At 39.2% G+C, this 72,089-nt stretch overlaps 1 protein-coding gene and 2 pseudogenes across 1 annotated transcript in view; 2 read left to right on the plus strand and 1 right to left on the minus strand.

Moving 5' to 3' along the window:
- Positions 1 to 1,075: 1,075 nt before the first annotated feature.
- On the plus strand, positions 1,076 to 60,183 carry LOC122975236 (annotated as a pseudogene).
- LOC122975630 lies at positions 22,393 to 23,475 on the minus strand (annotated as a pseudogene).
- An 11,790-nt stretch (positions 60,184 to 71,973) lies between the features above and the next one.
- LOC122974708 (NXPE family member 3-like) overlaps positions 71,974 to 72,089 on the plus strand; it is an 8,486-nt gene continuing 8,370 nt past the window's right edge. Inside the window, exon 1 of the mRNA XM_044342595.1 lies at positions 71,974 to 72,089. This exon is cut by the window's right edge and continues 7 nt beyond it. Coding sequence (XP_044198530.1) covers positions 71,974 to 72,089 — 116 coding nt within the window.

The raw sequence follows: 72,089 nt of genomic DNA on the forward strand, positions 1-72,089 counted from the left end.
TAAAATCAAAACTAAAATTTGTAGTTCTGTACTGCAGTTTTTCCTTTATTAGGGCCCGAGCACCTAGCGGTTCGCTCACACTCTCCATTCAAATATATGAGTATTTTTCTGTGTCCAGCTGCAGTTACTTATTGTCTCTTCACATCTGACAGTACACTTGTCAATCAAACTTTGACCAGGTCATGTGGGTAAAAAGTGTTTCCTTTTCTAAAAATAGACTTGATGAAAATAAGGAAATTAATTTGTTGTTTGTTTTACACACAAACTCATCAAGAGTTTTCAATTTACTAATTGAAATTCAAGTGAATGGGCCTAAAAATTCTCATCCTGTCAATCAAACTTTCAAAATAAAAGCACACCACACTTGTAAGAAATATCCCTCATTTTTAGAAAGCAAAATGATCTGATCCCAACGGGCCAGAGTGTGAGGTCCTGACCAACACTGCTTGCAGCTTTAATTTTAGTATTGTTTTGCTATGATTCATAGCAGTTATTCACAGATGTGGTCTGTGTACTAGGGGTCCTGTCACTGTTGATAGTAGTATGGTTTGTTAGCATTGTGTTTTTATTTGAATTATTGGTTTTGGTTTGTTTTTTTGAATCCCTTTTCACACCTGCCTGTCCTCTCCTCCTCCTCCTCCCTTTTTAGAGGTATTAATGCCTGTTTTTAATAAATAGACATATATGGCAACTAACTCACAGAGATGGTACCAGAGTGCAGAAAAGACTGCAGTAGTATTTACTTTATGTTTTTACATTATGTTGCAATGGGTAAATGACTGGGCCACCTGGGGATGAATCCTCATGTTAATCTGCAAGGGGAGTGACGCTGCTGACTTTGGTTATGGCCTTGGTTGATGGTCAATCAATCAGAGGAATGTCCTGGATGACTGGATTAAGTTTAGTATATATAGTATATATGTATAGTTATATGTATAGTTTAGTAAGTTTTGTATAATATATCATATTATTTGCATAGAGATCATTTCACTGTTCAGGTTAAGTTTTTGCAAGTAATCACTAACATAAATACAGCTAAACAAGGTGTCAATTAATACTGTTTGTGTCATTTTATAGCCACAGATGAAGACTGATCATCAATCATGAAGGCCAGAGTTTGTAGAGAAACAGTGGTCAGCTTTTGCTGTCCGAAGTTTGCTGCCATCTTTCTTTTCCTGGCTGTGTTTGTCTTCATCTTTTTTCTTTTTAACATCCTGGAGGTGAGAATTTGGTTTTGAGTGGGACTGCTTGATGGGTGGACCCTGTTTGAAATAGTCAGATTTCAGGATATTGTTTTCATATGTAATGTGGCTTTAGCTGACAGTAATGTTCTTCATCAGTATTTGTAAAGAAATGCAATTTGAGGAAAAGCAATGCCAAACTGCAATTTTTCTTATTGACAATAAATCCCTTCAAAAGACCAAAACCAACAATGTCTTAGTCCATCTCTCAATACATTCCCTACCATGTCTGTGGATCTCAGCCCCAAGCCCATTAGTTCCTACTGAAGATGTACCTGTAAATCTTTAAAAACAGGTCAAAAATATGTACAGCTTTTTTACCTGTTTGGAGGGTGTATGGAGTCGTGTGAGCTAAGGCTAATACTGTCACTCTTAAATGCCCCTCTCTATCGAAGCTTGCATATAACAACATATTCTAATTCAAATATTTACAATTTCATATACAGTACCATGCAAAAGTTTTAGGCACCCTAGATGTTAAGATTCTTATCCATTATGCAATACCATCAAGGAGGTGTCTGATCGGTCCAAAATTTATCCATGACATGATAATGACCCCAAGCATACAGCTAGAGTCATAAAGAACTATTTTCAGCAACAACAAGAAGAATGATGAGTCCTGCAACAGATGGTATGGTATGGCCCTCACAGAGCCCTGATTTCAACATCATGGAGTCAATCTGGGATTACATGAAAAAGCACCTGAGATGGCCTAAATGATAAATCCACAGAAGAACATTCTTTCTCCAGGATGGTTACAACAACCTACCTGCAAGATACCATGAAAAACTGTGTTAAAGTGTACCGAGGGAAACTGCTGCTGTTTTAAAGGCAAAGCTGCTCACAGCGAATATTGATTTCATTTAGGTTTCTGCTGTTTACTCAACTTTGTAAGAAGTTAATTGATAAATTAAAACAATTCATAGCAATATCTTTGTAAGCATTCTCACTTTACTTTTAGTGCCTAAAACTTTTGCACAGTACTGTATATTTCATTTAATTATTTTCATCTATATTTTTCTTAGCGTCAATAAATCCCTTAAAAACACCAAAACCAACAATGTGTTAGTCCATCTCTCAATACATTCCTTACCCTGTCTATGGCTCTCAGTCCGAAGCCCATTAGTTACTACTGAAGACATACTTGTAAATCTTTAAATACAGGTCAAAAATATGTACAGCTTTTTTCCCTTAGGGAAGGTAGTCATGTTGAGCTAAAGGTGATGCTGTGACTTTTAAATGCCAATCTCTCTCATCGCTTGCATATAATGACATATTTTTGAGCCACTCAGGTGCTGATGACATTGGTCTGTTGGCGGATGTAGCTGCCCTGCGCACCCATTTCGGATGTTATCACTCAATTGAATGGGTGTTATCAGTGGCTATCAGCCTCATAAATATGGGTTAGAAGGGGCCTGCTACACCTACTAGAGCTGTTGTCTCTTGCTTGCAACTTGAAGATCGCCTGCTAACCATCTAGCTATCCACCTAACCTGCCTCCTCCGAACAAGGGAAAAGTCATCTTATTGAGTCATCTTATGTTAATGTAATCTGAACTATGTCTCTTCCCCAGGTCATAATTACTACAACCGCTAGATGCCATCTGTAACTCAAAGGTGACCTTCATATTACCAATGGATGATAACACCCTTCTGAACCCACTAGCAGGTGTAGCAGACCCCTAATTGTTTATTATACAGATGATATTGATGATTAAGTCTTTGGCGCTTAGACTTTACAGGGAGATTTGTAATTGAGGGACATCAGTCCTGAGCAACAGCAAGATAAATCCCCCCATGGAGTCCAGACACTGGTAGTGGTGGCTGATGACTGCTGCTGAGACTGATAAGGCTGATGAGGTTGATGAAGTGAAGAACTGATGAATCTGTGAAAACTGGGCAGCAATGGGGCGCATATAGAGCAGCATGAAAGCATTAAAGGCAGAGAGGGAGAAAACATAAAAAGACAGTTGCAAAATGATAGGCTAACAATGAAGGTGTGTCACCATGTTATTGGGTAGATGTGACCAGCTGATGTGAACAGCTGACTTCTCCATTGACAGCCCGGCAATGACAGCCAGGAAATTGAGTGAGCATGTGTGGGGGATGGGAATGAAAGATTGTTTGAGGAATAAAGCTACAGACCTGAAAATGCAAGATAGTCTTCCTGACTGAACTTTCTCTAAAGCTCTATTTTCATCTTTTTTTAAATCCAAGTACTTTCTTGAAACAGTTGGCTACTGTAATTTTTAGCCAACATAAGTCAATCAGTTGAAAATAGTAAATTTGTTGGGGACTATTTTCAACCACAGCTAAATATGCATTTGCTCCATACTGAGTATTTATGGCAGTGGAACAGTGTATGCGGGATTGACTCAAAATGAACTACAATGACCATGTTAATGGTAATAAAAGAACATGTCACCCAGTGCAACAGTGAGGCTCACTGATGTGTTTTTAATCATTTTTGGGCAACAACGGAGCACTATGGCACAGAGGAACAATCCACATATATCAGGCCTTTGCTACACAGACAATACTTGTTAGTAGGATCAATTCATTGTTGGGTTTGGTCTTTTCATGGGTTCAGTGCAGAAATGTTTGTTTTGTTTTGAAACATTCTGGAGTGGAAACAAATAATTCCACAATGAAAACCCAATGCATAGAAAGAGTATTGTACCAGTATTAGACCAATTTAACATTATATTTGTACCTTCACTTTTGAGATTTATATGAAGAGGAAAATCAAAACTACATTAGTTTTCCACCAGAATAACTAGTATGAACACTTAAGTTGTTAAATATTGACATCATAATCGAATTGTAACATTGTCCTCATTTGAAAATTAATTAAGACAGAACATGGTAAAGTGAGAAAAAATGCTCTCTGATAAATAGCGCACCTTAAATTCATCAACCTGTGTAACTGTTGACAGCAATATGAACAGTAACATTTAAATTATTGCTACAGTTGTTACTGAAATAGAATGTAAGGATATTCTGACTGTAGTTTTCCTCCCTTTAGTTTTTTCTTTTTTCAGTCTTTGATCAGCTTCTCTCATCAACCCCTACAAATAGTCATTGATTTTCTGATGTGGGGCAGGAAAAGTCTTCCTTTTGTTTCATTTAGTTCATTTTTCTTACATTATAATTTTTATATATATATATCTTTGTCACATCACTCTCTTGCCCCCCTGCCACTTTCAGCATAAAGCGATCACCACCTTCCCTGCTCCAAGACCTCACCTGCAACACCTCCCCCACAACTTCCAGCCACAGTCCCCTGAAGATGCTCTGGAGGAACGCCTCCTATTAGACTCCATTGCTTGGCCTGAAACTCCATCCTTGCCAGATCCTCTTTCCCTGGAGCAGACCACCGATCCTGCCCACAGCATCTTCACTATTCTCCCAGAGAAGGATGGACGACAGTGGCATGTAGGGGATCAGCTGGAAGTTCTGATCAAAACGTATGACTTCAAGGGCCATCTCAAGAAGTCTGGGGGAGATGTCTTACTCGCCCGTCTGCACAACCGGGCACTTGGTGCAGGTGTGGCTGGACAAGTGCTGGATCATCTCAATGGCTCCTACTCTGCTGTATTTTCTTTACTCTGGGAGGGAAGCGCACAAGTTGAGGTGATGCTCAAAACTATGATGTTAAATTTGATTGTGTTAATCTTCTAACTGACCGTTAGCTAAGCCCCACCCCCCTCAGTTACTGTTGCTAGGCCTGTCAACTTTTTGTTCTCGCAAAGCACATATGCAGATTGCAATAATACTGGGGGCAGATTTACCTCTCAAAATCCTTAGTAATTTTCAAAACAGTGGGTCCTTTATTTCATGCAGTGGTTGGATTACTCTGTATGCTGTCAATCATTCTTAGCATCATTTAATATGTCAGTGGAAATTTTAAACTTAGTATGTCCAAGAGTAATAAATGCCATTGACATATTGAGAAATAGGTTTCTTCCATCGAGTGGCAACTATTGGCAGCATATAAACAGATGGATCTAAACCTTTGTCATTTAGGAAAAGCAGAGCAGGAGAGAAGACATTTTTTTTGACAATACTTGTTTGGGCAGATGCCATTGATTGCCACAAACCATCAACCTCTGTGGACTTCCACATCGTACCTCTGTGCCTGGAGTTCAGGGAAATTTGAGCATTTACAAGAATCATTCAATGAGACCCTGGCAAGCCTTTTTAGGTGCATCCTCATAAAAAATTGTAGTGGATCATTTGATGATTGGGATTTCTATAAGCCAGCTCAATGTTTTGCCATACTCTGGACCAACTGATATTAGATTCAAGTCTTTTTAACAAATATTACACACTACACAGTGAGTAAAATTTGGAAACAAGGTTGTTATTAATTTTAGAGCCCTGGGTGAGTGTTGAAGGAGGATCTTAGTTGAATGCAAAAGAGAAGGAGGAACTCAGCAGACTATAAACATCTTTCATGTCCTAGAATGCTTGGAGCCTGTTGTCATGTATAATGTTGTTGAGAAGATGAATACCTCTCTCTGACCAGTGGGGAAAGGTTAAAGTATTACCACCCCACAGTGATGGCATAACTGTTAAAAAGAGGAATACTTAGGTGACATTTACAAGGATGTTCTGATATTCTGTCAACATCTCAAGGAACAATCAGGATTTCTCAGGATTAAGCCATGAGTTCAAAGTTCCTGTGAACTTTGAACTCATGAACCAGAAATAAAATTTGAGATTAGTTCAGTTCTGACCACCTGCATTTCTTGCAGTATTTGATTCTGGAGAACTTCTTTTCCAAACAAGGTTATTGATAGTGTTGTGTAATCTATTCCAATACCCAGCTGGTGGTGAGAGGTATAGAGCTGCAAAATTTGATCCTAGGCAGGATTTGATTTTTGAGAATCAGCTAGTTAGATCTACTAGTATGTTACTAAGTCTTTTGCCATAATTGTCTGTGGTGATTATGGAATTTGCGGGCAAAATATTCAAATCAAGATAATGAAATTACTTAAAGAAATATCAATGGGAGGCTTTGTCCTTGGAGGTAACATTGGATTACTACTGTGGGCAGTAAGCACATTATCCGGACATGCTAATGTTTGCAGATTACATTAGAGCAGACAAACACATTAATTCATTTCTTACACTTTTGCTCTGTGTGTTTGTGTTTGGAGAGGCTAAAAAATAGAACACCCTCAAAATGCTTTAAATGCCAAGTATATCTCACTAAAATCTCATGCAAACCACTTTACTATGTGGAGAAATCCAAAGATTGAGAGGTTTGCAGTGCCGAGTTATGGTGGCTAAACTATGATTCTATGATTGGACAATTACTCGGGGGAGGGGTTTAGTGAATGGTTAATTCTCCACACACAGGTATGTGCAGATCAATCCGGTTTACACCTAAAATGAAATGTGCAACTTTAACTAGTGTTCCCTTTATTTGTCTTTACTGCTATGACAGTTTCAAGTAATTGGGCTAAAAGTTGAACTGTGGTTCTCTGTCCTATCAGGTGACACTGGTTCACCCCAGTGAGGCTGTCACAGTGCTGCAAAGGTTGACCAAAGAACAGCCAGACAGGGTTTATTTCAAGAGCGTCTTCCGCTCAGGCTCAGTCTCTGAAACTACCACCTGTAATGTCTTCCTGCATCCAACCCAGCAGCCACTGTGCAACTACACTGACCTCCATGCAGGTGAGCAGTGGTTCTGCTACAAGCCAAAGAAGCTGAGCTGTGATACCAGGATCAACCACTCCACAGGAGGAGTCAATCCAAAACTCAAGGCCAAGGAGAAAAACCTCTTTAAAAGGTAAAGGGGCCGAGAGACGGGCATTTTGTTTGACTTCTAATAAACTAGTGCAGGGCCTATTCAAAACATGCCTTTTTGTAATGGCCGATTGCTTATTATTTCTCAAGAGCCACATATATATGTCAGTTGACAAACACATCAATTAAAACAATAAGGACTTAATATATTGGATGGTTTAATCCAGACAGAGACTTCACCAGTGAATCTAAACTGAGGTTGAACCTTCAAAGCAGTTTACAGCCTTCCATTTGTTTATTCTGCTGCCAATCAAATGTGTCTGCACTCTTATTGGCTAGTTTTACTGCCTCCGCCTCTGTTTTTTCCTCCTGTGTATCCTCGTTCGTCTCTCTCGGGGTGCTTTTCAATACGCTAATTCTATGTTTCCTCGCATCCTCTCTCCTCCGTGACCCGGAAACTGATCTCCTTCTGCCATCATGGAGGATCTTCCAAACCCTTAAATGTACATGGAGGAGCGAGGAGGCTCCTGGAGGAGCTAAGAGCGAGGAAACACGGGTGTATCCTATGCGGAAGTGTTTTCACGGACGGCAACACCCCTTTAATCCAAAGTGTGTATTGATTGGTCAGCTGATCTGACGGGAGAGTAAACAGTCGGGCTGTTGTTGTAATACAGCAGATCAGGAAAAGTATCTGTGGAGAATGAATGAAAGCACAACAACAGCTGATCATAGCCTATTTACTCATAAAATAAAGATTACTTAATCATGAATCAATCATAAAAACACTGTACTATTTTTCTTCATGTGTGCTGTACTATTGATTCTTCTCCGTTTCAGTGCGTCTCAGCTCCTCCAGGGAAATATGACGCTGCACAGCTGCGTCTCCTACAAAATCATCCTGAGTCTGACAGGCACGTCAGACTTTCACAAACTAAATAAGCAACATTTTATTTAAACATATTATGCAGGGTACAGCCTTTTCTTTTGTTTCTTTATGTCGATTCTGTTCTTTCAGTAATTAACAGATTTAAATTGTCTATTTGTGTCTTATTCTGTGACAGCCAGACGCTGTTATAGATCTATAATCAAATGATAAAACAATGGAGAAGTTATCAGATGTTTTCCTTCCAGCTATCAATATGCGGAAATTATTTAGTAAAAGTAAAAAGTCTTAATTAATTGTATATTAATTTTAAATGCAAATTTTAGAGTTTAAACTTTTACTTAGTGATTTCTACTACGGACTTATTCATATTTGACATTTAGGGTGAAGTGCGTCATGACAACTTGTCATCTCCTCAAAATGACGCTGGAGTGAGCGAGGACGTCCCGTTTGATAAATTAAATTTCTCCATCCTCACGTCTCTTCCTCGCATCTCTCTCATATCCTTGCTGGACGGAGCTAAGGCGCGAGGAAGAGACGCGAGTGAGGGAAACGAGGAGACATGTTAGTGTAATGAAAAGCATCCATGAGCAGTTTATCTGAGCAGGTCGCGTGCCTTTGTCCCGCTGAGGAAGTCAGAGCCCAGAAGCCCCACCTCACTGTGATGTAATGGTGTTTATATCAAACAGCCCCTACTGCACACAGACACAGAGCTGAGCAGCTCGTTGTTTGCTCGTTTAGCCGATGCTTATTAAAATTAAATATTATGTCGTGTGTCGAAATTGCACCGAAAGAGCACCTGTCTCCACAGTAAATCACCTGTTGAGTGTTTGATGGTTGTTAATTTGTGCTTTAGTACATAACCGCTGTGAAACAATCAGAAAATAATTATGTATTTCTGTCATTCACAGGCTTTCTCTCTCTTGGAGAAAACTTTCCAGCGTTGTCGCTCTGTCACTCACTTGCGCGCCCAGTTCGCTTGCCCCATTTCTCTCTCTTTCTCGTCTTTTTTAAAATGAATTAGGAAACCCACAACAAAGTCTAAATTTTAACGTTATCAAACAATGTCGTCCCTTCGTCACTCATCTCTGATCATGATATGCAGTCACAGAGACCAGAAGCCTCATCCCGCTGCTGCAGAGCAGAGTGGCTAGTTGCTTGTTTATTCAGAGTTTAAGTTTATTATTAATTGTGCCGCGTGTCCAAATTGCACCCTGTTCGCCACCTCACTCCCTTTGTTCCCCTGCAATACACCCAAGTGTGGTGTTGATCAGTTGAACGGTTCAAGAGATGCGTGAAGAACATACAGACAGAAATTCCCTCCTTTTGTAGATAGATAAATATGTATCTCCTTGGTGGAAATCTCAGGAGTGTGAAAGCTGGTAAAGACTGAATCTAAAGGTGTTTCCAGTCTAAAATGATACAAGTCAAATAATCAGCCTGATTCACTCTAGTTTATGTTCATTTAATGTGATGTCCTTATACATAAATAAATGAAACGAAATTAAATTAAGAAAAAATGTGAGTATTTGCTGTTATTCAGTTATATTCGAATTCACATTTTACAATGTATTTAGGATATGGTCTTTTAAAAAATGTAAAGATGCACACTTCAAAGCTGAGGCAGATGTCAACTTTTCCAATTTCAAAATTACAGTATACATTAGTCTCTACATGAGAAAATGGTTTGTTTATTACATTTTATTTCTAAATCTTGTTGACATGGTTTACTTGTCAGCAAACAGTTGCATATATACAGCAAACTCTAAATTAGCAGTAATTTAGAGTTTCTCTATATATATTCAATAGGTGCAAATAGGGTACAATTAGTAGCTGTCTGCTACATATGGATGTCTTATTATGTGTTTTTTTTCTTCAGTGGTGTCAACATGAAAGTCTCTATTAAGGCCTCAGGATCAGCCAATGTCAACGTGTTGCCAAAAATGAAAGGTAAAGCAGAATTTTCACTAATTCAGCCTCTGCCTGTTATAATAATTCAAACTTTAATGTGCTACAGACAATTAAAAGTAAAAAAGGCAGGAAGAAACATCTGCAAACAACCTACCATTACCTTTACTAGCGCATTGTTGGTTTTAGTCTATTAAATTTGTTGACAATAGGAAAAATATACAATAATGCCAGCTGTAATGCCTTTACTTCTTCTCAGGTCAACCAGAGGTAAAGAGCAGCAGTGTGAAGTCTGGACCCTCTGGCTATTACTATCAGGATACATGGCAAGCCCTAGGTGGCACCCCAGTCCGCCAGTTCAGCACATCCTCTGCCATCAGTCAATGTCTGAAAGGCAAGGTGGTTCACATGCATGGAGACTCTACCATCAGGCAGTGGTTTGAATACCTCAATGCAGCACTACCAGGTAGTTAATAAACAGAAATCTCTGACAACAGTTTAAGCTGCAGTGTGAACATAATCAGTGTTTCCCAATTGTGTTTCCTTTGTGTGACTCTTTTAGATCTCAAGGAGTTTAACCTGCACAACCTGAAGCAAGTTGGGCCCTTCATGGCCTTAGACTATGCAAACAACATTTTGGTGACATTCCGCTGCCATGGTCCCCCTATCCGTTTTACCAACGTCCCAACCAATAATCTGCGCTACATTGTCAATGAACTAGATGGCTTAGTTGGAGGCATCGACACTGTCGTCGTTCTTGGCATCTGGGCACACTTCAGCTCGTACCCCATTGAGCTCTACATCCGACGGTTGCAGAGAATCCGCAGGGCGGTGGTGCGGCTGTTAGACAGGGCTCCAGATACACTGATTGTCATCCGAACCGCAAACCTCAAAGCTTTGTCGCTTGATGCGGCGCTGACCATGAGCGACTGGTACTCGCTGCAGCGTGACAAGGTGCTCAGGGCCATGTTCAAAGGACTGAATGTCCATCTGGTGGATGCCTGGGAGATGGTTTTGGCCCACCACCTGCCACATGACCTCCATCCAAAACCTCCCATTATCAAGAATATGATAAACGTCCTCTTGTCCTACATATGCCCTCAAAAGGGTGGCTAGATGTGTGTTTGTTGGGAGAAAGGAGCGAGAATTCAAATACTTGTGCTGAGTTTACATGTTATCTCCATGTTTCTGCCAGGTTCTGAAATGCACCTGATATTTTTCTACCATTTTTCTGTATTTAATTAGGGATATCGATAAAGCACAAATGCCTGGAAAAAAAGCTTGATCAGCTTTCAATCAGCTTTAACAGATGATTAGCTGTTAGTCGGCTTTAACAGCTGCAGAGACCTTTTAGTTTGTGTCCGCACACATGTACACTGTGCTAATACTAAGAAAGGTCACTGCCAGAGCAGCTGTGTTTTCTCTCTGCAGCCTGTTACCTGCACCTGCACATGAATTAAAAACATGCATTCTGTATTTATACTGTACTGTGTCCTGCTCAGAGGCACATGAACCATTTCGAATGGCAGAATGCTTTTATATTATTTAATAATTTTTTGAGTCTGTATGTACTGATATTCTAATTGTGAATTCATTATTTAATAACCCGAAATAAGATCATGTTGTCTTTTGAACAATGGAAATTGTTTATTAAGCTAAATGTTTCAGGGAAAATATGTAACTTATATCAAACCCAACACTCCCAATTTTCAGCCTCACATGTGACTGAATGGATATGATGACAAATGATGTAAAATATAAGTGTTTAAAATGTGTTTCTTTTCTTTTTTAAAAATGTGTTTCTTCTTTGTTATTGCCATGCACATAGATAACCATATCACATCGGCGTACATACAGCAGCCATGAGGATGGGGTGCTGCTGTATAGCAGAAAAGAAAAGGAAACTCCTGAGCCAGCAGCCATTTTATATCCTTTGGGCCACTCCCTCCTCAGGTGCAGCCGATCAACTCTGTCAGACCTCTTAAACTACCACTCCTGGAAGTAAACAAGAGTGCAACTGGTGATAACCAGAGGCAGATAAATAAAGAGAGAAAGAGAGACAGAGAGGAAGAGAAAAAGAGAGAGGACTGTCACAATTTACAAAGTAAATACTACCGCAGTCTTTTGCAATCTGACACCATCTATGTGGGTTAGCTGCCATAAATGACTATTTATTAAAAACAGGAACTAATACCTCTAAAAAGAGAGGAAGAAGAGAGGTGTTAGGAGTGATTGGGGGCGGGGTTTATAGTTCCTCTTTCTTCCTTTTCCTTTTCCTAAACACTGGACTAGTTTTCATTGAGGAGATAACAAGGAGGTGTGGTTAAGCTGCATATCGATAAAAAGGACGTCATGGTGTGGTGCGCGCGCAGCCACTGGAGTAACTTAATGACGTGATGAGGCTCAGTTGAATGAGTGATACGAGTTGAGTTAAAAGGAAGAGACGTCCTTTTAGAAGCGCTTTTGAGACATTACAGCTTTCCTGCTCACGGACCCTTGTGTGAAACCAGCTTTGTTCTTCGGGGACCCATCCCCAACCACCAAAAACTGAACTGAACGCCAGACGGAGCTCGGCAGATGGAGCTCGGCAGATGGAGCTCGCCGCGATCAACGATCAGCGCTGGTGAGGCCGAGTTGGAGGGACCTAATAACTGCTAGCCAGCCTGTGGACTCGGTAAGGTAACTCACCTTCCAGCTATTTTGGAAAACAGTCCCTCTACCTCTGTGTCCTTCCACCTTTTTCTCTTTTTCTACACCCTCCAGGTTAGGACTAGTATCAATACTCAGCACTGAATCCCCTAGACTTGACTAGTCTGTAACAGAGGACAGACAGTGCCACGGCCGGGGAACCAACCACCCGCTGGTAGAGTGCTGGGAGTATCCTACCTGTGAAAAGGGTTAAAACAAACCAAAACCAATAATTCTAATAAAAACACGATGCTAAAAAATCATACCACTATCAACAGTGACAGGATTCCCAGTACACAGACCACACCTGTGAATAACTGCTATGAACCATAACAAAACAATACTAAAATAACCGCAAGAGCACTGTTATAAATTAGGTGCAACTTAAAGATGAATTTGAAATACTTTAGATGAATACATTAAGTACCTTGTACGAGGTATCTTTTTTACAGCTTCTTGTCCTACAATAAAAGTTAAAGTAATTTAATTTAATTATAAGTACAATATCTCATTGTGTTTGCACCTCTACTATTACCCTTACATCACCACTGCATAGGTCCTAGTGTCCCCATGCTACAATAGCAAATGGTGTGTGAGTGTGAGGTGTGAACATCTACAACGTCTAATCTAAACATTCAATCAACAGTTGCAGTTATATTCAGATCACAGACTTAACCTGTTATAATGTCACTGCAGCCTGAGTAATGCCTGTAACTCAAATGTTTATTGTTATAAAGGTTTACTAACCAGAGAATAATTACTCAGTAGGTGTGGTGTGGGTGAAAATCTTTGGCCTGACATGGCCAACAACAAGATAAGCCAGTGTCCAGCTTCTGATTGTGCACCAGAACACAATGCAGTGTAGTCGGGACCTGCAGACCATTCCAGCTACACTATCATTATGCTTGTCTAGAGCTCAGAAACTGTAACACCTACGCACATCAGACAGTCAAAGTCTCACATATCTAGACTAGAAGAGTGCACTCAGTAGAGTATAGAGACAAACCTCGGACACAATGTCCATAATGTGTAAATTTAATAGGGAAACAATAACTGGGACAATATTTCCAAACTTCTCAATTTAAACATTGTTATTTATTTAGAACATGTTGTTGTAACAAAAACAGGGATTTATTAATCTCTTATACATCTCATCTCAAATTAGATTAGATTTTCCACAGGTCTGTTTTGGGGCGCATCCAACATTTGGACCCATGAAGTGTAATCCAAGTAACTGACTGTCATGTTTTTGTGTTGAGACATGTTAAAGATATCATTAAAAGAAAACTTTAACATGGTGGCAGCAAGCAGAGTGATGAGGTTCAATTAGGATTCTGCCCCCAGGCTGTGATTGAACAGTTGAATGTTTTTTCCATTTTGGTATGGACAATACAGAGAGTGATGCTAGGAGACACTGATAGTCACTGAGGTCAGTGGACTCTCTGAGGACCTCAGTGAGCCATGGACAGGGGCAAGGAGGAGAATTCATTATGAGGGGGCATGGTAGCCAAGACCTCACTGGAAAGCTGAGTCGATGTGAGGGACCAGATGTTTCGGCAGAAGGAGAATCATTTGCACAGGAATATTAAGATGTTATGGTAAGGAGACTGTGAATTGAATAAAAGATGTGGTCAGACAGATGTAGGGGGGTGACAGTCAGATTTGCTATGGAGCAGTTCTGAGTCACAAAAGGGGTGGAGACCTGTTTGAGGTAAAATGAGGACAGAAGTGACAGGAAGTAAGCTGCTTGGGTCTTCTCAATATTGGTATTAATGTCCCTCATAACAATCAAAGGTGAGACAACTTCAGGAATGGCTGAGAGTAACATGTCTACTTTCACTACAAAGTTCCCCAGTTGTCACCCTGGTGAGTGATATATGACAACCACAAATAGCTTAACACAGGAGTGATAACTATGCAGTGTTTCCCCTAGGTTGAGTGGTTTGGCCTGGCGGGCGGGGGGGTTGTCAATCTTTTTTTTTGTGGGGGGGGAGGGGGGGGGGGGGGGATTGGAAGGCAGCTGCACATTCTTCTTCTTCTTCGTCAGGCTAGGCTAACCCATTGTTGCTAACTTTGGAGCTAACTTCACTTTTCCAGCGGTTGGGGAAACAACAGATGTGACTTTTCATGGTCTTGACAATGCAGCATTTATTAACTAACACACTGTAGTCTGTACTGTACATTTACTGCCAGACTGACAACTTACAGCTAATCTTTTCCTCTGCTCTGCTCGCAGTCACCGTTATTTTTCTGCCGCTCGCTCTTGCTTAAGCACACACTCGCTTATGCTCTGCCCTATTCCTTAAAAGGAGTTACCCTACCTGCAGTTTCACAGGCAACAACGCAGACGTTAACTCACGCTTCGAGACACCGCTGCTCAGAGGCTCGCAAACGCTATTGATTTGCGAATTAATGGATATTTGCCGTTATTTTTGACATTTAAAAAAATATTTTTTGGCCTGGCAGGGGTTCTCGTTGGCCTGGCAGCCCACCAGGCCTGTACTATTATAGGGGGAAAACTGCAATGGTTGAATGGTATTCACAGGAGGAGTTGTTGCTTCACTCTTTAATTTACAGAGACCCAACATTACCCCACAAGTAGGCACTTGGCGACAGTAGCAAGGAAAAACTCCCTTTAATGGGAAGCAACCTCCAGCAGAACCAGGCTCTGGGTGGGTGGCTATCTGCCTTGACCAGTTGGGTTGACAGAGAAAGAGGGAGGGGGAGAGGCGAGAGAGAGACACAGAGAAGCACAACAACAACAATAATAACAACAACAATGTAAAACATCAGATCAATGTATAACCAATGTCCTTACTTGGTGGACTCGAACAGGTAGACTCAAAGGTCTGTACCCGATTCAGTCTGGGCCTTCTGAGGATGAATCTTCATGTCAAACTGCAAGGGGAATGACCCTGCTGTTTTTGGTTACAGCCTTGGTTGAAAGTTGATCTGAGGAATTTCCTGTGTGACTGGATTAAGTTTAGTAAAAATGACTGAAAGGCAAACACGTCACACTATTTGTATAGAGGATTTTTCTATGTAGAGAGGACAGGTTTTTCAGTGGAGGCCTGACACCCAAACGATGTGGTCACCAGCAGGATGCCAGTCAGGATTCAGATGCATTAAAGACATAACAGCACAATAACAAACAGTGCAAAGCAAAAAACACACAGAACACATAATACAAAATACAAAGGTACACACAATGGCACATCACGTACACCCACGATGTCAACGAGAAATGACTAATGTATGCTTGTCAAAGTAAGATTATTTGCGTTCATGAGAAGACCATGAGATAAAATGTTGAGTCAGTGGTTACAGAGCTTAGTAGTTTTTAGCAGATTTTTTCATTTGGTTTTGAACGTACTGATGGAACTGCAGCTCTACATATCATCAGTTAGGACATTCCACTGAGTTGTGGCTTTCACAGAGAAAGCAGATTGCCCAAATGCAGTGCCATGAAATGGTCTGGTACAATCTTGTATAGAGGATATTCTAGAAGATCTAATAGAACTTACTGAACAAGTGTACACAAAGTCATGTAGTGGAGGAGGGGCCAAACCATTTAAAATTGTATAAACCAAGTAATTTGAAATAATATAAAATTCTCAAAGCTCAGTAAATTGTATTTCTCCAGTACCCTACAGTGATGGAAATACATTGGTTTTTTGTCTAGAGTTTTTAGTTTTGTTTGTATAAGGAGTCAAGAGGTTTTATGGCTGTTTCTCCAGCCTGCCCCCAACATGTTATGCAATAAGACATATTGGAAAGAATCACAGCATGCATAAATATCTTGGCTGCATCCAAAGAGAGACAGGTTCTAATATGTCTAAAATTTGCTAAGTTGTACTATATGGTTTTATGGTTTATTTTGAGCCACTGGATTGCCTTACACCACAAAATAAAAAGAGGGTGCTGTTGTTTCAGAACAAACAGAGCTACATGTGAAGCTTTCAGAATTTGTGCTGACAGCAGATGGTTGAAGAAGTGAAAGTCTGAGGCAAAATTACTTTTAAAGTGACTGAAGGAGCAAAGGAAGCTCCAGGTCAGTGTAGCGCATATCAGTTCAACTTTCCATATCAAAAATTCATAATAGAAAATTGGAAAACTGAATTCAATTTTCTAAAAATGTTTTTTTCCTTCATCAGATCAATGTATAATTAAGATTTTAGAATGGTTTTTCCACATTTTCTAATTATGAAATGCTGGATAGAAAAATAGAAACTCAACTCAGTATGATTTTTACATACTGCCCTGGATGAAAAGGTTAAATACAATAGCAAATGTAGCTAAAGTTAGCCTTGTTTTGATATGGTTGATGCACATGTGGTTTGTCCATGCTTCATAAACACTTGCATAAGCAGTCATTGGCCGCAGACTGAAATAAAAAACAACCCCAAAGTCAGATTATAGAAGTTAGAATAGTTGATCTCCACACAAATTATACTCATAACCTCTTGCCTGTCGACCATCCACAATAAATATTCACGCTATCATTACCCATACACATAATTGTCACTCCATTCACATCATGATCCCTACAAATTCTTAATCTGATCTGTACGTGCACACATACAGACATCATACACATGCACCCAACGTACCAAATGCATACATATCTGACCTCTCCAAGCCTCCTCTAATCTATTTTCACCTCCACCTTCCCTTTTTTCTTTTCTTGCTTTGTACTCATCAAGTTCGCTTATATTATATATATATATATACACACACATATTTTTTTCTTTTTTTTACTTTAATATACTATGTCCTGTTCCATTATCTCTGTGAAACATGACAACTATTGTCTATATTATCTATACATACATTATGTACTGTCATGCCATGCTGATAATTATTGTATTACTACCTTTATGCCATTATCAAAACTGTTATTAGATGAATTATTACACAGGCCAGTACAGATATAAAGTTAAGAATGATACAATATATGAATATTATACTGAATACACTTGGTTATAGAATGATGATTATGATATTGATTATGGTGGATAAGCGGAGCAACAGCTGGGGACATAGCGTGCGACCCCGTGGGTGCAGCAGGAATAGGAGAACTTAACTCTCTCAGCTTCTTCTATTCATTCCGCGTGGTAGTTCTCTATGGTAGTTCTTATCACTATGGGTGTAATCCCCCCTCCGACCACAATGTGGGCTGCAATGGCACTGTGGCGCTGTCTGTATTTCTACTCGTTGACTGTGGGAAGTGAAGACTGCAGAAGCAGCGATTCAAAGTTTATGACTAACTTCGCTGAAAACTTTATCCAAAATATGTGATATTCGTGTCTTTTTATGTTTGTGGTGAATGATATTCGCCAGACAAAGTTTCAGCCGTCTGAGGCTCATTAAGAGCTATTTGTGTTTGTGTGTGGATGAGGCAAAACTATCCAATCTCACTTTGCTGTGTGTTGAGCGGGACATAAACATTGATAAGGACAAAGTGGTTGGCAGTTTTGCCACCATGAAGGAGAGGAGGATGTATTTTTAAAAAGGGACCGTGAAATGTACAAAATTTGTTAAACTGTTTGGATTATTTTGTTCTATGGAGGATGGAGAAATACACAAATGAACTAACAACTAACACTAAACTACAGCAGTCTAAGCAGGGACAACAACTGGTGAGTGAAACATCCATAATTAGTCTTTATTAATTTAAATTTTGGTTATGAAGAAATCAGTCATAATGTTAGATTAACTCCATGTTTACCACATCTCAGCACCTGTCTGTGTCACTGCCTGTGGTGTTGTAGATTGTCTGCTTTGTATTTGAATAGGCCTTGTAGTGTTGTGGACCACTGTGTCTATTTGATGTTTATTCCCATTTAAGAAAGACATGGAACTGAGTCAGTGCACCTGGCTTGTCGCTGTCTATTGTCGGTGGTGCTGAACCATTCGTCAGCACCAAGCAGCAACCTCTGGGGCTGTAAAATGAAGCCAATGCGGAAGTGCCAAAAACTGAAGTTCCTCGAATGGCCACTTGAGGCTGGCTCCAAAAGCGAGTCAATCCCCATAGACCCCCATGTTAAAATGCCCAACTTTACAGCAGAAATAAACATGTTTACAGCCTGGTACAAAAAACGGTTTAGGCCTCTATAGCTAATTTCCCCTTTCATGACAACTGTACTCAACTCACCCGTTTAAATTTTATTAAACCATAAAATTATGCATAATGAAGGACATGGCTGCTTTGAGTGACAGGTCCGCCAGCCGCTAGGTGGCTTGTTTCAGCCATTTAGCCCGCCTCTATGCCCATTTTTGATTGGCTGGGAGTTACATAGCGTCACGCACTGCCAAGATGGCGACGGCCGGAGCGGCTCACTTTGAGCTTCAAAACCGCTCTTCAGAAACCAACGGGTGATGTCACAGTAAACTACGTCCATATTTTTATACAGTCTATGGTTAGCACCACATGCTGTCCTCAGTGCTGAAACATTTGAACGTGGCTGGCAACCTGTTTTCTTTTTCGTTCTTCAGAAAAAGCTTGTCTCAAAGTGGCTTCACTGTATGTTTTCGTATACATAGGCATGCATGGCTCAATAACAATTTGTGATTATGGATAGGATATATCAGCTATTTTACGGTTGTGAATTTTAAAATGACTTTATTAGAAGGGCCCATTAAGAATGCTTCGCCCCCTCTGTGCTGAGAGTCTAGCTCCACCCCTGTTATGGTGGATAACTTATGTAATACTGGAGAGTCATTGCATGTACTATTATAAGGACTAAAAATATGATATTACTATCTTCAGTATTAGTAGGACTTTTTTTTCTTCTTTTTTTCTCTTCTGTCTGTCGCCGTGGAATCAAGAAATATCGAGTCTCATTTATCTTTGTGTTCTTTTCATTTTTATTTGCTTATTTCGAAGTTTAAATGTTTATTACTCTAAAATAGATTACTTTATTTATTTAATTGACGTGTGTATCCAGATATTTCTCCGCCTTTTCCTTTTTTCTGCATCCAGCTTATCGTAGGCTTCTCTGATATTATCATTAATTGCTCTTTTCACTGTTTATTTATTTTTTATTTATCAAGTATTTATTTATTCATTTATTATTATCATTATGTCATAGAAACAGTTGCTAGATGAATTATCATTAACAATATTATTATAATTATTAGTGTTTGTTGGGTTTTTCCTCTTCTTTTTTTGACTGTAAAATAGGTATATTTATTTAATTTACGTGTTTGGATGCTGTATTTCCCCTCCCTTTTTTTTCTTTTTTTGTCTTTCCCTGGATCCAACTTGTTCGTAAACGTTCTTATATTATTAATTGTTCTTTACTCTTTTTTTTTAATTTTTTCCCCCCACACTCAATCCACAAAACAAACAAACACAAACAGACACACACACTCGTTCACCTAAAGTCCACCTAAAGTCCACCTAACCCCACCCCCATAACTCCAAAGCCCCAACCCTGTATGTCCCCCTGTGTGTCTTGTCCCTCTGTCCTTGGCTGGGGCTGCATGGCAGGCTGGTGCTGACGGTCCCCCAAGGAGAGGGAAGGAAGAGGAAAAAAAAGAAAAAAAAAGAAAAAGGGGGCTGAGGTTGGCCCAGGTTGGACAGATCTGAGGGTACTGAGGATCTGGGGATTACTCTCCAAGATCCCAGCTTCAACCACTCGACCAAAAATTATAATAAATAAATAATCATCTTTGGGTTCTGCAACTCAGGGCATTGGAACCGTCCTGTCATGCAGCCCTGTGGTCTTCTACCATGTAAGTGCAATGCCTTTGCCACGGGTTGACTCCACTCCCCCTACCCCAACTCACACTCAAACACATACACACATGCAGGCACGCACACACCTGTATGTGTTCACCTGAATCAACTGACTGTTTTAATTGCTTATATATATATATATATATATATTTTTTTTTTTTTTTTTTCATGACTATGAAAATTGTAGATTCACACTGAAGGCATCAAAACTATGAATTAACACATGTGGAATTATATACTTAACAAAAAAGTGTGAAACAACTGAAAATATGTCTTATATTCTAGTTTCTTCAAAGTAGCCACCTTTTGCTTTGATCACTGCTTCGCACACTCTTGACATTCTCTTGATGAGCTTCAAGAGGTAGTCACCTGAAATGGTCTTCCAACAGTCTTGAAGGAGTTCCCAGAGATGCTTAGCACTTGTTGGCCCTTTTGCCTTCACTCTGCGGTCCAGCTCACCCCAAACCATCTCGATTGGGTTCAGGTCCGGTGACTGTGGAGGCCAGGTCATCTGGCGCAGCACCCCATCACTCTCCTTCTTGGTCAAATAGCCCTTACACAGCCTGGAGGTGTGTTTGGGGTCATTGTCCTTTTGAAAAATAAATGATGGTCCAACTAAACGCAAACCGGATGGAATAGCATGCCGCTGCAAGATGCTGTGGTAGCCATGCTGGTTCAGTATGCCTTCAATTTGGAATAAATCCCCAACAGTGTCACCAGCAAAGCACCCCCACACTATCACACCTCCTCCTCCATGCTTCACGGTGGGAACCAGGCATGTAGAGTCCATCCGTTCACCTTTTCTGCGTCGCACAAAGACACGGTGGTTGGAACCAAAGATCTCAAATTTGGACTCATCAGACCAAAGCACAGATTTCCACTGGTTTAATGTCCATTCCTTGTGTTCTTTAGCCCAAACAAGTCTCTTCTGCTTGTTGCCTGTCCTTAGCAGTGGTTTCCTAGCAGCTATTCTACCATGAAGGCCTGATTCACACAGTCTCCTCTTAACAGTTGTTCTAGAGATGTGTCTGCTGCTAGAACTCTGTGTGGCATTGACCTGGTCTCTAATCTGAGCTGCTGTTAACCTGCGATGTCTGAGGCTGGTGACTCGGATGAACTTATCCTCCGCAGCAGAGGTGACTCTTGGTCTTCCTTTCCTGGGGCGGTCCTCATGTGAGCCAGTTTCTTTGTAGCGCTTGATGGTTTTTGCAACTGCACTTGGGGACACTTTCAAAGTTTTCCCAATTTTTCGGACTGACTGACCTTCAGTTCTTAAAGTAATGATGGCCACTCGTTTTTCTTTACTTAGCTGCTTTTTTCTTGCCATAATACAAATTCTAACAGTCTATTCAGTAGGGCTATCAGCTGTGTATCCACCTGACTTCTGCACAACACAACTGATGGTCCCAACCCCATTTATAAGGCAAGAAATCCCACTTATTAAACCTGACAGGGCACACCTGTGAAGTGAAAACCATTTCAGGTGACTACCTCTTGAAGCTCATCAAGAGAATGCAGAGTGTGTGCAAAGCAGTAATCAGAGCAAAAGGTGGCTACTTTGAAGAAACTAGAATATAAGGCGTATTTTCAGTTGTTTTACACTTTTTTGTTAAGTACATATTTCCACATGTGTTAATTCATAGTTTTGATGCCTTCAGTGTGAATCTACAATGTCAATAGTCATGAAAAGAAAGGAAACTGAATGAAGTGTGAGAAGGTGTGTCCAAACTTTTGGTCTGTACTGTATATATATATATATATATATATATATATATATATATATATATATATATATATATACTTTTTTTTAAATTTTTTTTACCCCATTTATAAAAAGGGAGGAGGAGTACTTGCATGCATGCACCATGTGTATATTTTTGTGTATCCAGTATGTGTATGGGCTCAAGTGTGTTTGCGTATGAATGTTTCTATTTTGGCTCATCTAACCCCCCTAAACCCCACTCACATTGCCCTGGTGTCACACAGCTCACACACATTACACTCCACACACAGACACACATCCATCTACTTGCTTACCTCCTCTAGTCAGAAATGTCATGTTTCCTAGTTTGTCTTATCCCCCTTTTTGTCTTTTGTCTTTCTCTTGGCTGTTTTATGTATTTATGTACCTCACCTGTTTTGTACCCACTGTTATTCACAATAAAAAATAAATAAATTTTAAAAAAATCTGTGGCACAGTGCAGACTCCCTGAAGATCCGGGAGTCATGGACAGACCTAGGCCACTTTGCCTCCACACTGATGACCATACACTGATGGTCACAAGTCATCTGCAAAAGCATTTGGGGTTGAAAATAATTCCAACATGTGCATTTGAAATGACTTTATGGTGGAGAGAAAGTCCAACTGTCATACCTGTACTATGCTAAAAGGGAATGACATTTAAATATCCAGGCTACTGCATTATCTGCAAACCCTTACTGTCCATGCAAGCAATGTGCTAGTATGACTAGATAGATAGATAGATAGATAGATAGATAGATAGATAGACTATATTAAATGAATATAAAATAAAAACAAGAAGAACATAAATTCTAATTTAAGGCAAGATATTGCTATTAATGTGCACATTTAAAATGTGCATCGCAAATCACCATTGCAAGATTTACCTGAACGTTGAAGCTGTGGAATGACTTGTGATTTACATAATCAGCCTCATTCTCACCCAGACGTGCAGAGATGGGAATATGGGTTCAGTCTAAGGCACCAATCGCTCTGGAGAACCCTATGAAAGGAGTAGGCTGCATTTAATATACAACAGTATACGTCATAGGGTCTTCCTAGTCAAATAGGTTAATGTCTAACTTACCTGCTATGCTATAAAAGCCATCTTTTATGGACTGCATGGGCAAGTGGCCAGGGAACACGACAAATACGTCCAGTAGCTCTGTTAGAGCTTGTGCCACCTTATGGATCGCATTGCATACTGTATTTTTGTTGAGGTTCTCTGCATCCCCTACAGTATGCAAAAAAGTGCCGGATGCGAAGAACCACAGTACAATGCAAACAGTTTGTGGTACTGTAGTCGCATGACTCCAACTTGTCTCATTTGCAACATATGGTTGCAGCAGCTGACAAAGATATCTCATCCCCTCTGATGCGAATCTGTATCTCTCATATAAGAGTTCACCAGGGAAAGCCAGCAGGTCTTGCTGGTCCCTGAACACTCTTTCCCTTCTCAGCGATCCTCTCACAATTTGCGTACCAATCTCTATAGGATGTCCTACAAATGGTAATGCCATTTTCCAAGAGACCTGATTGGTCAGTAGGCAGTGCTTTTATACCCGCTAATCTATTATGTCGAACATAAACTGCACCGGAGCAGGTTAGCTGTTCAGCAGAAGTTACCACGGTGATGAACCCCAGTAAGAGGTGAAGCATCATAGGACTGAAAACCCAGGGTTAAACCTGAAGTTACCTCACTAACCCCAAATCCTGCTTCGTAGTACAGGCCTCTGGTCTCATCTTGACTCCATCCACGAGTGTCTTGAATATCCATAGCTTTCTTGCTGCTTTCTTGCTAGTCGCTGAAAAAGGACCTGTGTAAAATTTTCACATGTATATATTATGTATAAATATATATATATCATAATCCTCTATTCATACATCACTTCTTAGACACAGCAGATAGAGAGAGCAGCCAGCTGTCTTATCTTCTCCGGGTCAGGTCAACCTCTCCTCATGGTCGTTGTCATGAGAACCAGTATAGGAACCAGATTGGCTCCGTCCACCAGATCGTTTACAGATGACATCACACATTATGATCAGCTGTAGGTCAGAAAGTGTACGGATGTGTTCGAGCCGCAGACTTCCATTTAAATGAGCTAATTTTAATTGTGCTATTGTTTGTGTAGAGAAAGAGATCTACATCTAATAAAATATAAATGCCAAACTTGTAAAACAAATTACATGTAATTATTTCATATCTGTTTGTGTTGAGTGTATGTTCACTAGTACTGTACTGTATGTATACTATATATATATATGTGTATGTGTGTGTGTGTGTTTAATGGAGGAAGGTGACCCATCTGTACATAAGATTTTAGATTTTTTTAACTCTGTATTTAATTCTGTGCTGGGCATAAATGTACTGCTGCAGTCTGGGACATGGGCTGCTCCATTATTTATTAGAGAAGTACAACAGATTGGAATGGAATGGAATTCAGTAAGGCAAAAATGCTGCAAAATTGTGACAAATCAGTAGTTTGCCCTGTCTTGACAGAGGTAACCTCAGTCATGTCTCCAACATTCAAACTGTCTCTTCATACAATATCCTAATTAAGAGTCTCTCCTAGAACCATGTATTTGTCCCGAAGCGTCATAGTATGGATGTCACGGTTTGATGCATGCAGTCATATGAAGAATACGCTACAACCCAAACAATTATTGTCAAAATAGTTTAATAATCCACCTACTCTGACATGCAGAACGATAATTCTAGAGCATGTGTTGCAACGAGAACGTTTTGGCATGGATGTATGCTAGAACCCGAAAAACAGATAAATTCCCCATAACAATGTAACAAAGTCAATTATACAGCAGTATTATGTAACTACACCAAATCTGTAAATAGTTATAACCTGATGTGCTACTCCTCCTGGGTCAATATGAGTCTCAGTTTCTGTGTCCTGACGTTCACTTCTGTGGGTCCCCCTCCCCTATAAATGATGTCTCCCGCCATTACCTCTCCCTTTTTTTATTGTACTCCATGGGAGAGGTAAGTGACATTGTGGTCTTCCTGTTAAATCACGGTTGTAAGTTTACTTGTTAGCTATAACATCTTGTGCAGTCTTCCAGTCTAGCCGGCCTTTTGGGGGCATATGTAGGATAAGAGAACGTCAATCATATTCTTAATAATGGGAGGTTGTGGATGGAGGCTGTGCGGCAGGTGGTGGGCCAAGACCATCTCCCAGGCATCCAGCAGACGAATATTCAGTCCTTTGAACATGGCCCTGAGCACCTTGTCATGCTGCAGCGAGTACCAGTCGCTGTTGGTCAGCGTCTCAGAAAGAGACAATGCTTTGAGGTTTGCAGTACGGATGACGACCAGCGTACCTGGAGCCCTGTCCAGCAGGCGCACCACCGCCCTGCGGATGCTCTGCAGCCGCTGGATGTAGAGTCCGATGGGGAAGGTGCTGAAGTGAGACCAGATGCCAAGAACAACAACGGTGTTGATGCCTCCAACTAAGCCATCTAGTTCATTGGCAATGTAGCGAAGCTCATTGGTTGGGACATTGACAAAACGGATAGGGGGACCGTGGCAGCGGTACGTCACCAGAATGTTGTTTGCATAGTCTAAGGCCATGAAGGGCCCAACTTGCTTCAGGTTGTGCAGGTTAAACTCCTTGAGATCTAAAAGTATTAAAGAGGGAACACAAGTGGGACACACTGATTATGTTCACATTGCAGCTGAAACTGTTGTCAGAGATTTCTGTTTATTAACTACCTGGTAGTGCTGCAGTGAGGTGTTCAAACCACTGCCTGATGGTAGAGTCTCCAAACAGGTGGACCACCTTGCCTTTCAGACATTGACTGATAACAGAGGATGTGTTGAACTGGCGGACTGTGGTACCACCTAGGGCTCGCCACACATCCTGATAGTAATAGCCAGAGGGTCCAGACTTCACGCTGCTGCTCTTTACCTCTGGTTGACCTGAAAAAGAAATTAAGGCATTATAGCTGGCATTATTGTATATTTTTCCTATTGTCAACAAATCCTTTTGAAAGACTAAAACCAACAATGTGCTGGTAAATGTAAAGTTAGGTTGTTTGCAAATGTTTCTTTCTGCCTTTTTTATTTTTAATCGTCTGTAGCACATTAAAGTTTGAATTATTATTACAGGAGAGGTTAAATTAGTGAAAATTCTGCTTTACCTTTCATTTTTGACAACACGTTGACATTGGCTGATCCTGCAGCCTTAATGGAGACTTTCATGTTGACACCACTGAAAAAAAAACATCCATAATAAAAATATCCATATGTAGCAGACAGCTATTTTCAGCAGAACAATCTTTGATAAACCAATTGCACACTATTTCCCTAGCAAATGCAGTTCTCACACCATGAACATAAACTAAAGTGAATCAGGCTTATTATTTGATTTGTATCATTTTAGACTGAAAACACCTTTAGATTCAGTCTTTATCAGCTTACTCCTGAGATTTTCACCAAGGAGATACAAAGTATTTATTTATAAAAGTTCAAACAAAATGCCAGCCCTGTCTCTCTGCCCCTTCACCTTTTAAAGAGCTTCTCCTCCTCGGCCTTGAGTTTTTGATTGAATCCTCCCTTGGAGTGGTTGATCCTGGCATCACAGCTCAGCTTCTTTGGCTTGTAGCAGAACCATGGATCACCTGTGTGGAGGTCAGTGTAGTTGCACAGTGGCTGCGGGGTTGGACGCAGGAAGACATTACAGGTGGTAGTTTCAGAGACTGAGCCTGAGCGGAAGACGCTCTGGAAATAAATCCTATCTGGCTGTTCTCTGGTCAACCTTTGCAGCACCGTGACAGCCTCACTGGGGTGAACCAGTATCACCTGACAGGACAGAGAACCACAGTTCAAATTTCATACCCATTACTTGAAACCATGTCATAGCAGTAAAGACAAATAAAGTGAACACTACTGAAAGTTGCACATTTCATTTCAGGGGTAAACAAGATTGATCTCCAGATACTCATGTCTGAAGAAATATTCATTCACTTACCCCTCCCCTGAGCAGTGATTGTCCAAATCATAGTTCAGCAACCATAACTAGGCACAGCAGATCTGTCAATCTTTGAATTTCTCCACATGGTGAAGTGGTGTGCATGGGGTTGTAGTAAGAGCTATACTTGACATTTAAAGAGTTTGCAGTGTGTTCTCTTTTTTAGCCTCTCCAAACACAAAAACACAAAGAGTAAAAGTGTAAGAAATTAATTAGTGTGTTTGTCTGCTCTAATGTAATCTGCAAATGTTAGCATGTCCGGCTAATGAGTTTACTGCCTACAGGAGTAACCCAGCATTACCTCCAAGGACAAGGAGCATTTAATATTACATTATTTTTGGGGGTCACAGGTTACATTAAAAAGTCCACTGAATGAGATGCCATCTGCAGCAAAGCCTCCCACTGATATTTTTTAAAATAATTTTGTTATCTCAGTTTGAATATTTTACCCACAATTTCCATATTTACCACGGACAATTATGGCACAAGACTTAATAACATATTAACAGATGTAACTAGCTGATTCTTAAAAATAAAATCCTGGCTACGATCAAATTTTGCAGCTCTATACCTCTCTCACCACCAGCTGGGTACTGGAATAAATTACACGTTATCAATAACCTTGTTTGGAAAAAAACCCCACCAAAATGAAACTGCAAGGAATGCAGGTGGTCAGAACTGACCTAATCTAAAATTTTATTTCGGGACTTTCCCTATGAGAACTTTGAACAAAGATTTTTTCTTTGATGTTAACAGAATATTGGAACATCCTTGTAAATATCACCTAAGTATTCCTCTTTTTAACATCACTGTGGGGTGGTAAGCCTTTAACCTTTCCCCACTGGTCAGAGAGAGGTATTCATGTTCTCAACAACATTATACATGACAACAAACTCCAAGCATTCCAGGAAATAAAAGATCTTTTTGGTCTGCTCTGTTCTGCCTTTCTCTTTTACCTTCAACTAAGATCCTCACTCAATGCTTATGGAGTACCCAGGGCTCTCAAATTAATGACAACCTTGTTTCCAAATTTTACTGCTTTGTAATACAACTCACCATGCAGTTTGTAATATTTGTCAAAAAGTCTAGAATTTACAGTAATTCATATCAGTTGGTCCAGAGTATGGCACATCAAGCTGGCATATAGAAATCCTAATCATCAAATGATCCACTACAATTTTTTCATGAGGACGCACCTAAAAAGGCTTGCCAGGGTCTCATTGAGTCATTCTTGTAAATGCTCAAATTTCCCCAAACTCCAGGCACACAGGTTTGAGGTGAAAGTCCACAGAGGTTGACAGCTGTTGGAAATCAATGGCATCTGCCCAAACAAGTATTGTCAATAAAAATGTCCTTTTCTCCTGCTCTGCTCTCTCTTTGTTAAATGATGACACAGGTTTCAGGTTTCACAGGATCCATCTGTTTCTCATTGCTGTATTATGTAAGCTGGTTAATATGCTGCCAATAGTTATCCTATAACCTATTTCTCAATATGTCAATGGTATTTATTACTCTTGGACATACTAATTTTAAATTTTCACTGCCACATTAAATGATGCTAAACAGGATAATATTTCTTTTCTAGATAATGCTAGAGAGCAGATCAAATCTTTGATTTCTGAATGGGTTTAGCACTTCTCAATCCTATGCTAGCAATCAAATCTGGACTATGGTAGAGTGGTTATTTTGATTTTGATAAGAATAATTGACAGCATACAGAAGAATCCAACCACTTCATGAAATAAAGCACCCACTGTTTTGAAAATTACTAAGGATATTAAGTAGTATTATTGCAAACTGCATATGTGCTGTGCGAGAACAAAACGTTGACAGGCCTAGCAACAGTAACTGAGGGGGGTGGGGCTTAGCTAACGGTCTGTTATAAGATTGACACAATCACATTTAACATCATAGTTTTTAACATCACCTCAACATGTGCGTTTCCCTCCCAGAGTAAAGAAAATACAGCAGAGTAGGAGCCATTGAGATGATCCAGCACTTGTCCAGCCACACCTGCACCAAGTGCTCGGTTGTGCAGACGGGCAAGTAAGACGTCTCCCCCAGACTTCTTCGGACGGCCCTTGAAGTCATACATTTTAATTATAACTTCCAGCTGATCCCCTACATGCCACTGTCGTCGAAACTTCTCTGGGAGAATAGTGAAGGTGCTGTGGGCAGGATCAGTGGTCTGCTCCAGGGAAAGAGGATCTGGCAAGGATGGAGTTTCAGGCCAAGCAATGGAGTCTAATAGGAGGCGTTCCTCCAGAGCATCTTCAGGGGACCGTTGCTGGAAGTTGTAAAAGTGGTGTTGCAGGTGAGGTCTTGGGACAGAGAAGGTGGTGATCACCTTATGCTGAAACTGGCAGAGGGTCAAGAGAGTGATGTGACAAACTTATATAAAAAATTTTAATGTAAGAAAAAATGAACTAAATGAAACAAAAGGAAGATTTTTCCAACCACACATAAGAAAATCACTGAATATTTGTAGGGGTTGATGAAAGAAGCTGATCAAAGACTCAGTGATAACAGCAACATGAAAAAGAGAAAGGGAGGAAAACAACAGTCAGAATATCCTTAGGGCATTTAAGAGTCACAGTATCAGCCTTACCTCAATGCGACTCCATACACCCTCCAGACAGGTAAAAAAGCTTTTTCGATATTTTCGACCTGTTTTTAAGGATTTACAAGTACATCTTCAGTAGGAAGTAATGGGCTTGGGGCTGAGATCCACAGACATGGTAGGGAATGTAGTGAGAGATGGACTAACACATTGTTGGTTTTGGTCTTTTATTTATTGTCAATAAGAAAAATATAGATGGGAATAATAAAATTAAAATATATAAAAATATAAATATTTGAATTAGGAGTTATTGCTGTCAGCCAAATGCATGATTATTAGCAAAAGAACCATTTTCCTCGAATTGCATTTGTTTAGAAATATAGATGAAGGAAATTACTGTTATCCAAAGCCACACTGCATATGAAAACAATATCCTGAGATCTAACTATTTCAAACAGGGTCCACCCTTCAGGCAATCCCACTCAAGACCTAATTCTCACCTCCAGGACGTCCATGTTAAAATACACAAAGATGAAGACAAACACAGCCAGGAACAGGAAGATGGCAGCAAACTTCGAATAGCAAAAGTTGACCACTGTTTCTCTAAAAGCTCTGACCTTCATGACTGATGATCAGTCTTAATCTGTGGCTATAAAACAAAGAAACAGTGTAACTGACACCTTGTTTCGCTGTACTTATGTTAGTGATTACTTGCAAAAACTTAACCAGGGCAGTGAAATGATCCCTTTGCAAATAGTGTGGTATGTTTGCCTTTCAGTTATTTCTACTAAACTTGATGCAGTCACCCCGGACATTCCTCTGATTGATTGACCATTGACCAAGGCCATAACCAAAGTCAGCAATGTCACTCCCCTTGCAGTTTAACATGATGATTCATCCACAGGTGGCCCAGTCATTTACACTTTGCAATATAATATAAATATTTACAAAGTAAATACTACTGCCATCTTTTGCAATCTGCCACCGTCTCTGTGGGTTAGTTGCCATAAATGGCAGTTGTACCATGGCCGGGGAGCCAACCACCCACTGGTAGAGTGCTGCGAGTATCCTACCTGTGAAAAGGGGTAAAACAAACCAAAACAAATAATTCAAATAAAAACACAATGCTATCAAACCATACCACTATCAACACTGACAGGACTCCCAGTACACAGACCACACCTGTGAATAACTGCTATGAATCATAGCAAAACAATACTAAAATAACCACAAGAGCACTGTTACAAATTAGGTGCCTTGTAAAGATGAATTTGCGATATTTTAGATTAATATGCTGAGTTCCTGAGTTTTGTTTGGCAGCAGCCCAGTACAGTGACAGTGGTTAACTCCAAAGTTAGAGACAATTTCACCCTGTACCAGTAGAGAAGTCTCCGTTGACCATAGTTAGGTAGGAAACTAAAACAGCTTGTTTCACACGCAGCACTCTGTTACACAAGTATTTTTTAAAATGATTTTATTCCATATCCTAAAACAACAGGCTGATGCAATTGATGCAATTTTAGCTATAGCTAAAGTTAATAGTGCTGACGTTACATTGCGAATGAATAGTTTGCTGCAAAAGAACTTAACCTTATTCTTTTAGTAAGGTTGTAAGCATGACTTGTCTTGTTAAGTAAAGCATAATTGTGTGTTGTTTGGGGTGATTTGTGGCATGTTTGTCTATTCATGCCCTCTGGATCCATTGAGAGATTTACACATGCCTAAACATTAAAAATCCATTATAATTTGGTCAAATTGCCAAATAATTATTTAGAGGTTTTTAATGAGGACAGGAGATTTTATCTCCTGTTTTGGTGTTAAACTAACTACATGTTCTGCTCACTTCTCATGCCTGTGGGAGAACAATGAGGCATGAGAGTACACTTGGCTAAGTGGGTATTTTTCTCTGTTATGTGGGTATTGTTCTTTGCTCAACCCTTTCACCTCCACTCACATGTGTGAGTGCATGTTTTCCGCATTGAGCATGATTGCAAGTATTGGTCAAGGCTGCAGGTAGAGGATGATTTAGGTTTATTCCTTTCTACATTGCATCCCTGCATCAACCACATATGCACATCCAAGACGCAGAGTCATTGTTCCCACTAAAGTGGGGTGAGTTTAGTCAGTTTATTGCTGAGAGCATATATGGAAAAGATCCACGCACAATGTTGAGACAGTAATATGAAAAGCAACACTGTGCAAGGGGCACAGTGATGATTTTGTTTGGTGATAAAAGTGTCTGACTGACTTTGTGTTCAAAAATTATTTGACTTGAGTAAAGTTGCACAAATAGGCCTTATAATGTATGATTTTGTTGAATTGAAGTTATTTTAGTAGGGCTATTGTTGAGTCTGTTTTCAATTTAGTTATTGGACTGTGGAGCATTAATTGTTAAATCATCAAAAGTAAGAGTAGCCCACAATTTAAGTGCGAATGTGGGAGAATGTTTGGCTGAATGTAATGAAGATGTTTTTTTTTAAAAAAATGATGTTTAAAAGTCCTTTAGAGTGGAATTGTATTCAAAAAGTGTGTTCAAAAGATTTTAAATAAGAATAAACAATGTTTAAAATGCTTAAAAAATGAACATAAAGATGTTTAAAATGTTTTAAAAAGATGTTTTAAAAAATAAAGATAAAGATGTTTAAAATGTTTTAAAAAAGATGTTTATAAAATAAATATGTTTACAACATTTATTGTTGAAACCTGCATTTATGCCTGAGTGGAACATACAGTACAGGAATGATGCAGCTGTTTGTTTGTTTTCTGAGGGGAGGCTCACTTTCCCACACTTTGAAAACCCCTGATGTAATGCATTATGTACTGTATTTTGAGTAACTGTCCTGATTAGTGATATCATGACCAGAGCTAACCAGCCCTCTGCAACACGGCAAGAGACCAGTGATCTCAGGACCAGAGCTAACCAGCCCTCTGCAATACAGCAAGAGACCGGTGATATCACGACCAGAGCTAACCAGCCCTCTGCAACACGGCAAGTGACCAGTGATATCACGACCAGAGCTAACCAGCCCTCTGCAAGATGGCAAGTGACCAGTGATATCACGACCAGAGCTAACCAGCCCTCTGCAACACGGCAAGTGATTAGTGATATCACGACCAGAGCTAACCAGCCCTCTGCAACACAGCAAGTGACCATTGATATTATGACCAGAGCTAACCAGCCCTCTGCAACACAGCAAGAGACCAGTGATATCATGACCAGAGCTAACCAGCCCTCTGCAACACAGCAAGTGATTAGTGATATCATGACCAGAGCTAACCAGCCCTCTGCAACACAGTAAGCATCCAGTCTCATTGACTTAGATAGTGTTGCCACAGTGACCCAGACTCCATCAGCTAGCAATGACGACTATGCTGCCTACCTTTTGATCATGGGTTCCATCTCAGACCTTTCTTCTGATTATGAGGAATTAAACCAGGCTATAATAGCCAATTTTGAGAGTCATGCGTAAATGATTGGTTAGTATGACATTGTTTAATGAGTGCAGTAATTTCAGATACACAGTGGTAAGAAAAATTCAGTGAACTCTTTGGAATTAGCAATTTCTGCATGAATTGGTTATAAAATGTGATTTGATCTTCATCAAAGCCACAAGTATGAAGATGATTCCTGTGAACAGCAAACTCAAAATGTTTTGAGTCAACGTACCTCTAACCCTAACCTCCAATCTTGTTTTATTGACTGAACTCCAGATTTGCTAATTCCTGACTCCAGTTAGCTTTTGTTTATGTCATTAACTGAGGTTTTTATTTTTCCACCAGCACTTGGAATGTTTAATGGCTGTTCAATAAAGTTACCAAGGATAATTATGTATGTAATTATGTATGTTTATGTGTTATTAGCTGAAGCAAAATGCGTTTGTCTATACTTGTGACTTTGATGAAGATCAGATCACATTTTACGATCAATTCATGTAGAAAACCAGATAATTCCAAAGGCTTCACTGATGTTTTCTTGCCACTGTAACAGGAGCAGGGTAAGCATAACTGGAATCTGGTGTAGCTTACAATGTTGCCTACAGATAGGAACACCAGCCAGGACTGCTCAGATGTTCCTACCATGATTATGTAGAGGCTATAACAGACATTGTGTACAATGATGAAGAGTTGCAGGTAGCCTTTACATGCTGTGTCTATGAACTATTGCAGTGGGCTGTTGTTTCTTGGCTTTCAATTTCCAGTGTTGCATCACATTTACTTGTGCTAGATTCACACTGTACCCAAATATATGTGAGAGAAAAAAACATTTATATCTACAAGAGCCATTGTTTGGTTTAAAATGTAGTTAGCAGTAATGGTTAAAAAGGTTAATTATGACCTATGCTTATTTGACATAGTTGTCTGAGAATAACACATTGCCCAAAAAGTATAATCTTATCCCTGTCCTAATAGTTGTTTTTTTTCTTTTCTCATTCAACAGGGCATCTGTACACCCAAACACTAAATCAGCACAGGTGGTGCTCCTCAATCTTGCATCCCAAATTGACAGTAACCAAAGATGCAGGTTCGACATTAAAACAGGTCCATATCCATAAATGCTAAATGCAAGATGAACATAGTAAAATAGTAGCCATCAGACTAACAATAAATGGACCTGTTCATGATACTATGAAAAACTATTACAAGCAGATATATGGTGCTTATAGCAGGTCCATATCCATATTTGTTTAAGGTGAAAACAGTAAAACAGTATCCAGACTTACAATAAGTGGGCCTGTTTGAATCATCATAAAACAGATCTGTAGTCTTTGCATTTTCACTAAGATGACATTGCATGCTTCAATCAGGTGATTTACTATTATAGAACTACCATACATGTCAGACGTCTGTCATTTTGAGCCTGTTTGAATCAGGGAGAGAAATTACACTGCCTTGATTTTGCTATTTCAACATAGTTTGGCTCATAAGTAATAAGGGCAATCCTGAGACACTCATGCAACTTCTCATTGGTAATAGAACAACGTGCCCTTGTTTTGATGGCATTCATATGAGAAAAGCTAGACTCACAAGTGTAAGTGGATCCAAAAATTGTCAGTATTAGCAAGGCCACTTTCCTTATTGTGGGGTACTGATATTGGCTAACGTGCTTAGACCAAAAGTCCACTGTACCCTCAGACTGAAAGTGCTGTTTTAAAGCAAAGAAGGGCTGCACATCAACAAATTCCATCTGAAAGATGCTCTCATCAATACATGACATTTCTTTTGCTTTTACACAGATGTCTGCCTCAAGTTTGATGGAAAACGGGTCACGAGCAAACTGCAATACCTCAATGGGAATGCTGAAGCCTTGGAAACTCTCAGTAAAGTACTCAGGCAATTTTGTTATGAAGTTTGTAATGATGGTGCAGCAATGTTGTTGCCATTAGGTTTGTTCTGAAAATATTTAGCTTTGTCTTGAAGGCACAAAGCCTCTCAACCAAATCAGCGATAGACTTTTCCTGCCCCTACACTTCCAGATTCAAAGTGTTCAAGTGTCCAAAAATGTCACACAGAAAGTAGACTTCTGCTTCCAATGTTCATCAAACATGCGCTCCAAGAAGTTTGTGGGCTGTTAGTGTTTACATGTGCGAAGCAAAGACACAATCTTCTGGTGAAGTTCACAGAAACGGTCCAGAACCTTTCCTTTGCTGAGTCATCTGACATTGTTACAGATGAGTAAGTCAGTGTGTTTGGCAAACGTGTCAGCAAGCAGCTGATGGAAAAGGCAATGTTTCAGGCTGGAGGTTGATCAAATAAAATTCACAATGTTCATAACAGTGTCCATGGTGTTTTTCAGATCACCACTGAGCTTTGTACACAGCAAAGACTGATGAATGATACAGTGTAAAAAGTGCATATGTAGGGCTATGGCTGATAGCCTCGCCACCAGCCCTTGCACTCTACCGATCAGCAACAGGCAAACTTCTTATAAATCCAGTTCACGCTAATTAAAAAATGAGACAATCTTTTGAAAAAACACTTCATCTGTAGTGTGTCCCTCCAATGGAATAAGCCCCAGAAATTCTTCCCGGAAGTACACTTCATGATTTTCTCATTAGCGCATGTAGTCTTGCTTTTAATTTGACAAGTTTACATTATTAATTTCTAGTTGACATTGTGGGTGTATGTGATGTGCTATTGCGTATAGCTTTGTATTTTTTATAATATGTTCTCTGTGTTTTTTGCTTTGTACTGTTTTTTATTGTGCTGTTAGGCCTATATATTTTACTTGTCACCTGCTGAAGGGACTGCAGATGAAAATTAACTATAAGCTAACTCTGGTGCAGTACATCAAATGGTAACATGTTGAACACTGTAGGCCTACATGGTCCCAATGAATACAATACTTGTAGGAAATATCACCTTTGGACATATTTTTTAAAATCAAAACAACTAGCTAGTTGTCAACTACTAACTGCTACCTGTCACTGTTACCAACATTCCAAGGGAGAAAGTGCACTGAGGAAGCTAACAGAAGAGTTATTTTGTGAAGACAAGAAGATAAATTAAAGGGTCCTTGTTTGTGGTATTCTCTCTCTCTCTCCATGAACTGATCTATGTCCCTGTCTACATCTACATCTGTGTCATCATGTGGAGTGCAAGGGAAATATGTCTATGATCGTCAGTTTCTTTCGGACATTCGTAACAAAGACATTTGCTACGAGAAATACTGGCTAGGAGAGCTAAATCAGCTGAGTGCGCTTGGTCTGCTACACTCAGTGGGCCCAAAGGAGACCACGGCCTTGCCTGGAGGTGCGCCGGTGAGGAAACATCGAAAGCGGTGCGACAGGACATGGATGCAGGGTATGTGTGGGGGACTGCAAGCTAGGCTAACTGTTAACCCATACAAACCGGCAGCAAAGAACTTACATTGATAAGAAGTGAAAGCTAATTGGTTGTTCCATTGCAACATCAGCATGCTGCAGCAGAGTTACGCCTCCGGCATGTTGGACTGAAGGCAACCAATGTTTTAGCAAAGACCTTAATGACACCAGTAAAACATCCTGGCTACAAAGTGCTGTACTAAAGTAAAACAAAATTCTTTCTATTCAATTGTCATATATTTAATGCCTCTACCAAAATAACATGTGTTGAACAATGAAAAAATAACAAAATATGCATACTATTATAACTATTTAGTTAATTACTTATTTGTTAAATTTATGAAAGAATAAAAGCAGAAATTTGTAAAACATTAATCCAGAATTCCATTTATTAAACAACAAAATCTTTCAAATCATGGGTTCAGATTTACAAATTCTGAGTGAAAAATGACATGACGTGATGTAACATATAACATATCTTTTTGCCCCGCTTCAAAGAGCAGCAAAAAGTGAGCATTGGACATAAATGGAAGCTAGAAAAATCCAGCACTGTTGGGATTTTGAGAAACCAAGCAATCTCAAACTTTTTCATGTCAAGGACCTCCAGAATAGAATCACAATAGACCACAGACCCGTGTTTGAGAGGATTTTGTCGGAAGAATTTTGTAAGAAGATACATTCCCTGGAAGTTAGTGTAATATAAGTGAAATTAATCTATTTGTGCTTTCCTGGGAATCCCCTGCAGCCCTCTCGCAGACACTAGTTTGGGAACCATTCCTCTAAACAACTTGATAACCACATTACCAAGTGGATAAAATTAGGGATATTACAAGAATTAATACATAGATACCATAGACACATAAATACCAAATCATTACCAGCATTTTTAAAATTATACTAAAACCAGCGTTTTTAGTTATAACTAGTATCAGCACCTCACTCTGTATCTCAATGTTATTATTCTAATATGACCAGGGTGTTTCTTTAAATGCTGAAACACTTAAAGTTTCGGTCATACTTACAAGATTTCAAACCAAAATGAGAGCACATAATCACACAGTTGTATTTGTTGATCACATTTCATACAGTTCCTCTAATTTGAAATGACTGTTTTTTGGGCTACTTTACTTTCTACTTGAAGGCTACAGGCCAATATTTAATTCATAACTCTTATTTTAATGCAGCATCTGTGATTAAATACCGAAACACACAGGGCCCTATTTTAACGATCTAAAGCGCACGGTCTGAAGCGCCTAGCACAGTGCATTTAGGGTTTGTCCAAATCCACTTTTGCTATTTTAGCGGCGGAAAAATGGTCGCTGGTCAGGCACACGGTTCAAAGGGGTTGTCCATAGTCTCCTAATTAATCATGGGTGTGTTTTCGGCGCAACATGCAATAAACCAATCAGGGTGTCATCTCCCATTCCCTTTAAAAGCGCTGTGCGCTTGCACCTTGGTGGATTGCTATTATGATGGCGCATTTGCCAAGTAGAAAGAAGGAGCGCTTCTCCGCAGAGGAAACGGATCTGCTCGTGCGCAAAGTGAAAGCGCACGATCCTTAAAGAGCACACCGGCCCCTGCTCCTCCTGAATCCTCCCGTGGCCAGTCCCAGACCGCCAGTTTAAGGTCCTGCTCATTAATTTGTTGCGAATATATTTTCGTTTGGTTTTTGAAAAGGTTTATTTTTTTAAATTACAGCTTTGGTTTCTTTAAAATCGTTTTGTACAGTCATGGAGTAACCGGTCAAATCAGCGGGGTTTTAATTGCTGAAAGTAAACCTGATCACTGTATTCTCAAATATGTTAAAGAATATTTGTTAAATATTGTTCAAGAATTAAATCATTCCATCGTTTTAATCATGTAAAGAATCATTAACACAGTTGTCAGGTCTTGATCAGCTCTCCAAGGTTCTGATCCTGCTGCTGGAAGCAGCTAGAAGCTGTCCAAATTTATTTTCTTCTTTAGTTTAATCATTGTTTTCATCTCACTTATTTCATTTCCATGTGTTCCTCGTGTTTTCATGTATTGATGTAGCAGGAAAGTCGATCTATGTCTGATCCGTGAAATACCTCTGTGTATTGCCACGATTTGGTCAAATAAATAGACAATTTTATCCGTCATTACTGCGATTAGTTAATTCTGATAAACATTGTTACTAAGCATTATTACATGTATTTTTTAAAAATATGTTGATGTACACAATAATAATCTTTCACATTGTAATCTTTTTATTTGTAATCTTTTGCACGTCCGAGTGTGTGTAACAAGCAGAGTGAACGTGCGTTGTGCACCCGCCTATGTAGCCGCATATTATTGTCTTTATAATGCGCCCTTAAAATAACAGAGAAAAACTCTGCCACAGACTTCAGACCAGGCTTTGTTGGTCAACATTTCAGTCCAAAATGGCATCAGCATTATAGCAGCGCCATTTAGCAGTCGTGTCAAAAAAGCACCAGAGTTTCGTCTCTTGTGTTTCTATACTCTTTGCTGGTAGTTCCAACAGTCATGTTGCATAATGGTCTCTGGACAGCAAAATGGATTATATAACTCCCTCGTCAGTGCCGGTCACTTGTTGACATGCAAGAGTTGTCTACATCGAACTGACACATGTACTTTTCTCTCTAAATGCACTTTAATGCACTGTGCCGCTAACTGCTCAATCTTTTTTTTTTCTCTTGGGATTTATATGTTTTTATATATTTTTTTAAATTTAATTTGTAGATATACAGTATATCTTTATCTTCTCTGTTGTTGCACTGCCGTGGTGGTGGATCAGCATTTCATATTTTTTGTGTATGCAAAAAAAAAAAAAAAACAATATATAAACAATAAACAATTTAACTTTATTGTTAAAAATAACAATAAACTAAATTTTGAATCTTGAATCTTGAAATATTGAAGTTGGGGAACATCGGCATTTATCTCTCCAAAACTTTCTTGCCCCTCTCTGTTTTTGATTGTTACAAATTCTGCAAAACATAAAGAAAGAAAGTGAAATGACGCGTTCTGTGCCCTACAGGTGTGAGTTTATCTCTACATGGGTCTGAACCCCAGCAACAGAGTCTTCACCAACGCAGAGTCTCGCTGCATCCTTCAGCCACTGGCTACCAGGCAGCAGACAGACGCCTCACCCTCTCCTCCTGTGGGAAGGCAGACATCATGGAGGAATCCTCGGCTGAAGCCCCGGACTCCAGCACTCAAGACGATGTGCCTCCTCTCAGTGAGACCCACAGACAAAATGACCTAGAAGTAAGGGAAGTCAGTCCCCAGATTGGCTGGCAACCCTGGGTGGGTAAATAAACTCTCCGATCCTTCAACAACTCCTAGATGAGTCTCTTGAGCAAAGCACAACACTTTCAACAGCAGTAATATTGGGCAGCTTCAAGTAATAAGTGTGTGATCTGAAAGTACCACTTAACTATTCAGTATGTAACAGAACTGTTGTACTGGATGTAGTTGCAGGCTACTCACAGTACATAAACTTGGTAAATATTTGTATTTACATTACAAATCTCTTCCCCCTACATCTAATTATTATGACAGCAAGTGCCACTGCTTCCTAGTAAAAATGAACTGCACTATGATGTTACATAAACAAAATGTATTGTCACATTTTTGTTTTGTTAAGCTTCATAATATGTCTGAATAATAAGGTTGGCAGCTACTTTTGACCTACTTAATTTAGCTGCACTACATCTGTGATGCCAATGGGTGGCAGTGTGAGACTAGGTGCTACTGGGACTCTAGACTTTATACAGTGGGGAGCTGCCTTTGCGTCTCATTCTGACAAGAGCAGCCGCACCGACTTGTAGCACGTTTTCATTGTCTCACTAATCCTGTTTCAGGTATGTATTTAAGTGCACAAGTACATCAGCTGTCACAAAATCAGCATATTACCATGTTCTACTACATGTGGAAAACTTGCCTGAGTGTTAGTGAATAAATTTGTTTATGTACAAACGGGTAAAGTTATGCTATCTACCAGAGGCGCTGAATCAAAGTCAGGGCTACTTTTGTTGTGTTGCTATTTTCACGCAACTACGCAGCTTTTACGAGCGTTTGGATAATCATATTCTCTGCTCCTGTACGTTTGTGTTACAAGCCTGAGGGTTTCTGAATAATAAGTGTTAATAAGTACATGTTTTTGCTTGTTTATTTGTATTACAGTCTAGTTAGATTTACAGACAAGTTGGGTTGCCCACTGATTATAAAACCCTTAATGTTAATGCTCATGGTCTTAAATGTGATGTTAAATTGTTCTACATCAGTAACAGTTGTCCAGTTCTCTGAATAACAGTAAATCAGTAAACTGAATGGTTACATTTCTAATGTGCATTGAGAGATAAAGTGAGGTAATCCACTGCATGTAACAAGTGATAAAAATAAGCACTGTTGGGAGATAAGTGAAAAGTGAGGATATGAGCGTTTCACAATTTATCATATTGATTTTGTTTACATTTGGTCATGTGTGTATTTCATGATTGATTTGGTTATTGTCTGGAAATTTGTAAGAGCCTTTTGGAATAAAACAGAGAGAGACTGACAGACTTTATGCTGAAATTACATTTAATAAATGTTTTCATTCTGATGAGAGCAGCCAAACTGAATTGTAGCACATTTTCATTGTCTCACTAATCCCGTTTCAGGATACTTTTACTGTCAACACTGTCTCAAGCCTGGGAGGTGTAACAATGAGAGACTTAAAAGACAGTTTTATGATATGCCTGAAGGCTGGGCAATATAACCAAAATCTCATATCCTGATATAGGTCATTTCATATCCTGATAACGATACCTATCCCGATATAGCACATTTAATTTAATAAATAAATAGTTGGTCCGTGCATCCCAACCCCCCTGGCCCCTGTTGTCTGTCCATCCTTTGTGTGGGTTAAATTAAATTACTCTTCTTGGCTTTTTACTCCAGAAGCTTTTATTGCTCTTACAGTAACTTAATGAGTGTAGTTGTCGTCAGCTTGAGTACTTCACCTGGTTTACTGTCTTTACTGTGTGCGCAGCTCACACATGGAGGGTTCAGCCCCACCTGCGGTGAACCATAGAGAGCAAAGGAGAGTAGCACAACCATAAATGACAGCAAAACGCAGCAGAGACTCTCTGACACAGCTGAAATTAAACAAGTGCACATACATTTGGTAAAAGAACATAAATAAAGACAGTCTCTACTATATTTTGCTGTCATTTACAGTCACTGTCTTGCTGTTTCTCTCTTCAATGCTCTTTCTCAGCATGAGCGGGGCTGCGCCTGCCGTGTGTGTGTGTGTAAGTGAGTGTGTGTGTAGCGCAGCAGACCAGAGACAGAGCAGTGGAGAGTTGACAACTGAACTTGTTAGATTACTGTAAGTGCAATAAAAGCTTTGCAAGTAAAAAGCCAAGAAGAATAATTGTCACACAACATATATCGTCATATCGCACAGCCCTGATTCGCCTCACATGTTCAAAATTACATTCCCAGTCAATATTTACTAGAATATAAAGGTCATTGATTGAAACCTAACAGGCAACAAATGAGTGTCACGAGGTCCAGGGAATCCAATCTGTATTCCTGTCTACTTTTTAGCCATGCTAGCGACATGGCTAAAAATGGCATGGCATGAGGGTTGACAATATCATTTTTTCTGTCCATTACTTTGGTTTGAAATATCTCAACAATTATTGGATGGATTGTCACCAGCAGGTTGTCTTTTTTCACTTTGAATGTCTTAACAGCTATTGGATGAATTACTATGGAATTTGGTAGAGGGAACCCTAATAACTCTGGACCACCAGCAGGTCAAATTTTCTCTACAAGGAAATATCTCAACATCTACTGTATTGATTGGTACAAAATTTTATGCAGACATTCATGGATCCCAAATGATTTATCCTAAAGACTTTTGTGATGATTTTCATCTCCGCAAGCATTTGTGGTTTTGAGTGAAACATCAGACAGTCATGTCCCCCTCAGGGTGAATCATGATGGTGATCCATTAACTTTTTATCTAGTGCCATCATATGGACAGAATTTCAGTTTGTCCAATATTTTGGTTTATGACATTCCTGCAAGACTAATGACAGTCCCATTGTCATGGAAATTGTCTGAAAACACTAACTAATCTATTATTACACTCACTAATCTAATCTATTATAGTTTCTGCAGAAACAGAGAAATGATATGTGATTGGTCAATGTATCAGTTGTGTCACATCCTGCCTGGACTTCGTTTGTTTTTCTGGACTTTTTGTGTTCTTTTGGGTTTTCTGTGTTTCTCTTCTGTTGTCATTCCTTCTGGTCATATGGTTTTGCTTGTTATGATTTGGGTGGTGGTTTAGAGGACTGCATTATTAGTTAGTTTATAGTGTTGTGTGCTTAAGTTTTTGTGGTTCTGGGATGGTTTGGTTTGTGCTAGGTTGTGGTTTGGAGTATTGTGTTTTTGGTTTTCTGGTTTCCCTGTGTTCTCCTATGTTCATTTGCTCCTCCTCTCACCTGCCCTGCATTACCCTCGTTAGCCCTGCCCTGCTCTGTGTCTTCCCCACACCTGCCCTGTGTTCACTTCATCAGCCCTGCCCTGCTCCCTGTGTTTTCCCAGCCAATTGGCTCCCTGTCTGTTCACTCCCCTCTCCTGAGTTCCCCACCCATCTCCCCACCTGCACCTGATCTCCTTGTCGGTTCAGTTACTTTTTAAGTCTTGGTTTTCTATTCAGTCCTTTTTGGATCATTTGTTCTGTTTGTTTTGTGTTTTGTTCTGTTAGTTCTGTTTGCCCTGTTTTGTCCTGACTGTTCCGACATTAAAGAGGATTTTTCATCAACCTTGCAATCTCTGCATGTCGGTCTCTGCATTTGGGTCCATTCCTGCTATACTCTGTGGGCACATCTCAAATCTCTTATTTTATGGAAGTTGTTCCTGATGCGCCATTTTGACAGGCGTCCCAAGTCTCTTATTTTGCTCGGAGGAGTGAGGAGCGAGAAACAAGGAGACATAAAATAGGAAACTTGAGATGTACCTGAGGAAACAGACAAAATGAGACAGCCTTGCTTCGGAGCCGTCATGTCAATGAAATATATGACGTGCAGCAGAGCTGCATCATCTGTCCATGGTTGTGTTACAGCCTACCGCTGTATATTATGATTTCTGACAGATGAGCAGAACAGTGTTCATGACAATGTATATATTTACTTGTAATTCAAATCACAACATGATAATGTATAGCAAGAATGTACAGATGTCATACATTGTTATATTTTACATACATACACACACACACACACTCACACACACACACATATATATATATATATATATATATACTTTATATATTTTATTGTGTGAAGCACTATAAATGGTTTGTATATTCCAGCTGTGTGTCACACCTCTTTTATATGTCACGGATGCTGAAAAACTTTCACAAAGGATACACCTGTGTAACCTCACTCATAGCTCCTCTGGCAAGCCTCCTCTCTCCTCGCTCCTCTCTCCTCCAGATGCATTTTATGAATTGAGACATCCTTCAACATGGCGCACTGAGTTGCTGCAATTTCCGGGTCACAGGCAGGAGGACAGAGGAGAGAGGAGATGAGGAGGCACAAAATAGAGAAATGAGAAGAGCCTGAGAAAATTTGTTTTTAGAGACATGAGACGTCCTTTTCTCTGAAGTGTCACGCGAAGCGATGTCTGTTTCTGATGACAGTTGCAGCTGATCACAGCTGGATCAGCTGTCAGTCGGCTTTAACCGCTGTAGAAACTTCTGATGGAGTTTGTGTCTGCACACATGTGCACTGTTAATACTAATAAAGGTGCAGTTATCACTGCCAGCAGCTGTTTCCTCTCTGCAGCTGTAACCTGTTTAACACCCAAATAAATACAAACATGAATGAAAACCTGCATTCTGTATTTACGCTGCGTCCTGTGTCCTGCTCAGGGGTACAGTAATCATTTTTACTCGTAGAATACGTTTATACTACTTATTGATTATTTGCATCTGTATCTGCATCTCTTTTTTGATATTCTGATTGTGAATTTATTATTTAATAACCCAGAATATGATCAGGGTGTCTTCTGAGCACTGGAAAATATGTATTTGGCTAAATGTTTAAGGAAAATTGGAAATTATGTAACTTGCATCAAACCCGACACTCAGGAATTTTCAGCCTCACATGTGACTGAATGGAAATGACGAAATGATGTAAAATAAAAATGTATCTGGTGTGGTAGATCTCTGCCTATATATATGTATGTATCAGTGGAGGCTGGTCCATAGAAGCAGAGGAGATTGATCCTCCTCTGTTTTTTGAGAGGCAAAAGGGAGATCAAAATATCAAAAAGAATATTTGGTTGAAATAAACCATTACCAAATCTCAGTATTATTTATAAAGTATTTTTTCTCTGTTCTTTGGAAAAAATCTATTACTAAAATTCTGTTTAAAATGTTTCAACAGCGACACCTGCAGGGCGGGAGGAGAAAGGGCAGTGTGTGTGTGTGGGGGGGGGGGGGGGCAATTGGTGGAGGTGGAGTGGGGGACAGAGGACGACAGGTGCCTGCTGTCCTCCGCAGGGTGGAATCTCTTACATTGGACTTAATGTATTTCATTTTTTTTTCATGCTAATCTGTGATTGGCCATGACACGTAAAATGACGCTCCAAGGGAGGCTGTCCTCCCTTACTAATCAACAACCAGAATGCAATATTGACATCAAGTTGGTCCAATGATAGTTTCCAGATTTCATCTTCAATTCTCTCCACTGTAAGGCAGAGTAGCAGCAGTAGATAGCTCTTTGCGTTAGCCAATGCAACAGTAGGCGTGTTGTAGCAGCCTGAAGGACTCATTGTACATCCACTGAAGGACTGTTAAGGACTGTTGTTAAGCTAAAGGGAGAAATTATCTGGATTGTGCAGCGCAGCAGCAGCAGGACGCTGTTGGGGAGGCTGGAGAGAGAAGCAACCGGAGAAACAACCAGGAGAGTTAGCTTGTTTGACATTGTTGCTAATGATATCAGACTGGTTAAGCAGCTGCCATAAAGTTCTGTTAACTAACTAACAAACAAGATGACCAACAGTCACAAATGGATGTTATAACATGAATACTTCATCTCCATGATAGAAAGAAGAAGACGTGAGATAACATGAGTCAGATACAGCTTCTCTCTCTCTGTCTCTTTGGTCACCAATTTCATCTCTGATGGTTAAATGTCTCTCTGTGTGGCTGTTGTGTGAATTTATCTCCTTAACAAGAATGCAGCAGAGATCACATAATGTGTTGTGGGTCACGTTAGTTTGCTTGTTTAAGTTACAGTGAGCTGTCTGGACTCACTCATTCATTCATTTTTAATTGAGTGGTTGTTCAGTCACCTGTTGATGTTGTATGATTAGTGTGCAGGAGGTCTGGCTGCTTGCTTCTGACAGTTTCTTTAGTTCGTTTTTAAGCTGAGCCGTATATTGAGTAATAAGCTTAAAGTAGCTAGAATAATAAGTGTTAACTAGTGGTGTAATGGATTGTAGTTGATCCGTGATCCATACGGATCGCCCCCCACGGTTAGGCAGGCATATGAACTGCGAATTAACTGCAAAATTTAATGTCTCATTTAAGACAAAGTTAACAAACTGCTGTAAGTACAAGTCATGGACAGACAGCATGTCGCTAACGTTAATAGGGATTTTGAAGAGCAACGATCAAACCAGCATCTAATGGGTCCGATAACTAAGCATTGACTATTTTATATATTTTATTTTATTTTATTTAAACATTGGACATCTTAAATGTTGTTTTCATTTAAGACCATAGGCAAAAGTTCCTTGCTGTTTCTGGCTGTAAGTATGTTACAGAATAAATAGAAAACAAAGTTTTAATTGTCTCCCCCCTTTTTCCCCGCTGATCCTAATAATGATCTGATCCGTGACTCAATCCGTGATACGGTCTGAACCGTGAGTTTTGTGTTCATGTTAACACCCCAAGTGTTAACATGTCAGCCTTGTAGACTATATTTTGTATATCGTACATATAGATAAGAGTGTGTAAGTCATGTATTTGATACATGCATTAATACTTTCTGATGTGAACCTACACTTTTAGATCTGTGAATGTTTTAGTGGTCAGTCTGTCTTGTATTCAGCACTGATCTGAATCTGTTTCACATTATAAGGTTTGTGCTACTTTATATATTTCTGTATACTAAGAAAATATATAGGAAACATGTGTAAATCATGTGATATGTTGTCTGTTTTTGATGAGAACATAAATTTGTCACTTCAATGATGGACAGGTAACATGATTTATAGACTAGGCCTACCACATTAACTGACTAAATCTGTAACTTCAAACTGCTTTAAGCTTCTCTGATTAACTCATTTCATTTTGAATCTCCATTCAGGTATAGCTTCCCTCCACACATGATCTATAACATGGATAAAACTGGTGTTACAACAGTGCAGACACCCAAGCAGATTGTAAGAGAGATGGGAAAGAAGCAAGTGGTTTCAGTAACATCTGCTGAAAGAGGGGAGCTTGTCACTGTGGCCTGTGCAGTAAATGCTACTGGAAATGCAGCTCCACCCATGTTCATTTTTTCCCGTGTCCGTTTCAAAGACCACTTCATCAGAGGATCTCCAGCAGGATCCATACATCATGCAACAAAATCTGGATGGACAAATGAAGAAACCTTTGTCATGTTCCTGGAGCACTTCATACATCACACAGACTGCTCCATTGATCACCTCGTTCTGCTGATTCTTGATAATCATGAATCTCACATTTCACTGAAGGCTGTGAAAACTGCAAAGGAAAATGGTGTTGTCGTGCTCACTCTGCCACCTCACACCTCCCATCGCTTACAACCCTTAGACAAAACAGTCTATGGACCACTGAGGACCTACTACAATAGAGCCATGGATGGTTGGATGCGTACAAACCCTGGTAAAACCGCAACAATTTATGACATTCCAGGACTTGTGAAGGAAGCATTCATGTCTGCAATGACACCAAGGAACATCATCTCAGGATTCAAAGTTACAGGCATATTCCCGTTCAACAGGGATATTTTTCCAGATGAAGATTATGCCCCATCCATGGTCACAGACGGATCAAACCCCGAGGAGCCATCGAACTGTGCTGACCTGTCTGTACCATCAACCCATGCCATGAGTTCTGATTGCTCATCAGCAGTTCCAGACCCAGACGAGCCATTTGCTACTCTGCCTGAACCATTAAACAGAATCATGAATCCTGAACACTCATCTATCAGTGATGCTACTGGTTCTCCTGCCCATTTGGCAGAGAAGATGAGAAGATAAAGACTGAAAAAGAAGAGAAAAAGGCTCTGAAAGGGTCAAAACAAATCAAATCCAAGAAGAAAACTGTTGACTACAGTAGCTCAGAGGAAAGTGACATGAACATTTCACTTAACGACACCAATGACTATGATAGTTCAGAAGATGACCTGAGTGATGAGGATAGTGATAAGAATCTGTCTGCTGGTGACTTTGTCATTGTGAATTTTGCGGGTAAAAACAAATCCTATAATTACATTGGATCCGTGGAGAAGGTTGCGGGAGCTGACATCAGTACAAAGTTTCTGAGACAAAGTCGTGGGAGTTCTGTGGATGGAAAGCCCACCTTCACATTCAAAGAGAACGATGAAGGACTCATCCCTGGAAGTGATGTCCTCAAGAGACTGCCTAGATCGCAAAAACTTGGTTCATATTGCAGCATTGACAAGTAGGATGTTGAGTAGTAGCCTGGTCCTGTGAGGAGAATTGATTTTGTTCTGTTCTGGCAGTTGAGCCAAGAGACCACTTTTTTTTGGAAAGTCATATTTTGAAAAGTGTTTATTTTAGATATAAAGTGATTATTCCCAGGGATGCACCACATTCTGAAATATATGTACATATTTTAGTTGAAGACATTACTGTCATGCTCTCACTTTAAAGACGCCTCAAGTAAAAACTCACCCTGCTTTTCCCTAGTCTAGGGGGGTCTTGGGTTGGTGTTTAGTGTCAGTAGGAGTTATGCAGCACTTCAAACTGTATTTAAGGAGCTTATTTGTTGTGGATTCAAAACGTTTATTAAGCAACATCATGCATGTATTAAACGGCCTCTTGAATGCTTACCAATATGTTAACAATTGCAGTAGATTAACTGCAATTAGAACTGATCTCAGAGCGGTTTGAACTGATCTGTTGCCAGGAAGAGCACTATTTCTGGCCATAACATTAAACTATCGTATTGTTGAGTTATCAAGAACAGTTTCGTGTTTTTGTGTTAAGAAATTAAAGATATCATTAAATCTTCCGGGTGGGTCCTCGGGTCAGCCAGTTGCAAAGCTTCAAATTCTGGATTTCAAATTCAATTCATCCCTGGGGTGCTCTAAAACTGATGTTTTTTATTGAAAGAACGTCATCAAACAGTTACATAAAGTAAAACAAATAACATAACTCAGATAAATACAACGTAAAGACAATGATTCAAACAACATGCAACTACTTAATTTCAGCGATAGCAAGGTCCATAGCAACGTCCATAGCAACCACCATAGCAACGATAGAAAGCCTGCAAAATTCTTTTTAATAACTGACAAACTAAACATCATATACAAAGATTATGAAAATAAAATTCACATTGCTCGTTAGAAATCAAAACGCACTTTAATGCTGAAACTATTTTAAAATATTGCATTTTCCACTGAGAATATAAGGAATGGCAGCCATTTTTGTTGTTTGAGCAGACAGAAACTTGACAGTCACGTGACACAATTTTAGAGCCACAACTGTAAAAACTTATATGCTTTGCACAGTGGACCAACGTAGCTATTACACATTTGGATGTGAGTGTGAGTTGGAGTCAGTTACCGCGGTCCAGTTCATGGATCCAAAATGTTGGACCGAACCCGTAACAGACCCGTGGAAAAACTGCTCGAACTCAATGTGCATAAATTCATTTTCAAAAAACAGATACCCAACCACATGGGGCCCAAATCAACCCCGACATAACAGATCCAATCCAAAATGCAATCGACCTGAACAGAGAGAGAATACAAACACTGTTGTATTGTTAAATATTCCTGCTCTTTCACTGCAGTGGGAAAGAAATGAATAAATCCCTGTTTTTGTTACAACAAAATGTTCTAAATAAATAACAATGTTTAAATTGAGAAGTTTCTACGGAGCCCCTAAAGTCCCAAAAGGTGATATTTTTTTATCTTGTGCCCACAATATATTATCTTGTGCATACAAGATAATTATCTTGTAGGAACGGGTTAATATCTGTACAGTAAAGGCATGCTAGGCCTATGCTTTGAAGACCACGGGGGTAAATTGCATTTATAGCTTTTAATAGTTTGTTGATTTCTCAAGTATGTTAGAAACATGGTGGCGTTCATTGCTTTATTTGAATAATCAATTTGCTGTTTTTTACGGAGCCCCTAAAGTCCCAAAAGGTGGTATTTGTTTTATCTTGTGCGCACAAGTTAATATGATGTGGGAACAAGTTTTTATCTTGTGCAAACAAGATGATTATCTTATTAAGTTTATACAGTGTGAACATTGTGTGCCCTGCAATTCCTGTTCCCAAGCCACATACTCCCAGACACACCTGGCAGAAATCTGCATTCTATTGAGTGCTCTCTTCTACAACAACTACTACTACAAACAGGCGTTCCTCCAGGCAGGCTGACAAATACAAAAATAGAGACATTGTAAAGGAGAACAGGAACAGGTAAAACAGCATATGTATATTTGCATACTTAGCAGTTCACATGCAGATAAGTGAGAACAGCTGAGTGGAGGACATTTGGTGAGCAGGTGAAGATCGACAGAATACTCATACTGGGCCATGAATGGGCCAGGGGGAAGTAAACAGTGGCTGGATATAAGGACAAAAGATTGATGAAAATCAAAACCACTAAGGCAACTGTTGCGACAAAAAGAAGAATCAGATTTCCTGCAAGCCAGCAAAATACACTCCTAGATCAACACTGGCTTTACTGTGTTCTCTCAAAATGAATCTCTGCTGAGGTAAGACACATGATATGCTTAAATGTATTTGATGACATTTGAAGTTCAGTTCATAGACATCATGAAAACTAAATGTGGCTGCTAACCATTTTCATAGTTTTAACAAGTTTAATTGCTTTAACTTGCAGCAGAAACTCTGCCTCCTTACGGTATAAGTGATTAAATTTCCCACAAATTGTTTTTGTGAAACAAATTATTGTGTATATAGGCCTATATAAACACAATGTCTTGGTTTGCCAATATAACACATAAGCTCACATTTTCTCTTGTCTGTGAACCAAATGGCATTTGGATATTCCTATACTGTATGTTTCCTTAACTTTACTAAGCCCTCCCTCAATGGGAGACAACAGTACCCCATAACTTTTATATGTGTCCTGGTTTAACTAAAATGCAAACTAAAGCTGAAATAAACGGAACTCTTACTTCTTTGTGTTTGTTCCTGGCACATTTCTGTACTTACACTTTATTTGGATTTTTCAATGTCAACCCTGAAATGTGCGTCAAAATATTTGCATGTGAAAGAAATGATATCATCTCTTTGCTGTATGTCTGCAGAACACTTCCTTAAATGAACTCTATCCTAAATGATACATTCAAACATACAGAACATTACATCAAACATATTATCAGACCTCTCTATCATCATGGCTGTACTCTTTCAGACAACCTGGAACCTGAAACTCAGACTTTGAATTTCACTGTTAAATATAATTGTTTACATCTGGCAAATATACAGCATCCACTACATCCAAAAGACAAACATATTTACAGGCTCCGAACGGGCTGAGTACTTAACCAAGCTTATGAATCAATTATATAAAGTCTAAAGATGTTCACAGACAACTAAAAATTCTGGTGATTTTGATACAGCTGACACATCCTGAATCACAGATCTTCTCTGCTGATAAGATAAATTATGTGTTAGACCACACCTACTGAGTAATTATTTTCTGGTTAGTAAACCTGTATAACAAAAAACATTTGCGTGACAGACACAACCTGGGCGTGTATCTGCAGTGATATTACAACAGGTTAAGTCTATGACCTAAATGTAACTGCAACTGTTGATTGAATGTTCACATTAGACGTTGTAGATGTTCACACCTCACACTCACACACCAGATGTTATTGTAGCAAGGGGACACTAGGACCTATGCAGTGGTGATGTACGGGTAATGGTAGGGGTTCAAACACAGTGAGAAATTGTACTTATAATTAAATAATAATTCAGTGGGTCTGCTTTAACTTTTATTGCAGGGCAAAAAGCTGTAAAAAAGATACCTGGTACAAGGTATGTAATGTATTCATCTAAAATGTTGCAAATTCATCTTTACATTGCACCTAATTTGTAACAGTGCTCTTGTGGTTATTTTAGTATTGTTTTGCTATGATTCATGGCAGTTATTCACACTGGGAGTCCTGTCACTGTTGATACTGGTATGGTTTGGGTTTTTTATCCCTTTTCACAGGCAGGATACTCCCAGCACTCTACCAGTGGGTGGTTGGTTCCCGGCCGTGGTACACCTGTCAGTCCTCTCCTCTTCCTCCCTTTTTAGAGGTATTAATTCCTGTTTTTAATAAGTAGCCATTTATGGCAACTTACCCACAGAAATGGTGTCAGATTGCAAAAGACTGCAGTAGTATTTACTTTATAAGTGTTTACATTATGGTGCAACGGGTAAATGACTTGGCCACTTGGGGATGAATCCTCTTGTTAAACTGCAAAGGGAGTAACGCTGCTGACTTTGGTTGTGGCCTTGTCCTGGGTGACTGGATTAAGTTAGTAGAAATGATTGAAAGGCAAACATACCACACTATTTGTATAGAGATCATTTCATTGCTCAGGTCAAGTTTTTGCAAGTTATCACTACAAAAATACAGCTAAACAAAGTGTCACTTCACACTGTTTGTCATACTGTGGTCACAGATCAGGACAGATCACCAATCATGAAGATCAGAGGTCATAGAGAAACGGTGGTCAGCTTTTGCTGTCCGAAGTTTTCTGCCATCTTCCTTTTCCTGGCTGTGTTTGTCTTCATCTTTTTGCTTTTTAACATGGACGTCCTGGAGGTGAGAATTTGGTCTTGAGTGCGACTGCTTGAAGGGTGGACCCTGTTTGAAATAGTCTCATTTCAGGATATTATTTTCATATGCAGTGTGGCTTTGGATAACAGTAATGTTCTTCATCAGTATTTGCAAACAATGCCCATGATAATGGTAATAAAAAAACATGTCACTCAGTGCAACAGTGTGGCTCACTGATTAGTTTTTAATCGTTTTCGGGCCACAGTTGAGCTCTATGGCACAGAGGAACGATCCACATATAACAGACCTTTGCTACAAAGATAATACTTGTTAGTAGGATCAATTCATTGTTGGCTTTTCATGGGTTCAGTGCAGAAATGTCTGTTTTGTTTTGCACCATTCTGGAATGGAAACAAATGATTCCACAATGAAAACCCAATGCATAGAAAGAGTATTGTACCAGTATTAGACCAATTTAACATTATATTTGTACCTTCACTTTTGAGATTTATATGAAGAGGAAAATTAACCACATTAATTTTTCACCAGAATAACTAGTATGAACACTTCAGTTGTGTTAAATATTAACATCATAATTGAACTGTAACATTGTCCGCATCTAAAAATTCATTAAGAAGGATTTTTTTTTTAAAAAAGGAGAAAAAATGATCTCCTAATAGCGCACCTTAAATTCATCAACCTATGTAACTGTCGACAGCAATACGAAAAGTAATATTTAAATTATTGCTACAGTTGTTACTGAAATGGAATGTAAGGATATTCTGACTGCAGTTTTCCTCCCTTTAGCTTTTTCATCTTTTTTCAGTCTTTGATCAGCTTCTTTCAGCAACCCCTTCAAATATTCAGTTATTTTCTGGTGTGGGGCAGGAAAAAAAAACCTTTTGTTTCATTTAGTTCATTTGTCTTACATTATAAAGCTTTTTTATATATATCTTTGTCACATAAATCTCTTGACCCCCTGCCAGTTTCAGCATAAGGTGATCACCACCTTCCCTGCTCCAAGACCTCACCTGCAACGCCGCTTCTGCAGCTTCCAGCCACGGTCCCCTGAAGATGCTCTGGAGGAACGCCTCCTATTAGACTCCATTGCTTGGCCTGAAACTCCATCCTTGCCAGTTCCTTTTTCCCTGGAGCAGACCACCAATCCTGCCCACAGCACCTTCACTATTCTCCCAGAGAAGGGTAGACGACAGTGGCATGTAGGGGATCAGCTGGAAGTTATGATTAAAATGTATGACTTCAAGGGCCGTCCGAAGAAGTCTGGGGGAGACGTCTTACTTGCCCGTCTGCACAACCGAGCACTTGGTGCAGGTGTGGCTGGGAAAGTGCTGGATCATCTCAATGGCTCCTACTCTGCTGTATTTTCTTTACTCTGGGAGGGAAGCGCACAGGTTGAGGTGATGCTAAAAACTATTATATTAAATGTGATTGTGACATTAGTCTATCTTCTAATTGATCGTTAGCTAAGCCCCACCCCCCTCAGTACTGTTGCTAAGCCTGTCAACTTTTGGTTCTTGCAGGACACATATGCAGTAATTTTCAAAACAGTGGGTCCTTTATTTTCATATACTGGTTGGATTATTCTGTATGCTGTCAATAATTCTTATCAAAATCAAGATAACTACTCTACCATAGTCCAGACTCAATTGCTAGCACAGGATTGAGAAGTGCTAAACCAATTCAGCAATCAAAGATTTGATCTGGTGTCTAGCACTATCTAGAAAATAAATATTATCTTGTTTAACATCATTTAATATGGCAGTGGAACTTTTGAAATTCAGTATATCCAAGAGTGTTAAGTTCCACTGACATATTGAGACATAGGTTTCTTCCATCAAGTGTCAACCAATTTATTGACAGCATATAAACCAACTAACATAATACAGCAAAGAGAAACAGATGCATCTAAACCTGTACCATCATTTAAAAACAGCAGAGCAGGAGAAAATTTTAGAGCCCTGGGTACTCCATAAGCATTACATGAGGATCTCAGTTGAAGGTAAAAGAGAAAGGCAGAACCGAGCAGACCATAAGCATCTTTTATGTCCTGGTATGCTTGGAGTCTGTTTCATGTATAATGTTGTTGAGAACATGAGTACCTCTCTCTGACCAGTGGGGAAAGGTTAAAGTCTTACCACCCCACAGTGATGGCATAACTGTTAAAAAGAGGAATACTTAGGTGACATTTACAAGGATATTCTGATATTCTGTCAACATCACAAGGAACAATCAGGATTTCTCAGGATTAAGCCATGAGTTCAAAGCTCTTGTGAAAGCCCAGAAATAAAATTTGAGATTAGTTCAGATTAGTTCTGACCACCTGCATTCCTTGTAGTATTTGATTCTGGATAATTTCTTTCCCAAACAAGGTTATTGATAGTGTTGTGTAATCTATTCCAATACCCAGCTGGTGGTAAGAGATATAGAGCAGCATTATGTGTCTAGATTTTAAGATATCTCTCTCTGAGATTTCTGCAAATTTGATCCTAGTCAAGATTTTCTTTTTAAGAGTCAATTCCCGCCTAGTTATATCTGCTAGTATGTTATTAAGTCTAGTGCCATAATTGTCTGTGGTGAATATGGAATTTGCAGGCAAAATATTCAAACTAAGATATTGAAATTACTAAATATCAGTGGGAGGCTTTGCTACAGCCAGCATCTCATTCAGTGGACTTTTTTAATGTAACCTGTAATCCCCAAAAATAATGTAGTATGAAATGCTCCTTGTCCTTGGAGGTAACATTGGATTACTTCTGTAGGTAGTAGCCAGACATGCTAACATTTGCAGATTATGTTAGAGCACACAAACACACTAAAACTTACACTTTTGCTCTTCATATTTTTGTGTTTGGAGAGGCTAAAAAAGAGAACACCCTGCAAACTCTTTAAATGTCAAGTATTGATCTTACTTCAACCCTATGCACACCACTTCACGATGTGGAGAAAACTAAAGATTGACAGACCTGCTGTGCCTAGTTATGGTTACTAAACTATAATTGGACAATCGCTGCTCAGGGAGGGGTTTAGTTAATGATCAGTTCTCTAAACATGAGTATCTGGAGATCAATCTGGTTTACACCTGAAACAAAGTGTGCAAATTTTAGTAGTGTTCACTCTTTTTGTTTTTATTGCTTTGACAGAGGCCAAGTAATGGGGGTTGAACTTTGAACTCTGGTTTTCTGTCCTATCAGGTGACGCTGGTTCACCCCAGTGAGGCTGTCACAGTGTTGCACAGGCTGACCAGAGAACAGCCAGATAGGATTTCTTTCCGGAGTGTCTTCCGCTCAGGCTCAGTCTCTGAAACCACCACCTGCAATGTCTGCCTGCGTCCGACCCAGCAGCCACTGTGCAACTACACTGACCTCATTACAGGCGAGCCGTGGTTCTGCTACAAGCCAAAGAAGCTGAGCTGTGACGCCAGGATCAGCAACTACAATGGCGGGTTTCATAAACAGCTCAAGGCTCAGGAGGAGAAGCTCTTTCGAAGGTGAGTGGGCAGAAAGACAAGACTGGCTTCTTTTTTTTTCAAAGTGTTACTTATGTATCTCCTTGGTGGAAAATTGTGTAACTAGAAGCTGTAAAGATTGAATCTAGAGATGTTTAGTCTAAGATAACACAAAGTGAAATAGATTTGCCAAGGGAGAGTAACTGCTGATTCTGGACGTGTTTTTCCCCAATCTGTATTCCCATTTCAAAAATGTTTTTAGTGATATGCTCAAGATTACTTAACATATAAGCATTGGTCACTGCCAGATAAATGAAGGATCCTATAGGTTTAAGTTATGGCCACCAATTTTAGTTTCTGAGAAATAATGTTTTGTCCATCATTTCTGCATAGTGGACGACTCAAAATAGTACAATTCCCATGACACACTAATGCAGCTGCTATGGAGATGGAGCCAGTCAGAGGTGTAAATCAGAGTGATAGCCAATTTGAAACACTTTGTCATTGCACTTGAACATCGTGGCACAGGTCCTGAATTTATCAACAGTTGACCCAAAATTTAAAGCTGAACTGATTTAAGCTGCAGATTGTCTTTTCACGTTTCTGAACCTTGCAATCGTTTGATTCCACCCACTTTTAGCCCTGTACATAATAGAATCGGTGACTGGATGTTTCTTGCTGAAATGCACCTTAGAAGTTGTAGTTAGGGCTTGTGCCTTTGACTTTTTATCAAAGGACCAGATATTTTCTAACACTGTTTTTTACTGATGATTTAACCAGGAGAGTTTCATTCCAATCCAAGCTGTAGAAGTGCTCCAACTGTGAATCGCATAATGTTGTCTTGGGGAAAAATTAATGGGACTTCTACTTCCAAACCAGTTCAGACTGGATCACATTAGTTGACTTTCTTTTTTTTTAATGGATAGCATTTGTAATGATTCATTTGTTTTTTGTAAATGTATACATTTTATTTTGGGTGTGGTCTTTTCAGAAAAAAGTGCAAAGTGAAATAAATTTTCACTTTGGACCCATTGTTCATGTGATGACATGAATTACAACAGCTTTAACTCACTTCTAAATAAATGGATTTTTATGGGCTAGGTTTTATGTAATGTTGAATATTTACTTCCAAGTAGTTGTTTCCCATATTGGTGCTTGATTGTTCTAGTTGTAACTTCATGAAATGATTTTAAAATGTTGTCTTCCTTTCTTGTGTTTTATGTTGTTAGTGTTATAATGTGTGCAAGAGATATTTTATTCTGCATGCTTTTCTTCAGTGGTGTCAACATGAAAGTCTACATTCGAGCTTCAGGATCTGCTAGTGTCACCGTGTTGCCAAAAAATAAAGGTAATGCACAATTCTTACTTTTACCACCACCACAGCCTATATTATTAGTAATAATAATTCAAAATTGAATGTTGTACAGATTATTAGAAGTAAACCAGTCAGAGAAATGAACATTTATATAAAATTTACCACTATGTTCTAGACAGCATTCTCCTGTAGAGATGTATTCAGACCAGTTTTTGAAGAGCAATGAGAGCACAAAGTACTAGGCCAAAAGTGTTAGCTGATAGCAGTATATCTAGTCATTATGGAATGAAGATAAGCCATAAGTGTTTTCTTATACCACATATTTCTCTGTAAATTAAAGAGTACGGTCTTGACCTGCTCTATGTGAAAAGTGCCTTGAGATTACTTCTGTTGTGATATGGCGCTATATAAATAAAAATTGATTGATTGATTGAATTGATATTTCCCCCCTTATCCTCTAACTTCTTCTCAGATCAACCAGAGGTGAAGAGCAGCATTGTGCATTCTGGACCTGTTGGCTATTACTACCAGGGTGCATGGCAAGCATTAAGTGGCACCAAAGTCCGCCATTTCAACACATCGTCTGTCATCAGTCAGTGTCTGAAAGGCAAGGTCGTCCACTTGTATGGAGACTCTACCATCAGGCAGTGGTTTGAACACCTCAACACAGTACTGCCAGGTAGTTCATCAACAGAAATCTCTAGCAAAGGTTTGATTTTGTTCATACTGCAGCTTAATGTGTCCTAATTCTTTCCTTTTGTAATACTTTTAGATCTCAAGCAGTTTAATCTGCACAGTACAGTTCAAGTTGGACCTTTCATGGCTTTAGACTACGCAAACAACATTTTGGTGAATTTCAGATTCCACGGTCCCCCTGTCCGTTCTAGAAATGTCCCGGCCATCGAGCTGCACTACATTGCCAATGAACTAGACCATGTAGTTGGAGGCACCAACACCGTTGTAGTTTTTGGCATCTGGGCACACTTCAGCACTTCCCCATCGAGCTCTACATCCGGCGGCTGCAGAGCATCCGCAGGGCGGTAGTGCGGCTGCTGGACAGGGCTCCAGGCACATTGGTTTTAATCCGGACTGCAAACCCCAAAACTATGACGCCTGATGCAGCACTGACCAATAGCGACTGGTACTCGCTGCAGCGTGACAAGGTACTCAGAGCCATGTTCAAAGGATTAAATGTTCATCTGCTGGACGTCTGGGAGATGGTCTTGGCCCACCACCTGCCACACAACCTCCATCCACAACCTCCCATTATTAAGAATATCATTGATGTTGTTTTGTCCTACATCTGCCCTCAAAAGGGCAGCTAGATGAGTATTTGTTGGGGGAAAGGAGTGTGAATTCACATACATGTGCTGAGTCCTCATGTTTCTGTGTTTCTGCCAGGTCCTGAAATTCACTTACTATTTTCTACCATTTTTCTATTTTTCACCAATATTGATACAGAGGTCTGGTTCTAAATTAGTTTGTCTATGATAAATGGTATAGTTTAGTTGTAATAGTTTAATAGTAAAAGTTTAGCTTAGCAGAAATAATGGAAACACTTGGAAACACAGCTAGCTTGGCTCTGTCCAAAGGTAACTATATCCGCCTATAAGCACCTCTAAAGCTTACTAACACACATTGTATATTGTTTGTTTCCGTACAAAAACAAAAGTATAAAAATGACAGTTTGTGTTAGTGTATTTCTTTGCCCATCACAGAGACTTTCTGGAGTCTTTGCTGGTTGCCTGGCAACCCCAAATTGTCATTAAGTGTACCTTGATTTCTGTACAGATTAGATATAACATGTTAATAAATTAACTTTAGAGGTTCTGATTGGCCAATTTTGTTACCTTTTGTAGGAGCCAAGCTAGCTGTTTCAAGTCTTAATGCTGAGCAAAGCTAATTGGCTGCTGGCTCCCATAATGTATATATACAAATACAATGTATATATACAATACATTTTCATTAAATAATAATAGTACTGCAAAAAGCAGTAAAAATTAGTAATTGAAAAATGCAGATCAAAACTTGTTAAGACAGGAGAATAAATTAATATAAGTTAAAATAAAATACATAAATAAAATGCAATAATCATTCATTGAATGGCAGCTCAATTTTTAAAACTCAAACATGTTCATGGTATGATGAGGAAAAAATTAATAGACATGAATATTCAAGAATCATCCTATGTTTACAACACGATCTTAATTGAATAGATTTGTTAGACACAATAACATTTCAGTAAAAGTTAATAACACATTATCCCAATAACAAATGAATATTTGTCCCCCTTTGTTATAGCCATAATACTCTCCTAACCTTTGCCTAAGCTTCTACATACATGGTTCCTTAAGAGCTGAGGAGTATTGATATTTGCAAACAAGGGCCAAAAGGTCAAAGTAGGCTGTATCCTATTTCAGCACAAGCAGACATAGTCTAGCCTGCACTATTTCAGCTAATTGTAGCTTAGTGAGCAGCTACGCAGTTAGGGGTTCATTCTTTCTGACAGAAAGTTTAACAAAACAAGTAAATTTGACTCAAAATGACTCATGGGATGGTTTATACACCATAAACTGATGTTAACCAGCAGGGTGAGATACTTCTTTCACTTGACAGTCACTCAAGTAAGAATAAAACTGCAAGTGGATGAATTTTTTAGGAATGTATAATAACAGCCTTGATATTAAACAACATCTACCTTTATCTCAATAGCAGAAACAAAGACATTTTTTTATGTAGTTTATGAGTGTTGATGCTATACTGATAAATTAAATCTCATTTAAACAAGATGTTATTGCTGACATAATTATGGATATCATATGAAATGTTTCCTGGGATATCTTACTGGTTGTGGGTTCATGGAATGTGAGGAAATGTAATTTCTTAGTTGTTGCACTTTTCTTTATTTTTTGTTATATATACAAACTACAACTGGAACAACCATATGGAATGTGGTGTATTTTGCTTAAGTTATATTTATGTAATAGTAGATCAAATGAATTGTCAGATCTCTCGAACATCATGGCTGTACTCTTTCAGATAAAAGTAGCCAACCTGTGACCTGAAACTCAGTAGACTTAATAGGACTCATTTTACTTTAACAATAGACAAACCAGACTAACCACTACTGCATGTCTGTTTACATCTCGCAAACACTCAGCATCCACTATTATTAAAAGGCAAACATATTTACAGCCTCATAAGGGCTGATTACCCAACCAAGCTTATGAATCAATTTTACAAACATGTCCACAGAAAACTAAAAATCCTGGTTATTTTGATACGGCTGACACATCCTCATTCAGTTTGTGAATTTCTCTCTGTTATTTGAATACATAAGATACATTAAGCGTAAATTTAGGAGAGAATTAAGGGGGAAACAAGGTACTCTCCAAAACCAAAGCCAGAAGCTAAGTATTTATCCAGACCTAACTGCTGACCAACGACAGCAACATGCCACCTTCAATGAAATCAAAGACCTGCTACGGAAGACCAAGCTGAAGTATGGGGTGAGGCATCCAGTGAAGATGCTGATTACTTTAATAATGAAGCACAGTCTGTTACGCGCCCATCTGAAGACATGGACTTCTATATGAAAGTCAATAGGGGTATGGACGTTATTAACAGACTGCACCTGATTCACCAAGATGAGACAATTTGGACACAGAAAATGAAGTTTCTTTTCCTTTTTCAACTGGATGGACAATGACTACACTCATTAAAGAAGAACCTATTGGGATTTATAAGATCTACATTCAGTTCAGCTTATAAAATCTACATTCAAGGAAATTTTCCCCATGGCTTTATTGAGAATATGGCATAAGTATGTACAATTATCATATGTATAATGGGGAGCACAAGGAAGGATAAAGAGGGGGAAAGAAAGAAAGACAAGGAAGGAAAAGAGATGAAAAATGGGAGAAAGAAAGAAAAGAAAAACATATTTATAAGCATGGTAATGTTGTGATCCCTTAATTTATTAGAAAAAGTTCCTAAGTATAGTCATTTAAATAGTTTACACTGGTTTAACACCTCTATTATTAACACTAAGGGGTATAATAGAAACTATAAAAGGGGGACGCTGACAAAGCTGTCATGTCACTGCTTTGTAAACAGAAGCCAGATATGGGGAAGCAGAAAGGAAGAGTCTTAGAATTAAGAAAAATGTTTTGAATAATTGTGAACAGTTGACTCTTCCTGGTGAGCTCAGGGGAAAGCTGGGGGGAATGATATGGGGACGTGGCCTAGGGGTGGGTTTCATTTCTCTTTTTTTAAACTGGGTGGCTTCAGGTTATTGGCAGAAAAGGTGCTCATTTTGCATTACCTCAAAAAATCCAAATAATGCATCAAGATATTCACAAAATAGGAAATAATATGTATGAAGTAGTTGCTTCCTCTTCTGCCAATAACAACACAAAGAGATGATATTATTGGTGCATAACAATCTTAAACTACATATTATTGATAAAGGGAAAGATGGAGAAGGGAAAAGAATAGCATTTCTGTAAGTACACGCACCAAATATGTACAAACCGACATTCTTTGCCAAATTATCTAGAAACTTGGATGGTATGACAGATTATCAAGTAATTCTTGGAGGTGATATGAATACTGTATTTGACCAATTAATGAATAGATGAAAAATCAGTAGTAGCGGCTCAGCCTCTACTTTAGCATTTTCTAATGTGGCAAGTAATTATGCTATGGTGGATATCTAGAGAGTGTATCACCCAGACAGGAAGCACTTTACCTTTTTCTCAGCTAGACACCAAACATACTACCGAATGATTATGTCCTGATATCATCTAAGAGTACTTATCTGGTGCAGACGACAAAAACTTGCATTTCCATGAGAATTCTGTAAAGGATATGACGTTAAGGTATTTATGGGATGCTATCAAAGAGTTCATTTGAAATAACACTATAGCATTTTCTTAATTTGGTTTTAATAAGACTTACCTCAAATACATAACAAATCTAGAGCATACTTAGGCTAGATTAATTGCAGAACAACAGTCATTTTGATCCTGAAAATGAAAATGAATGAAGTCAAAGTTAAGTTAAATACCTTACTTTCACAAATAGAGTATCTGGATGGTAATTCATCCAGTTTTCTGCGGGACATTGTGGTCGGAGATGGGATTACATCCACAGTGTTAATGACTTGGAAACGTTTAAGAGACTTAAGCTGTACTATTGAACTGTGCACTGTGAACGAAACTTGGCATGTACATTCAAGACTTAGTGCTGGATGTCTCAGGCACGTTCAGAAATATATAAAAATACCTCATAAAAAACATTGCTTCTGCTTCTTCTTCTGAACATGGATTCAACAAGCTGAAAGATGGACAGCCACTCTGCCATTGCAACCGACATTGTGGTTGGAGGTGGGATTACATCTGTAATCATAAGAACTACCATAGAGAATGAACTGAGAAAAAAGTTTAGAATTAAACTCTATTCCCATTCCTAACAGATAGGAACTTTGTATGTATGTTCAAGACATAGTGCAGGATGTCTCAGGCATGTTTTGAATGGGCACTACAGTTCATCTGATCAACTTCAGCTCAACTCAAAATTGTAGTCTCCAGATATTCTGTGTGTGAGGTGTTTAGGGAGCATCAGTAAATGTAGTGTCTACTGATAGCCTGCATGTGAGGTGTTTGTTGAACATGGATAAATTATAGCATTTACAGATAGCCTGCATTTTAGGCATTTACACTGTAAAAAAAAAATCATAATTTTACAGAAAATAACTTTGTCTAAACTGACATCTAAACTATAAGTCTGACCACTTTTAAACCTGTATCAATGGATTCGCCACAAAATTTCCTACTGAAGTATGATTTTTAATGTAAGATTTGGCAAAAGTCATGGGATTTATGAGGAGATTTCACAAGAAGCGTAATCTAAAATCCTCCTCTCCAACTGCTCCTGGTGAGGTCACTCCCTCAGTGCTGTGAAACACTCCGCAATACACACTCATTATAAAATCACAGGAGGAGCAAGAAAAGACTTTAAAACTCACACTCTAATATCTCAAAAACAGTAAAAGATAGAAAAAACATGTAAATTCAAGATTTGTAGGTCAAAGTCTCATGACACATTTAAAGTTCAAATGAAGTCTGTATCTAAAACTATGTGGAAGCAGTAAATGTTCAAAAAGGTGTGGGTTCACTCACACTCTCCATTCAAATATATGAGTATTTTTCTGTGTCCAGCTGCAGTTACTTATTGTCTCTACACACCTGACAGTACACATTTCAATCACACTTTGACCAGGTCATGCGGGTTAAAAGTCTTTACTTTTCTAAAAAAAAAAATAGACTTGATGAAAATTAGGAAATTAATTTGTTTTACACACAAACTCATCAAGAGTTTTCAATTTACTAATTGAAATTCAAGTGAATGGGCCCAAAACTTGCATAATTTTGACACAGGTGTGAGCAAGACAGACATGTCTCGCCCTGCAGAAAATTCTCATCCTCACACCGTTGAGATTTGATGTTTCGCCATGACAGATGAAGTTGCTGTAACTTTATTGTAAATGCTCCAGTCTGCACCAAACTTTACATGTTTGATAAGACTCCCAGCCTGAACACATGTACATGACAATATTCCATCAGTGATGCAAACTGGCTGAATAGCGCCCCCTTCAAAATTTCAGCAAAGCAGCCCCAGCAGCAGGCAAAATAGTGGACAAAGGAGGTGATGTTTATCTCCTTCTTGCACTGTCTGAAAACATCAGCCCTTCGACTGCGCCGCAGCCTGACGTGCGCGGAGGTGCGAGGGCCAGTTCAATGCTGCTTGCAGCTTTAATTAAATATGTAGCTCTTCATATAAAGGTTTATGTCCATACTAACAACTTAATGTTTTTCTTTGTAATTTTAAAAGGTTAATCTTATTAGTTTTATATGTATGTGTACTTTTACATTTAAACTGTAATTCTGGACACAAATTTAACAAACTTTTCTTTTTTTAAAGAGTGTCTACACAAAGCTGCACTGCACTCATGGTTGAAACTTTCAGGCATGTTGCACCTCTGGCCACACTAAATAAGTGATGTCACAGTGAGTAAAAGCACATACAAGCCAATGAATCTGACAAAAGTAAGTAAAGGCAAAGTCAGGAAAACAATGCGTTGCAATAGTCCAGGCAGGAAGAAGCAAGAATGATAAGCTTTAAGTCCTTTAGAGCAGCAACATGCTTCAGAGTTTCAGCCTCAGGAGAGCAGTGCAGCAGAATTTTTTTTCCATAAGTGTGGACTTACTATTACAAGTCTGTACAATAGGCAAGGCTTCAGAACAGAGAATAACACAAAACACCCCAAAATTCTTTATTTTTAGTCCAAGTCTTGGTGTTAAGACTCCTGGACAAACCAGGGAAAAGTCAAAGAACATGGACAAACAGAAATAGCTCTCGTGCCGTTAATATTCCTGGCTAAACTTGGGAGGACATCAAGGAGCATCAAAAAACAAAAACAGCTCTCATGTTTAATACTGAAACGATGGAATGGCTCAAAGTTATGCCCTATGCATGGAGGAAGGCCTGGCTGACATACATTTAAATATTTCAGAGAATTAAAGACAGAGTCACAATATATGCCTTTTACATCATCCACATCACTCTCCTGCGATAACTGCACTGCTTCTTTGTAGGTATCAACTGTTCGTACTATGTCAGGACACAGTGTTTCCTAGAATGCTGTAAGATCTGAGACAGCTTGAACAACATGGACTTGTGACCATGTCTGGTCATGTGGTTCAGCAACAATAACATCTATTGTAGGTGACAATTTGGGGTCACACTGCATTGGTAGCTACACACAGAATTTCAGCACTCCCAAGTACTTCTGCAGGCACTAACTGCATACTGTCAATACTAATAATGGAATGGCTCAAAGTCAGCAAGTGTGAAGATTGAAAACTGAATCACTCTCGGTATCTGACATTTTAGTATTATGTAAACCTTGTTACAATGTAATAACAGAGCACAGGCACATAATAGTCATAGTAATAACTGGACCAGTAACAGAGGACACTAAGCTTTTAAGAGCCAGTATTTTGAACATCAATAATGACACAGACAACAATGGTTTGATTTATCTAATGTGCTCACCAGAAACTGTTCAACCTTATTCCATGCAGATTTTCATCCCAACAACAAACAAGATCAGATTATTTAATTGATTAATACAATTTCAGTCAGAGAAAAGTGGCTATTAAGTGAAATCAACTTTTGTTGTCTTTGGTTGTAATGAAAACCAACATATTCTAAGCCATCAATGGCACATGGTGAATTACCCCTGACCTATTACACAGTCACTTTAGGATGAAGGTAAAGGCAATACCATGCATCAATGCTACAGGACCTCTTTCATAGCTGGAGAAACAACAGCAACATCAAGAAAATAAGTGCTGCATGACACAGTCACAAACCCTTGTAATACATTATGTTACGTCCTAAGATGCTGGGAGCCTTGGCTGGCCTGGATAAACACACCAAAATAAATAACAGAAAAATTCTACTTCTGACTGATAAATGTAAAATTAAAACTCTGGTAGCAATTACATGTTTTTCAACATTGAAACGGGGAAAACGTTACTTGTGTTGAACTATAAGCTAACTTTGCCCCCCAATGTGCACATGTGCTCCTAAATGACATTAGGAGCAAACAATGAAATCAGGGAGCACTGTCAAAAATATAAATATAAATTCACAGGGTGTATTAACTCGGTGATGAGCAGACTTCTCCTCAGTTTATTTTTCACACTAACTCATTGCTCTGACTTACTGTCTTTAGCACATTACCAGCGCTAAATATCTTAGTTATCAGTCAATGTGTTGTCTTACTGCCACAGAAAATGAATAAAGCGTTGGGTTATTAGCACGATGTTGCTCCCTCTCTTAGCAGACCACCAGCTCCATGAGAGGCACAAACTGAGGCTAAAGTGTGCTAATATTTAACGTTATGTGGCGGCGTTTCTTTTCAGGGAAACAAATGTACTGCTAATAAACATTGTACATCATCTAGGTTTTGAACCATTACCAGCGGGGCATAATAAATATACATTACACTCTTACCTGTCCAGCAGTAAACAGGAAACTTCGGCGTCAGTCTGCAAACATTTCTCTCATCAGGGATTTCCATCTGGGTTTATCCTCGTTTTATGCCGTTGCTTGTCCCGATTTCGTTACGCTTCTTCGTGTTTTCGTTTCTTTGACAACGACAATTCAATTCAATTCCCACTGAATCTAAAACGCGTAAGGCCCTCACTGGAGCCAGTGTTAGGTTTGTCCGTTCTGCGCTACTGTAGAAACATGGCGATGCAACATGGCGGCCACCGTAGAGGGGAACCCGCTCCCATGTAGATATAAAAGGCTTATTTCTAAGGTAACAAAAACACAACAATTATTATTTTCAGCTGATTAGACACTAATTAAGACATACTTATAAATAATCTATTCAATTTTTACCAAGTCTGTTCTTTCAGATGTTACTAAATACTACACACTGGACCTTTAAAAGTCCTTCGGAGTGGAATTGTATTCAAAAAGTGTGTTCAAAAGATTTTAAATAAGAATAAACAATATTTAAAATGCTTAAAAAATGAACATAAAGATGTTTAAAATGTTTTGAAAAGATGTTTTAAAAAATAAAGATAAAAAAAGATGTTTATAAAATAAATATGTTTACAACATTTATTGTTGAAACCTGCTTTTATGCCTGAGTGGAACATACAGTATAGCAATGACACAGCTGTTTGTTTGTTTTCTGAGGGGAGGCTCACTTTCCCACACTTTGAAAACCCCTGATGTAATGCATTATGTACTGAGACGAGGCTATTTTGAGTAACTGTCCTCTAAATGTTTGATTGTCTTGTCTTGATTGTAAGTTGCTTTGGACAAAAGTGTTTGCTAAATGACTAAATGTAATGATAAGGCTTTCTTTTTTAGGCCTACTGCCCCAAATCCCCCTACCTTCAACAGGGATATTATACAGTACTCTAACCCAATTCCACATGGGATGAAGTTTGCAAGCACTAAACAAAAAGAAGGCTTCATGGAAGTGGCTATATTTTAAGTGCATTTGAAATGAAGAAAATGTGGGGCTGCAGGATGGTCATTGCAGAGATAAGAGAAATGTTCAAGGACATATTATATTGTTGGATTATTAAAATATTGCATCATAGTTCATAGGTTGATTGCTACAGACAGACAGTTTTGATATTGGATTCTATTTTTTCTTGTTATTTTTTCAGTAGTCTTTTGATGACTTGGACACAAACTGGTTTCACCAAAGTTGCATGAGGACCAGGAACTCAATGGCTTTGTGATTCACAAGGTATTCAGATCAAAGGCCGGGTACATTAGGCCATCAAGCAAACTTCCATTCCTGGTAAGCTATTTAAAAATAATATAAAACAGTGTGTTTCTATCTCAATTGGAGCAAACAGTTTTCATGGTTTGACAATGGGCTTAACCCCAACATTTTCTAAATACATATTTTTTGTTGTGTTTTAGTTTGACAGCACAGATTCAGAGGACAGTTGTGTGGACGTCAACACTACATCAGCATCTAGTGACCACAGAACTACCACTGTGAGTCAGACCAGTCACTGTATGACTACAAGGGCCAGGGGGAACCCAAACTGCATCAACACAGCAGATTTCTAGTTATCCTTTCACAAGAAGGGCCAGAGCTAACCAGCCCTCTGCAACACAGCAAGCGACCAGCAATATCATGACCAGAGCTAACCAGCCCTCTGCAACATAGCAAGTGATTAGTGATATCACGACCAGAGCTAATTTTGAATTTTAGACCAAAAACCATCATGCCACACTTCTGTAAACGGAAGACAGATAGGGCTTCAACTCCTCTTGTGGATTTGGACAGAGCAGTGGGAGAGTACAGAAAGGGAAGTCCATATGTCAGGTGGCAAGGGACATGAAGATCGACAGGATGACTTTAAAGCGATACATGGATATGAAACGACTAGGAGAAGTAAAAAGAACAGGGTATAGGAGAACAGGACATGCCAATCAAGTCTTTGATGAAGAAATTGACACAGAGCTTGCAGAACATATAAAAAATCTAGCTGCAATGTTTCACAGTCTAAGTGCCATGAAATGTCGTGAACTGGCATTTGAGTTGACACGACAAAATGACATTGATGTCCCCGCAAGCTGGATCAGAGAGGAATAAGCAGGTGAGACAGGTGAGACTATAGCTTGAATTTGTTATGTAAATCTCAATGTAAACTGCAATGGTTCAATAAAGGATAAATTAAAAAATGACCATAAACCATAACTTTTAGCCTTTGCTAGGACGTGATTGGTTCATGAGTTTTAGGGTGCGCCACCATCTGTCATACCGCACTCCTGAAGCAGCTTTCCTCAGAAGAGCCACTGCCTTTAATAGGCATAATGTGGGGGAGTTCTTTGATAACCTCACTTCAGTGATGGACAGGTAACATTATGATTTATAGACTAGGCCTCCCACATTAACTGACTAAATCTGTAACTTCAAACTGCTTTAAGCTTCTCTGATTAACTCATTTCATTTTGAATCTCCATTCAGGTATAGCTTCCCTCCACACATGATCTACAACATGGATAAAAACTGGTGTTACAACAGTGCAGACACCCAAGCAGATTGTAAGAGAGATGAGAAGAAAAAAGATGATGAGAAGAGAAAATGGTGTTGTTATGCTCACTCTGCCACCTCACACCTCCCATTGCTTACAACCCTTAGACAAAACAGTCTATGGACCACTGAGGACCTACTACAATAGAGCCATGGATGGTTGGATGCGTACAAACCCTGGTAAAATCGCAACAATTTATGACATTCCAGGACTTGTGAAGGAAGCATTCATGTCTGCAATGACACCAAGGAACATCATCTCAGGATTCAAAGTTACAGGCATATTCCCGTTCAACAGGGATATTTTTCCAGATGAAGATTATGTCCCATCCATGGTCACAGACAGATCAAACCCGGAGGAGCCATCAAACTGTGCTGACCTGTCTGTACCATCAACCCATGCCATGAGTTCTGATTGCTCATCAGCAGTTCCAGACCCAGACGAGCCACTTGCTACTCTGCCTGAACCATTAAACAGAATCATGAATCCTGAACACTCATCTGTCAGTGATGCTTCTGGTTCTCCTGCCCATTTGGGGTATGTGTCTCCAGGAGACATACTTCCCCTCCCTAAAGCCACAGCAACCAAACCTAGAATGAAAAGGAAGATAGTAAAAACAAAAATCTTGACCAACACACCAGAAAAGCTGGAGGCAACCAATGACAGAAAAAATAAAAAGACCGAAAAAGAGGAGAAAAAGGCTCTGAAAGGGTCAAAACAAATCAAATCCAAGAAGAAAACTGTTGACTACAGTAGCTCAGAGGAAAGTGAAATAAACATTTCACTTAATGACACTAATGACTATGATAGTTCAGAAGATGTCCTGAGTGATGATGATAGTGATAAGAATCTGTCTGCTGGTGACTTTGTCATTGTGAACTTTGAGACAAAGTCGTGGGAGTTCTGTGGATGGAAAGCCATCCACATCACACATCATTCAAAGAGAATGATGAAGGACTCACCCCTAGAAGTGATGTCCTCAAAAAACCGATTAGACTGCAAAAACTTGGTGGAACAGCTAGAAGAGAGCAGAAGTTCATATTCCCCTGCAGCATTGACAAGTGGGATGTTGAGTAGTAGCCTGGTCCTGTGAGGAGAATTGATGTCGATTTTGTTCTTCATTTTGAACTTGATTTTGTTCTAAAAATTTTAAATAGGCCTTGTTTTAAGAAAATTGGCCTTTGAAGCTGTAAACTTCACCTTTAAATAAAACCTTAAAGAAGTATAATTTGGTATTGAATTTGTCTTGCTTTGATATAGGATTATATGAGGTGAAAATGTTCAGTTTTACTTCAACATAATCAATGGCACAATTTACCCCCATGTGGCTCAACTTATCCTTTCCCTCGGCTCAACTTGCCCCTGATGAGGGGTAAGTTGAGCCAAGAGACCACTTTTTTTTGGAAAGTCATATTTTGAAAATTGTTTATTTTATGTATAAAGTGATTATTCCCAGGGATGCACCACATCCTGAAATATATGTACATATTTTAGTTGGAGACATTACTGTCATGCTCTCACTTTAAAGACGCCTCAAGTAAAAACTGGATCAACTCACCCTGCTCTCCCCTATGGTCTAACTGCCCGAGTGCACTCTTCTAGACTGATAAAACAGGTGAAACCAGATTGAGTGACAGGCGATAGGCCATGAATGGGCCAGGAGGCAACTAAGGCAACTGTTGAGACAAAAAAAAGAATCATTACCCGATGTCAAGAGAAGAAAACAGGTTTCTTGCAAACCAGCAAGATACACTCCAGGATCAGTCTGAGTTTATTGTGTTTCCTCGAACTGAATCTCCGCTGAGGTAAGATACATGATTTGCTTAAATGTGTTTAAGTTTACATGTATTTGATGACATTTGAAGTTTCAATTCATACACATCATGAAAACTAAATGTGGCTGCTAACCATTTTCATAGTTTTAACAAGTTTAATTGCTTTAACTTGCAGCAGAAACCCTGCCTCCTTACGTTATAAGTGATTACATTTCCCACAAATTGTTTTTGGCAAACTATTGTGTATATATATAAACACAATGTCTAGGTTTGCCAATATAACACATAAGCTCACATTTTCTCCTGTCTGTGAACCAGATGGGATTTGAATATTCATATACTGTATGTTTCCTTAATTTTACAAAGCCTTCCCTCAATGGGAGACAACAGTATCTCATAACTTTTATATGTGTCCTGGTTTAACTAAAATGCAAACTAAAGCTGAAATAAACGGAACTCTCACTTCTTTGTGTTTGTTCCTGGCACATTTCTGTACTTACACTTTATTTGGATTTTTCAATGTCAACCCTGAAATGTGTGTCAAATATTTGCATGTGAAAGAAATAATATCATCTCTTTGCTGTATGTCTGCAGAACACTTCCTTAAATTAACTCTATCCTAAATGATACATTCAAGCATACAGTACATTAGATCAAATATGTTATCAGGTCTCTCTGTCTCATCATAGCTGTACTCCTGGTAAAAGGTATGTAATGTATTCATCTAAAATATTGCAAATTCATCTTTACATTGCACCTAATTTGTAACAGTGCTCCTGTGGTTATTTTAGTATTGTTTTGCTATGATTCATAGCAGTTATTCACAGGTGTGGTCTGTGTACTGGGAGTCCTGTCACTGTTGATAGTGGTATGGTTTGTTGGCTTTGTGTTTTTATTTTTTTTATTCCTTTTCACAGGTAGGATACTCCCAGCACTCTACCAGTGGGTGGTTGGTTCCCGGCCGTGGTACACCTGTCTGTCCTCTCCTCTTCCTCCCTTTTTAGAGGTATTAATTCCTGTTTTTAATAAGTAGCCCTTTATGGCAACTAACCCACAGAAATGGTGTCAGATTGCAAAAGACTGCAGCAGTATTTACCTTATAAGTGTTTACATTATAGTGCAACGGGTAAATGACTTGGCCACTTGGGGATGAATCCTAATGTTAAACCGCAAAGGGAGTAACGCTGCTGACTTTGGTTGTGGCCTTGGTTGATGGTCGATCAATCAGAGGAATGTCCTGGGTGACAGGATCAAGTTAGTAGAAATGATTGAAAGGCAAACATACCACACACTATTTGCATAGAGATCATTTCATTGCGCAGGTCAAGTTTTTGCAAGTTATCACTAACAAAAATACAACTAAACAAAGTGTCACTTAACACTGTTTGTCATACTGTGGTCACAGATCAGGACTGATCACCAATCATGAAGATCAGAGGTCATAGAGAAACAGTGGTCAGCTTTTGCTGTCCGAAGTTTGCTGCCATCTTCCTTTTCCTGGCTGTGTTTGTCCTCATCTTTTTGCTTTTTAACATGGATGC

Source organism: Thunnus albacares, chromosome 23 (assembly GCF_914725855.1).
Source record: "Thunnus albacares chromosome 23, fThuAlb1.1, whole genome shotgun sequence".
In the NCBI taxonomy this organism is placed as follows: Eukaryota; Metazoa; Chordata; class Actinopteri; order Scombriformes; family Scombridae; genus Thunnus; species Thunnus albacares.